The 70,806-nt window shown below is 48.7% G+C and overlaps 3 protein-coding genes and 1 non-coding gene across 6 annotated transcripts; 2 read left to right on the forward strand and 2 right to left on the reverse strand.

The window, feature by feature from the left end:
- The first annotated feature begins 12,721 nt into the window (after positions 1 to 12,721).
- On the forward strand, positions 12,722 to 20,781 carry CREBL2 (cAMP responsive element binding protein like 2). Its single transcript, XM_038754220.1, has 4 exons — positions 12,722 to 12,769; positions 13,413 to 13,610; positions 14,392 to 14,542; positions 17,323 to 20,781. Exons 1-4 carry the CDS (start codon positions 12,722 to 12,724, stop codon positions 17,325 to 17,327), a joined length of 402 nt encoding a protein of 133 aa, XP_038610148.1. The 3' UTR covers positions 17,328 to 20,781.
- Positions 20,782 to 24,400: 3,619 nt separating this feature from the next.
- GPR19 (G protein-coupled receptor 19) lies at positions 24,401 to 45,554 on the reverse strand. Of its 3 annotated transcripts, none has more exons than XM_038754006.1 (3): positions 45,540 to 45,554; positions 44,485 to 44,618; positions 24,401 to 25,965 (listed from the first exon to the last, which is right to left on the reverse strand). In XM_038754006.1, the coding sequence occupies exon 3, from the start codon at positions 25,947 to 25,949 to the stop codon at positions 24,693 to 24,695; it is 1,257 nt and encodes a 418-aa protein (XP_038609934.1). In that variant the 5' UTR covers positions 25,950 to 25,965; positions 44,485 to 44,618; positions 45,540 to 45,554; the 3' UTR covers positions 24,401 to 24,692. The 3 variants fall into 3 exon arrangements, with proteins under 3 accessions (XP_038609934.1, XP_038609932.1, XP_038609933.1); XM_038754004.1 differs by lacking the exons at positions 44,485 to 44,618; positions 45,540 to 45,554 and adding exons at positions 33,711 to 33,869; positions 37,181 to 37,380; XM_038754005.1 differs by lacking the exons at positions 44,485 to 44,618; positions 45,540 to 45,554 and adding an exon at positions 37,181 to 37,380.
- On the reverse strand, positions 30,952 to 31,058 carry LOC119935454. Its single transcript, XR_005453336.1, has one exon. It is a non-coding gene; the product is annotated as a U6 spliceosomal RNA (small nuclear RNA).
- Positions 45,555 to 64,287: 18,733 nt separating the features above from the next.
- On the forward strand, positions 64,288 to 68,420 carry CDKN1B (cyclin dependent kinase inhibitor 1B). Its single transcript, XM_038754758.1, has 3 exons — positions 64,288 to 65,405; positions 66,352 to 66,482; positions 68,347 to 68,420. Exons 1-2 carry the CDS (start codon positions 64,922 to 64,924, stop codon positions 66,471 to 66,473), a joined length of 606 nt encoding a protein of 201 aa, XP_038610686.1. The 5' UTR covers positions 64,288 to 64,921; the 3' UTR covers positions 66,474 to 66,482; positions 68,347 to 68,420.
- The last annotated feature ends 2,386 nt before the right edge of the window (positions 68,421 to 70,806 follow it).

Raw genomic sequence — 70,806 nt, forward strand, 5'->3', positions numbered from 1 at the left:
AAACAAATAGAATAGATATGTACAAATAAATTAAATAAATAAATAGAGTAAAAAAATATGTACAAACATATATACATATATACAGGTGCTGTGGGGAAGGGAGGGAGGTAAGATGGGGGGATGGAGAGGGGGCTTATGTCTCAATCCTCATTTTCCAGGTGAGGTAACCGAGGCACAGAGAAGTGCAGCGACTTGTCCAAGGTCACACAGAAGACAAGTGGCTAGCGGGGATCAGAACCCAGGTCCTCCTGAATCCTAGGCCCGCGCTCTATCCACGAGGCCGCACTGCTTCTCGATCTAAGGAATTTTTGAGTTCCTTAGATCGAGCCTCCTAGTCCCAACCCTCTCCCCACAGAGCACCCCGAGATATCTCCGAAAGATAGCGTGCCCCAAAACAGGACAGACTCCCACGGGAGCCCTCACAGGAATCAACCTGGCCTTTCCTGGCTTCTAGTTAGTTTGTTGGGGTCCCTGGGAGAAGCAGCGTGGCGCAGGGGAAAGAGCACGGGTTTTGGAGTCAGAGGTCATGGGTTCAAATCCCGGCTCTGCCAATTGTCAGCTGTGTGAGTTTGGGCAAGTTACTTAACTTCTCTGAGCCTCAGTTCCCTCATCTGTAGAATGGGGATGAAGACTGTGAGCCCCCTGTGGGACAACCTGATCACCTTGTAACCTCCCCAGCGCTTAGAACAGTGCTTTGCACATAGTAAGCGCTTAATAAATGCCATTATTATTATTATATTCTCTCACCCAGGAAGGGAACCACAACCCTTTTCAAATCCTTTGCGCTCTCTTCCTTTGCTCAGCGAATTTCCCAAGCCTCCCGTGTTAGAAGATCTGGGTTCTAGTCCCATCTTTTCTCTTTTTTTTTCTAAAATGATATTTGTTAAGCACGTACTAGGTGCCAGGTACTGTTCTAATAATAATAATAATAAGGATGATGGCTTTTATTGAGCACTTACTATGTGCAAAGCACTGTTCTAAGCGCTGGGGAGGTTACAAGGTGATCAGGTTGTCCCATGGGGGGCTCACGGTCTTAATCCCCATTTTACAGGTGAGGGAACTGAGGCCCAGAGAAGTGAAGTGACTCGCCCAAAGTCACACAGCTGACAACTGGCGGAGCTGGGATTTGAACCCATGACGTCTGACTCCAAAGCCCGGGCTCTTTCCACTGAGCCACGCTGCTTCTGCTAAGCACCGGAGTAGATACAAGATAATCAGATTGAACAGTCTCTGTCCCACATGGGGCTCACAGTCTTAATCCCCATTTTACAGATGCGGTAACTTAAGGCACAGAGAAGGTGACTTGCCCACAAGGTCACACAGCAGACACTTGGCAGAACAGGGTTTAGAACCCAGGTCCTTCTGAGTCCCAGGAGGAGTCCACTAGGCCACGCTGGTTCACTTGTCTGCTGGGTGATGTGGGGAAAATCATTTAATCTCTTCTGTGCTTCAGTTTTTCCATCTGTAAAATGAGGATTAAGTACCTGTTCTCCCTCCTGCTTAGATGTGAGCTTCATGTGGGACAGAGATTGGCTCTGACCCGATCAATTTATACCTATCCCCAGCGCTTAAAATGGCATTTGGCACATAGTAAGTGCTTAAAAAAATGCTATTATTGTTATTGTAATCATTATTAGGATTTAAATATCATTATCATATGATTTTGCCAATAATATATGTGTATATTACTAGAATAATGATATAAAGGTATATATGTATAGGTGTGTATGTACATATGTATATGTATGTAGAGAAGAGAAGCAGCGTGGCTCAGGGGAAAGAGCCTGGGCTTTGGAGTCAGAGGTCATGGGTTCAAATCCCAGCTCCGACAATTGTCAGCCGTGTGACTTGGGGCAAGTCACTTCACTTCTCTGGGCCTCAGTTCCCTCATCTGGAAAATGGGGACGAAGACTGTGAGCCCCACGGGAGACAACCTGATCACCTTGTAACCTCCCCAGCGCTTAGAACAGTGCTTTGCACATAGTAAGTGCTCAATAAAAGCCATCATTATTATTAGAACAGTACCTGGCACCTAATACGTGCTTAACAAACATCATTTTAGAAAAAAAAAAAAGAGAAAAGTTCCCTAATCTGGAAAATGGGGATGAAGACTGTGAGCCCCACGGGGGACAACCTGCTCACCTTGTAACCTCCCCAGCGCTTAGAACAGTGCTTTGCACATAGTAAGTGCTTAATAAATGCCATCATTATTATATATATATATATATATATATATATTTTTTTTTTTTTTTTTTTAAATACCCAGTTTTGCATCACACAGTTTTGGCCAATTTAGTTGGATACTTTTCCCACCTGTGTTAGAGGGATCTTCGAGTCCATGGAAACTAGGGGGTCAGACGTCGGGGAGGGGTCTCAGATTTTCATACCTTATTGTCCACGGTATTTTTCAACATGAGAGCCCAGGGCGGCCGCATTCCCACGTTCTTCAAGTCGCCACCGTCGCTGTTGTTGTTAATTACAATAATGATTTCAAAAATCCGATTAATAACGATAGCTGGCTTGGCATCCTGGAGTTTATCCCAGTGGGCGCTCATCCCACCCACTTGGTTCCCGCGTCCTTCAAGTCGGCAGCAACAAACGCAAACCGGAGACCCCAAGATCCGCATCCTTAAGCTCCCGTGCGGCGTTCTACAGCGTGGTATTCCGTAAACTAGCGTTCTCCAGAAACACAACTCTGGCCTAGGGGTCTGTAGGGTTGAACCGCCTGGCCCGCCGTGGAGACCCCAATTTCTACTTCTACCATGACCCCAGACCCCCACGGGGACTGAACACATGCTTGAGAAGCAGCATGGCCTAGTGAATAGAGCCCGGGAGTCGGAAGGACCTGGGTTCTAATCCCGGCTCCGCCACGTCTGCCATGTGACTTTGGGCAAGCCGCTTCACTTCCCTGGGCCTCGGTTACCTCATCTGTAAAACGGGGATAAGATGGGGAGCCCTCTGTGGGACAGGGACTGTCGAACCTGATTAGGTTGTTTCTACCCCTTTCTCCCCCTTTTAGACTGTGAGCCCACTGTTGGGTAGGGACTGTCCCTATATGTTGCCAACTTGTACTTCCCAAGCACTTAGTACAGTGCTCTGCACACAGTAAGTGCTCAATAAATACGATTGATTGATTGATTCTACCCCAGCACTTAGAACAGTGTTTGGCACACAGTAAATGCATAACAAGTGGGCCCATTGTTGGGTAGGGACCGTCTCTAAGTGTTGCCACCTTGTACTCCCAAGCGCTTAGTACAGTGCTCTGCACACCCACTGTTGGGTAGGGACCGTCTCTATACGTTGCCAACTTGTACTTCCCAAGCGCTTCGTACAGTGCTCTGCACACAGTAAGCGCTCAATAAATACGATTGATTGATTGATCGATTGCACACGGTAAGCGCTCAGTAAATCCGATTGAATGAATGAAAGTACCATTGTTATTATTATTACTCCTGCTCTTAGACTCCCTTTTAGACTGTGAGCCCACTGTTGGGTAGGGACTGTCTCTATATGTTGCCAATTTGTACTTCCCAAGCGCTTAGTACAGTGCTCTGCACACAGTAAGCGCTCAATAAATACGATTGATGATGATGATGATGATGATGCTCTGAGAGCTCAGCCAGACAAGCAGTCTTCTAGACTGTGAACCCGTCTTCTAGACTGTGAGCCCGTTGTTGGGTAGGGACCGCCTCTATAGGTTGCCCCAAGCGCTTAGTACAGTGCTCTGCACACAGTAAGCGCTCAATAAATACGATTGAATGAACAAGCAGGCCCTCTTCTCAAAGGATGTCTTCACTGCAAGGTTCTGGTAACTGAGAGGGAAGAGACAGTGACCGGTGCTCAGAAATGTCCCGTAGAAGGCAAATTCCGGGAAATCACTTCCGTCGTCACCGGGAATGGCCGAGCACTCCGTCGGCTTGACCAACAACCGCTCGGCCATAAGCCGGGCTTATTTTACTTGTACATATCTATTCTATTTATTTTATTTTGTTAGTATGCTTGGTTTTGTTGTCTGTCTCCCCCTTATAGACTGTGAGCCCACTATTGGGTAGGGACTGTCTCTATATGTTGCCCACTTGGACTTCCCAAGCCCTTAGTACAGTGCTCTGCACCCAGTAAGCGCTCAATAAATACGATTGATGATGATGATGAAGGGGCTTCATCACCGCACCCGAGGGGAGGAAGCTAGTAATAATAATAATGGCATTTGTTAGGCGCTTACTATGTGCAAAGCACCGTTCTAAGCACTGGGGGGGGGGGATACAAAATGATCAAGTTGTCCCACGTGGGGCTCACAGTCTTAATCCCCATTTGACAGATGAGGGAACTGAGGCTTAGAGCGGTTACGTGACTTGCCCCAAGGTCACACAGACATGTGGCGGGGCCGGGATTCGAACCCATGACCTCTGACTCCAAAGCCCGGGCTCTCTCCACCGAGCCACGCGGCTTCTCTATCCAGAGCGACGCCAGCCGCCCGGAGCTCACCATCATCCATCGTATTTATCGAGCGCTTACTGTGTGCAGAGCACTGTACTAAGCGCTTGGGAAGTCCAAGTTGGCAACATATAGAGACGGTCCCTCCCCAACAGTGGGCTCACAGTCTAAAAGTCTCACAGTCTTGGAGCTCTCCAAGAAGAGGCAGAAGGGCCGGGCGGGAGCTGATCCCGAGGGGCCTAAATCATCCGGTGGGATGCCAGCGGCTTGACGTGGGACAGAATTCCAGGGAGACGCGTGGAGGCTGTTCGGGCTCCACGGGGAATGGGAAGGAGATGAAATCCCACCGCGCCACGCTGCTTCCCCTAGTACCAAGCACTAGGGTAGATAAGGATAACTGAGTTGGACACAGGGAAGATTCGACGGCGAGCGTCGTCGTCACGTTGCAATATTGGGAAACTCTCCTTCACCCAGCTGCGGAGAAGCGGGAAGAGGGCAGATGGGATTTATTAGCTCAGAAAGCCGTGCGGGCGGAAAGGCCGGCAGGTTCAAGGGGAGTTTAGCTAACTCCATGAGCCAGCAATCCTCAGCGGGTTACTAAGAGGGACAGGGTGGGATGGACAGAGTGCCAAACCTTGCTTGATACTTGGCAGTCTGCATTGGCAGGGTGGGTGGGCAAGAGGGAGGGCGTCAAAGAGCGCAATTAATAATAATAATAATAATAACGGCATGTGTTAAGCGCTTACTATGTGCAAAGCACTATTCTAAGCACCAGGGTGGGATACAAGGTGATCAGGTTGTCCCCCGTGGGGCTCCCAGTCTTAATCCCCGTTTTATCAATGAGGTAGCTGAGGCTCAGAGAAGTGCCTTGCCCAAGGTCACACAGCAGACAAGCGGCGAAGGCGGGATTAGAACCCACGACCGCTGACTCCCAAGCCCGGGCTTTTTCCACTGAGCCACGCTGCAGTCACTAGGGGGGCGGGAGCACTGTTAAGCATCCACCGGAGAAGCAGCGTGGCTCAGTGGAAAGAGCCCGGGCTTTGGAGTCAGCGGTTGTGGGTTCAAATTCCAGCTCTGCCAAGTGTCAGCTGTGTGACCTTGGGCAAGTCACTTAAATTCTCTGGGCCTCAGTTCCCTCATCTGGAAAATGGGGGTTGACTGTGAGCCCCCCACCGTGGGACAACCTGATCACCTTGTAACCCCCCAGCGCTTAGAACAGTGCTTTGCACTCTTTTAGACTGTGAGCCCACTGTTGGGTAGGGACTGTCTCTATGTGTTGCCAATTTGTACTTCCCAAGCGCTTAGTACAGTGCTCTGCACATAGTAAGCGCTCAATAAATACGATTGATTGATTTGCACATAGTAAGCGCTTAATAAATGCCATCATTATTATTATCCACCCACCCCATCCCTCAGGGCAGGGAATGTGTCTGTTTATTGTTATATCGTATTTTTCCAAGCGCTTATTGTATTCTTTTACGCTGCACACAGTAAGTGCTCAATAAATACGATTGACTGAGTGAACCTCCACTGGGGCTGGGAAATGTGCAGCCTTCCCAGCCCCAAGGACTGATAGCGGGAAGAGCACTGGCCTGGGTTCCAGTGCTGCTCAGCCATTCATCTGCTGTGTGACCTTGGTTAAGTCACTTCACATCTCTGTGCCTCAGTCACCTCATCGGAAAAATGGGGATTAAGGTGGGGAAGCCCTATGTGGACAGGAACTGTGTCCAACTTATCCTTATTTAGAGAAGCAGCGTGGCTCAGTGGAAAAGAGCACGGACTTTGGAGTCAGAGGTCATGGGTTCAAACCCCGGCTCCACCAATTGTCAGCTGTGTGACTTTGGGCAAGTCACTTAACTTCTCTGGGCCTCAGTTGCCTCATCTGGAAAATGGGGATTAAGATTGTGAGCCCCCCGTGGGACAACCTGATCACCTTGTAACCTCCCCAGCGCTTAGAACAGGGCTTTGCATCATCATCATCATCATCATCATCAATCGTATTTATTGAGTGCTTTCTGTGTGCAGAGCACTTTACTAAGCGCTTGGGAAGTACAAGTTGGCAACATAGTAAGCACTTAATAAATGCCATCATCATCATCATCATTACCCAGTGCTTAGTACTAGGGGAAGCAGCGTGGCTCAGTGGAAAGAGCCCGGGCTTTGGAGTCAGAAGTCGGGGGTTCAAATCCTGGCTCCCCCAACTGTCAGCTGTGTGACTTTGGGCAAGTCACTTCACTTCTCTGGGCCTCAGTTACCTCATCTGGAAAACGGGGATGAAGTCTGTGAGCCCCCCATGGGACAATCTGATCACCTTGTAACCTCCCCGGCGCTTAGAACAGTGCTTTGCACATAGTAAGCGCTTAATAAATGCCATCATCCTCTCATCATCATTACCCAGTGGTTAGTACTAGGGGAAGCAGCGTGGCTCAGTGGAAAGAGCCCAGGCTTTGGAGTCAGAAGTCAGGGGTTCAAATCCCGGCTCCGCCAACTGTCAGATGTGTGACTTTGGGCAAGTCACTTCACTTCTCTGGGCCTCAGTTACCTCATCTGTAAAATGGGGATTAAGACCGTGAGCCCCCCATGGGACAACCTGATCACCTTGTAACCGCCCCAGCGCTTAGAACAGTGCTTTGCACATAGTAAGCGCTTAATAAATGCCATCATTATTATTAGTAGTAATTATTACAGTGCCTGGCACATAGTAAGAGCATAACAAATACATATCTATTCTATTCTATTTATTTCGTTAGTATGTTTGGTTTTGTTCTCTGTCTCCCCCTTTTAGACTGTGAGCCCACTGTTGGGTAGGGACTGTCTCTAGATGTTGCCAATTTGTACTTCCCAAGCGCTTAGTACAGTGCTCTGCACATAGTACGCGCTCAATAAATACGATTGATGATGATAACAAATACCGTAATAATAGAAGAGAAGCAGCATGGTGTAGAGGATAGAGCACAGACTTGGGAAGCAGAAGGTCACAAGTTGTAATCCAGGCCCCGGAACGTGTCTGCTGTGTGACCTTGGGCAAGTCACTTCACTTCTCTGGGCCTCAGTTACCTCACCTGGAAAACAGGGATTGAAACTGTGAGCCCCACATGGGAAAGGGACTGTGTCCAACACGATTTGCTTGTATCCACCCCAGTGTTAGTACGATGCCCGGCACATAGTAAGCACTTAACAAATATAATTAATAATATTAATTAATAGTAGAAGTAATAATAAAATAGGATAGACTCAGCTGTGTGACCTTGGGCAAGCCACTTACCTTCTCTGCGCCTCAGTTCCCTCATCTGTAAAATGGGGATTAAGACTGTGAGCCCCACGTGGGACAACCTGATCACCTTGTACACCCCCCAGTGCTTAGAACAGTGCTTTGCACATAGTAAGCACTTAACAAACACCATTATTATTATTATTATTATTATTAGAAGTACAAACATAAGAAGAGAAGCAGCATTTTCTATGTCCATGGACCTTTTAATTTTCCTTTTTGATCCTGGTTTATGGTTAACATCCCCATATTTATCCCCACATTTAACCCTAACCCTTCTAGACTGTGAGCCCACTGTTGGGTAGGGACCGTCTCTATTATGTTGCCAGCTTGTACTTCCCAAGCGCTTAGTACAGTGCTCTGCACACAATAAGCACTCAATAAATACGATTGAATGAATGAATGAATATTTATCCCCACATTTAACCCTAACCCTTCTAGACTGTGAGCCCACTTCTATACTGTGAGCCCACTGTTGGGTAGGGACCGTCTCTATTATGTTGCCAACTTGTACTTCCCAAGCGCATAGTACAGTGCTCTGCACACAGTAAGCGCTCAATAAATACGATTGAATGAATGAATGAATGAATATTTATCCCCACGTTTAACCCTAACCCTTCTAGACTGCGAGCCCATTTCTAGACTCTGAGCCCACTGTTGGGTAGGGACCATCTCTATATGTTGCCAACTTGTACTTCCCAAGCGCTTAGTACAGAGCTCTGCATACAGTAAGCGCTCAATAAATATGATTGAATGAATGAATATTTATCCCCACATTTAACCCTAACCCTTCTAGACTGTGAGCCCACTGTCGGGTAGGGACCGTCTCTATATGTTGCCAGCTTGTACTTCCCAAGCGCTTAGTCCAGTGCTCTGCACACAGTAAGCGCTCAATAAATACGATTGAATGAATGAATAATGAATATTTATCCCCACATTTAACCCTAACCCTTCTAGACTGCGAGCCCACTTCTAGACCGTGAGCCCACTGTTGGGTAGGGACCGTCTCTATTACGTTGCCAACTTGTACTTCCCAAGCGCTTAGTACAGAGCTCTGCACACAGTAAGCGCTCACTAAATATGATTGAATGAATGAATAGACCCATAGAGGAGCCTCCTGATTTTAACCCTTAGGGCCACGCCACAAGTTAGGCAGTTGCGACTCTCCGCGGCCAACGATGGCCAGGCCCAGACCCAAACCGGCTCGAAGAAGCTCAGCTTGGATGACTCCAAAGGGAAAAAAAAAATCTCCAAAAACCAAACAATCCAAAAAAAAAAACCCAACTCCCCCCCCGGGGGCGGGCAGTTTGAACGTTTTTGAGATAAATTAACGGAACTGTACGTTCCTTTCAGAAGCCCCGGGTCGGCGGGGTGTGCGTTTCCGACCGAGGAAAGGAATTCGCTAGATTCAGTTTAAACATTTCGCCGCCACTAAAAGAAAACAAAGGGTTGTAGCCGTCGGTTTCCAAATCAGTGGAGTCCCTGCAGAACACTGTGTTCTCTTCTTGCTGGCCGGGACAGGCCGCCACTCCGGATAAATTAGAAGCAGCAGTCCCAGGGATTGGATTACGGGGGCATGTGATGGTTGAGTCATCTCCCACCCCAACAAAGAAAAAATAGATTTCATTATCCATTTATTTCTTCACTTGGGGAACTTGAATTCCCCCCATAATTGTTTTCCCTGGGGAGCAGCACATAGTCATCCTTCCCTGGCACGGGACCTTTCTCCGAATGTGCCACCAGCCCTGAAGACCTGTCTGGTCTGAGGAGGGCCTGCCACCCGCCCATTTCTCCGCTCCGGCTGCTAAAAATAGCGGTGGAAACCCATTCATTCAGCGCTTAGAACAGTGCTTTGCACATAGGAATCGCTTAACAAATGCCATCGTTATTATTATTGTTATTATTAATTCACTCAATCGGATTTATTGAGCGCTTACTGTGTTCAGAGCACTGTACTAAGTACACGATAATGAAGCACTTGGGAAGTACACGTTGATGAAGCAGCGTGGCTCAGTGGCAAGTGTGTGACCTTGGGCAAGTCACTTAACCTCTCTGAGCCTCAGTTACCTCATCTGTAAAATGGGGATTAAGACTGTGAGCCCCACGTGGGACAACCTGATCACTTTGTACCCCCCCCCCCCAGCGCTTAGAACAGTGCTTTGCCATAGTAAGCGCTTAACAAAGGCCAACATTATTATTATTATTATTAAGAGCCCGGGCTTTGGAGTCAGAGGTCATGGGTTCGAATCCCCACTCCGCCACATGTCCGCTGCGTGACCTTGGGCAAGTCACTTCACTTCTCTGAGCCTCAGTGACCTCATCTGTAAAAATGGGGGTGAAGACAGCCCCACGTGGGACAACCTGATCACCTTGTAACCCCCCCAGCGCTTAGAACAGTGCTTTGCACATAGTAAGCGCTTAACAAATGCCATCAACAACGTTAAGAGAAGCAGCATGGCTCAGTGGAAAATAATAATAATAATGATAGTATTTGTTAAGCTCTTACTATGTGCAAAGCACCGTTCTAAGCGCCGGGGAGGTTATAAAGTGATCAGGTTGTCCCACAGGGGGCTCACAGTTTTAATCCCCATATTACAGATGAGGGAACTGAGGCCCAGAGAAGCGAAGTGACTTGCCCAAAGTCACCCAGCTGACAGTTGGCGGAGTCGGGATTTGAACCCATGACCTCTGGCTCCAAAGCCCGGGCTCTTGCCACTGAGCCGCGCTGCTTCTCTAAGAGCACGGACTTTGGACTCAGAGGTCAAGGGTTCAAATCCCGGCTCTGCCAATTGTCAGCTGTGTGACTTTGGGCAAGTCACTTCACTTCTCTATGCCTCAATTCCCTCACCTGTAAAATGGGGATTAAGACTGTGAGCCCCCCGGGGGACAACCTGATCACCTTGTAACCTCCCCAGCGCTTAGAACAGTGCTTTGCACATAGTAAGCACTTAATAAATGCCATTATTATTATTATTATTATTATTATTATTACAATTGGCAACATATAGAGACGGTCCCTACCCAACAGTGGGCTCAAACTCAGAACCAGGGTGGATTTCGGCAAAGCCAGCTTTCCCCGAGAAGCAGCGTGGCCAAATGGAAAGAGCAAAGGACCGGGAATCAGGAGACCCGGGTTCTGATCCCAGTTTATTGTTATATTGTATTCTCCCCAGCGCTTAGTACAGTGCTCCGCACCCAGGAAGCGCTCAATACACACTACTGAATGAACGAATGATCCCAGCCGGGTGGATATGGCCAAGTCTCTTAGACTTCTCCGGGCCTCAGCTTCCTCCTCTGCAAAAGTACCTGTTCTCCCTCCCTCTTAATCAATCAATTGTATTTGTTGAGTGCTTACCATGTGCAGAATGCTGTACTAAGCGCTTGGGAGAGTGCGATATAACAGAGGCGGTAGACGGGTTCCCAGCCCACAAGAAACTTACAGCCTGAGGCTGTAAGGGGTGGCGTCTGATCGAAGAGAAGCAGCGTGGTTCAGTGGAAAGAGCCGGGGCTTTTTGAGTCAGAGGTCCTGGGTTCAAATCCCGGCTCCGCCAGTTGTCAGCTGTGTGACTTTGGGCAAATCACAGCTTCTCTGTGCCTCAGTGACCTCATCTGTCAAATGGGAATGAAGACTGTGAGCCCCACGCGGGGCCACCTGATCACCTTGTAACCGCCCCAGCGCTTAGAACAGTGCTTTGCACATAGTAAGTGCCTAATAAATGCCATCATTATTATTAGAACAGTGCTATGCACATAGTAAGTGCTTAATAAATGCCATTATTATTATTATTATTATTATTATTATTATCTGATTGTGGTGTGTCTACCCCAACGCTTAGCACCACACTTGGAGCCCGGTGTGCACATAATAGACGCCACAACGGATACCCCCCAGTAGTTCTGAGTGGATCTGGGCTGATCGCCCCCCGACCCTCTCCGATGCCAGAGTAAAAAGAGGGCAGACCGTGGCTGGGAGAGGAAGCTCTGGGACCGTGGGACACAGCAGGGAGCAACTGAGTGAAGCCTCCAGAGAAGAAGCTTTGGATTGTGCATCGTGCACGGGCCTGGGTTCTAATCCTGACTCCACCACTTGTCTGCTGTGACACCTTGGGCAAGGCACTTAATCTCCCTGTACCTCAGTTACCTCAGCTGTAAAATGGGGATTAAGACTATGAGCCCCACGAGGGACATGGACCATGTCCAACCTGATTAGCTTGTATCCACCCCAGCGCTTAGTATGGTGCCTGGCACACAGAAAGCACTTAAATACGATAAAAAAAAAAAATAATGAAGTTCCTGTCGGGTTTTAAAGTAAACGATCCAACTGCCTGTTTTTACGAGAAGCAGCGTGGCTCAGTGGAAGGAGCCCGGGCTTTGGAGTCAGAGGTCATGAGTTCGAATCCCGGCTCCACCACGTCTGCTGTGTGACCTTGGGCAAGTCACGTCACTTCTCTGAGCCTCAGTTCCCTCATCTGTAAAATGGGGATGAAGACTGTGAGCCCCACGGGGGACAATCTGATCACTTTGTAACCCCCCAGCGCTTAGAACAGTGCTTTGCACATAGTAAGCGCTTAACAAATGCCAACATTATTATTATTATTCTGTTCTCAGTTTTGGATGGAGCAGAGTGCTTACTGTTACTGCAATATTCACGTCACTAGTGCCCTCTCTAGTTTAAGTGATTATCAAAATATAATTTGTGAAAAATAACGAGGAATGTGAGGTCTGACACCCCAAATCCTGTTGACCCAAGGACATCCAGAACATGGTTTTACAGAGAGGGATGTTTTCCCAAAATCCAACACAAGCAGACGTACTGGGCAATAATTGGATTTTTGGGCCGTGATGTAATAGTCGGGTAGTTTAAAATAGCGCTCAGGAATTCTTGTCATTTCAAAGGGGGCCCTTCCGGAGGCAGAGGCGTGGATTTGCCTTCTCGGAAACAGATCGGGGAGGTTGGCACTAGCCACTCGGATTCGGGGCCGGGGGGCCACTCTTAAAGGGAAATGGGCCCAGGGCATGGGACTATCTAGTGAGAGCCAAGAGAGCACAACCGCAGTTAGTCCGGTAACGTGACCCAGCCGTGACCCCACTAGGGATCCCGCCTGCCCAAGGAGACTCCTTTCCCGTCCCTCTCCTCCCCCCAAAAGTCCAGCCTGCTCCCCCCATTTCCGTTCCTCCCCCCAGCCCACGTCTCCCACATACTTTGGGATTGTACTATATTCCAGAGAGTTGTCACTGCCCGGGTGACACTCGGCACTACCTGTCCCGCCCACCTCCTCACCGTTAGTAGGTCAGCAGCATAGCGGGTAGAGCACCATCCTGGGAATCGGAAGGTCATGGATTCTAATCCCGGCACTGCCACTTGTCTGCTGTCTGACCCTGGGCAAGTCGTTTCACTTCTCTGCGCCTCAGTTACCTCGTCAGTAAAGTGGGGATCGAGCCCGTGAGCCCCGCATGGGACACGGACTGTGTCCAACTTAATGTGCTTGCATCCACCCCAGCGCTTAGTATAATGCCTGGTACAGAGTAAGCACTTGACAAATACCATCATCATCATTATTATTAATTATTATTGAGTTATCACCGGACACTGACCCAAATCTGGGGCCTTTCGCCCCGCTCGCCGACTCCGCTCCGAGCGCAGCTGGGAGGCCCCTAATCCAACCACCAAAAGCCCTCCTCCCATCTCCTCCCTCTCTCCCCGCAGGGAGTCGGAGGGAAAGTCAAGAAGCCGGGGAAGCGGGGCCGGAAGCCAGCCAAGATTGATCTGAAGGCAAAGCTCGAGAGGAGCAGGCAGAGCGCGCGAGAATGCAGGGCCAGGAAGAAACTGAGGTACCAGTACTTGGAAGAATTGGTGTCCAGCCGAGAGCGAGCAATCTGTGCCCTCCGCGAAGAACTGGAAATGGTAAAAGACCCTTCTCCCCACACCCTTCCTCACTTCCCACTCCCCTGCCGTCCTCCCCTCCGGCCCCGCCACCGGAGACCGGATTCGAAACCTCGAAGCTTAATGCTGTCCAAGGCCCAGCTTCAGCCCCTCCAGACGGTCTTGTCTCCCATAGTCACCACCGGCACATCCGAGGGATGGGGAGAGATTAACGAGACGCCCAAAGAGAGAGGAGACGGCAAGAACTGTAGCTCCTTAGAGTCCGAGGTTTGGGTCCACACCATTGCGAAACCCCAAATCCAAAGCCCAGCCTCGGGCGCGGCTTATATCCGTAAGCCAGAAATCGAGCAGCCTGCTGTGTGACCTTGGCCAAGTCACTTAACTTCTCTCCACTTCAGTTACCTCATCTCTAAAATGGGAATTAAGACTGTGAGCCCCATGTGAGACAGGGACCGTGTCCAAACTGATTACCTTGTATCTACCCCGGTGTTTACAGCAGTGCTGGGCACATAGTGAGCACTTAAATAGTACAATTATTATTATTGAGTGGTCCCGCCGTGGAGCAGGCTGGTTTTCCAAGCCCCAGTGCAGCCCAGCATTCCCGGGAGCCTGGATTGATCGAGCAGAATGGGGTCAGAGGTGCCGGAAGGGGCTCTGAGAAGGGATCTTGCCTGGCTCCATGAATTTCGGGCTGGCCGTTAGGCCGCCAGTGCCGCCCGTGAAGGGTGACCAGTTGGGTGACCCCGCGCCTGCTTCCCAGAGCCTGGGCTGGATTCCAACGCGGCTTTTCTCCCGTCCGCAGTACAAGCAGTGGTGCCTGGCCATGGACCAAGGAAAGATCCCTTCGGAAATCCAGGCCCTGCTCACCAGCAGCGAGGAGCAGAGCAGGATCCAGCAGGAGTCCAGCAAGCAGCCCAAGGTGGGCAAGGCAGAGACGAGTAACAACCCCTCCTGTGAGTACCGTCCGCGAGAGAACAGGCCCCTCCACCCTCTGGTCTCTACGAGGAGGAACACCAGGCCGTGGGCAAGTCACTTCACTGTGCCTCAGTTACCCCACCTAAAACGGTGATTAATACTGTGAGCCCCATGTGGGGCAGGGACCGTGTCCAACCTGATTACCTTGTATCTACCCCAGTGCTCAGGACGGTGCTTGGCATATAGTAAACGCTTAATTGTCATCACTTAACTACAGTTACCTCATCTGTAAAATGGGGATCATCATCATCCTCATCAATCGTATTTATTGAGCGCTTACTATGTGCAGAGCACTGTACTAAGCGCTTGGGAAGTACAAATTGGCAACATCTAGAGACGGTCCCTACCCAACAGTGGGCTCACAGTCTAAAAGGGGGAGACAGAGAACAAAACCAAACATACTAACAAAGGATGAAGACTGTGAGCCCCACGAGGGACAACCTGATCATCTTGTATCCTCCCCAGGACTTAGAACAGTGCTTTGCACATAATAAGTGCTTAACAAATGCCATCATTATTATTATTACTAACAAATACCATAAAGGCGAAGGCAGCCCGTGGAGTTAGGCTGAAATTGCAAAGACCATAATAACGATCCACTACAAGGGGAAGAGAAACAGTCGGTGCTGGTTTCGAAACCCAGGTGAGGCCTCAGGAGGGGAGAGGTTACAAAACCCAAGAAAAGACGCCTTTCACTGAGTACTTATTAGGTCCAGGACAGTTGAAGCAGGGCATTAAGTTTCAAGGTGGCTCTTCCCAGAGGGTCCTTTTAGAATCGGAGAGAAGGGCTTGAGAAACAGGAAACTTTGTTGCGTTGTCAATGCCGTCAAACCTTCCTTGTGGGATTAGTGCCTGTCTTAACCTGGGTGTGTGTTCTAAACATCGGCGGGCTTCATTTCCCTTTGGGACCATCACTGAGGTCTTGCTGTGGGACTCAACGGAAATAAGCAAGCAGGCGCTCGTTATAATAAGGTGGTAAACAAAACAGCTCTCTCGGAAAAAGCTTTGCTCACCCCTACCCCCGAAGAGATGAAGAAGCAGCGTGGCTCAGTGGAAAGAGCACGGTCTTTGGAGTAAGAGGTCATGGGTTTGAATCCCGGCTCCGTCACATGTCTGCTGTGTGACCTTGGGCAAGTCACTTAACTTCTCTGAGCCTCAGTTACCTCATCTGTAAAATGGGGATTAAGACTGTGAGGCCCCCCATGGAACAACCTGATCACTTTGTACCTCCCCCCAGCGCTTAGAACAGTGCTTTGCACATAGTAAGCGCTTAACAAATGCCAACATTATTATTATTATTATTATGAAGGCATCACTCCTTTATTTTAGCATATTACGTTGAGATTCAGGTCTTTGTCTTATCCCAGCTCCGCCACATGTCTGCTGTGTGACCTTGGGCAAGTTACTTCACTTGTCTGAGCCTCAGTTCCCTCATCTATAAAATGGGGATTAAGACTGTGAGCCCCACGTGGGACAACCCGATCACCTTGTATCCCCCCCAGCGCTTAGAACAGTGCTTTGCACATAGTAAGCGCTTAACAAATGCCATCATTATTGTTATTATTATTATTATTTCAGAGTTTAACTCTTTTTCTTTTTGGTAGTGGTATTTGTTCAGCTGCTTACTATGTGCCAGGCACTATACTAAACTCTGGGGTAGATGCAAACTGATCAGTTCAGACGGAGTCCAAGTCCCACATGGGGCTCACGGTCTTATCCCCATTTTACAGAGGGAGTAACCGAGGCCCAGAGAAGTGAAGTGACTTGCCCAAGGACCCTCGGCAGACAAGTGGCAGAGCCAGGATCAGTATCTAGGTCCTCTGACTCTTCACTAGGCCATGCTGCTTCTCAAATACTTACAGATATTTTAAGCTCATGTCACATTGATCTGAAGGAACATTTGATAAAGCCTCATGGAAAACCTTGAAAAACTTTTCTATAAAGCATGTTTTAAAGAGTCATCTATTAGTAGATTTTTTCCGGTTATTTTTGGCAGGTTTACTTACTCTGAGGACTGTGGTTTCTCCAAGAGTTCTTACTTGAGCCTCTAAGAAGGGAATTCTGTAAGCTCTCCACCCAACTTGCACCTCCAGGTGCTTGGACTATCGAAAGCCTCAAAGATGTTGAGTGAATGGGGATTTTCTGAGACGTTCATAGAACAGTAATGATAATAATTGTTATAAGAAGAAGAAGAATCGTATACAAATTCAGTACCCCCTCTAAAATGGTGATGAACAGTGCTTTGCACAAAGTAAGCGCTTAATAAATGCCATCATTATTAAATGCCATCATTATTAAATACCATGAAAAATTGTGGTATGTAAACACTTACCATGTGCCAAGCACTGTACTAAGCACTGGGTAGATTCAAGATAATCACATCCAGCACAGTCCCTGTCCCAAGTGGAGCTCACAAAGGGAGAGGAAGAACGGGTCTTGAATCCGCATTTTGCAGATGAGGGAGTAGGGGCCCAGAGAGGTTAAGTGATTTGCCCCAAGTCACATAGCAGAGCCGGGATGAGAACCCATGTCCTCTGACACCTGAGCTCTTTCCACAAGGCCATGCTGCTTCTCCACTGTATCTCTGGATAGACTGGGGGGGAAGGGAAAAGTTCAGCCCGAGCCTGGCTTTTCCAGCCCGGAAAAGGCAGCAGGAATGTCCAGTGAAGAGAGAGCCACTAGAGTTCAGCATGTTAGGAAACCTCCACATGACTTGGGGCCCTTCCAGCCAACGTTGAATTTTGATTTCCCCTTTCAGGGTGAAGATGCCGTCCGCGGCCGTGCTCGGCTCTCACGCGGGACGTCAGGCGACCACTTGCCACCCAAGAGCCACCTCTTTCAAGAAGCGGGCCACTCCGAAGCCGATGCTTGCCGGAAGGGAAGTGACACGCTTTGACCGGCGGCGAGAAGGAGGTGTCAGGACGTCTGCGGAGGCACGGTCCGGTCTGCCGCCAAGTGACTGCCTACCAGCGCCCGGAAACCCCACCAGGGATCGGAGAACTGGCAACTCCAACTCCACATCTCCATTGGATTTTGTCATACGGTGTCATTTCATTGCCTTCTGCCTTGTCGGTCGTCTTTCCCAACGGCCCCGAGGGCCACAGATGGTTTCCCGTAGAGGCCACTCCAGCTCCTCGGGACCCCCAGTCGGAGCTGGGAGTGCACGTTAATGGCTCCTCCTGTTTGTCTTTTTGGAGCGCACAGTAGCATCTCTACAGATGCACATACAGGGGGATATCCGTGTGAAAAGCCTACTGGGGAGCCTCCGTTTCTAACCTCGTAAATTGTGGCGATGGAGTAGGGGAAACGCCTCATGGGTTGCGGCCAATCTGGTCAGCAAAGTTAGCAAGAAGTTGTTTGCCACGTAGGGCACTCTGTCGAGCGTGCATGCATGTGTGTGAAGAGTGTTCCCCCAATTTTCTCAAGTCAAGCCAAGCCTGCCCGGAGGATCGTTCTGGCGGCCGGTGAGGTGGGGCGGGGGCAAACGGTTCAGATTAGCTGCTGCTGCTCTGAGCTCCTATTTCTACCTCGAGAGGTCTTTCCTGAAATGAAGATGGGCTCTAGATGCTGCTAGAATGAGAGAGAGTGTGTGAGAGAGAGAGAGAAAGAGACAGAGAGAGAGAGATGAATGAATTTCCTGGCAAGAGCCAAAGCAAACTGTCGACTGGGGCAGTCAGGTGAGCTGGGAGAGGAAACCCAGTTAGGTCCACTGGGGAAGAGGTTTTCCTTCCTCCAGGCGTGCTCCCAGGTTGGGGTTCTTCCCGGCCTCTTTCCCAGGGAGTTGAGTTTGGGAGCCGATTGGCAGGCCGAGTTTGGGAAATGGTTTTGGATTCTTTACTTGGCTCCTTCCAGACCTCTCAGCACAGAGAGCCGTGGCTGGTCTTTGGAGCGATTCTCCAGAGGAAACTCTGTCTTGGAGCCCAGACCTGCCCAGGGCAGACTTACAGCCTGGCAAAAACTGGGCACAGGCGGGCCCAGGGAAAGCCTGGCATCCCACGAGGCGTCGGGAAGCCCGAGCAGAAAGTTCCTTTTCTGTAACTGGAAGGTGCGCACAGAAGTCACCAAAGCCACCGTGAAGCGATTCCCTCGCCAGAGAAGATCGGTGGAATCCTTGCCTTCCCTTGAAGAGGGTCGAGTTTTGGTCCAGGCTGCTCGCTGTCTGTCCATGAGTGTGAGAAAACCCTCGTTTGGTCATCGGTGGGTTGCTCTAATCAAAAGCCCGGCCGGGGTCTCTCTCCTGGTGAAAAGCCATCTTAATCGCTCCCGGGGGAGAACTTTCCTTCTGGCCAGGAGGCCAGGGCAGGGACCAGTTATCAGAGACCCCCAGAATTCCCCACCCACTCTAGAAAAAGGTGAGGAAAATCGGCCAGTTCGGCTCTCCTAAGCTGTGTCCTTCTGTGGGCGGAGCCCTGGGGGAGTTTATTGAAATACCTCCCCTTTAAAAAAATTTTTTTTTCTTATTTTAATGCCAGGCTGTCAGCTTCCAGGTCTAATTTATCACTGCATCCGAGCGACGGCAGAGCTCTCCTAATCCAGTTTGACCAAACTATCTCCCCGCTGGGAAGTAGTCCTTTAATACAATTGTTTCCTCAGTTGGGGGCCGGGAGAGACTCCCCAGTTCAGCTGCGACAGACTGCTCCTTCCCACACTGGTGAGCTGCTGTGTTTTAGGGGAGACAGCGTCTCCTAAAACAGCCACTGAGCAAGTAGGTCACCCTCAGATTAAATAGGTCACGACTGGACACTGGCACAATGGATAGCCATTGAATTTGGTTCAGATCAAGAATGGGAAAATAGGAGAACTTAATTGGAACATTCACAGGAAATCTGTTGGGTGTATTTCTGTCGGAAAGAAAAGGTCCTCCATCAGTTTTAAGTCGCTGCATTCTTTTTTCTAAACAAAACGAGATTTCTGGGGTACCGACCCATGTTTTTCTTCCTCTGAAGAGCACCGCACATCCGTCTTTATCAAACCGAAAGCCCAGAGGGAAGGAAAAGTCGGTCTATTTCTCTAAACTGCGTGTCTCAAAATATTACTTCCCGGCCTGAGTGCGGGTTTTAAGATGGAGCTGTCAGTGTTTGCTTGGGGGAAGGATGCAGCCAACTCTACACTGGGTTGTTAAACCCCCAAAATGATTGCACTTGGAATGAGTGACTCGCCGATCCACAGAGAATTCTCACCCAAATGGGGTCGGGGCAGGACCCGTAACTGTAGGTAGGTCCATTGTCGGTCCCTGGCAAGCAGCGTGGACGGTCAAACCCAGTCCGAGGGCAAAAACGGACAAGCCTTCTCAGACCCAGGTGACGAAGCTGAGGTAAACACCCCCCCGGGACCGCGGGACTGGGCCACAGAGGGATTTACGCTTCTTCGCTTGGCTGGTCTCCTCAACAGGAGGTGAGCAAAACAGAGTAGGGAATCCTGGAAGGCAAATAAGGTGGGACCATTACGGGGCAGTCTTAACCAGTGGGGGGAAATCAAGTCTGGGACAGACACCCCACAGCCCAGATTGGAATTGGGAATAACCTTGAACGGGCCAGATTTGCAGGGGTTAGGCCAGGTTGTACTCCGTCCGTGAACCTTAAACTCGACAGAACGTCGGTCCCACGGCCCGGAGAGGCCGAGTCTCTTAGATGGTCCGTGGGCTCTGGCTGCACCCATGGCGTGAGTTCCTTAGAGACCTACAGAGGATGGTTCTTACGTGTAAAGCCCAAGCAACGACCATCCGTCTCCCTCCAGCCCTGGAAAGGAGGGGTGACGGGGCCTGCCCAAACCCGACCGGACTTGGCTTTAGGTCGGCCTTCCTTCCCACTAACCCGTGGGGGCCCACGCCAGGGGACCGCGAGGTGAAGGCTGGCTTTCGGGACACACTTGTCGGCGTTCCCGGGGGCCACCTGCCTGAGAAAAGCCGCCACAGGAAATCTAGCACCCCGCGATGTCCCCCACGCCTGTGGGTATCAGTTGATCCCCCGTAAAAACATTTCCGCCTCTGCGTGGGTACCACCGACCCCCCGCCAGACCCTGAAAACACCAGGTTCCCCCAGGTTCGCCTTTCTAATGCCATGCTTGAGGTTTCAACTCTGCCTTTCTGCATTATCCCCCCCCAACTGACCTTGCCTCACTTTCCCATTTTCATTGGCATTTTCTGTTTCTGACCAAGTGGAATGCGTGTCCGCGCTCTGCACCCTGTGGGTGCTCAATAAAATATTTGTGGACTGACTGCGCTTCTGACAGATTATTGTTCCTTTTAAGGGCCCCCAATGAGTTATCCACAGCCTCTGCCGTCTCCAGGATGCAGTTAAGAGAAGCAGCGTGGCTCGGTGGAAAGAGCCCGGGCTTTGGAGTCGGAGGTCGTGGGTTCAAATCCCAGCTCCACCACTTGTCAGCTGTGTGACTTTGGGCAACTCTGGGCCTCAGTTCCCTCATCTGTAGAATGGGGATGAAGACTGTGAGCCCACCGTGGGACAACCTCCTCACCTTGTAACCTCCCCAGCGCTAAAAACAGTGCTTTGCACATAGTAAGCGCTTAATAAATGCTATCATTATTATTAAAGCTTTCAGCGGGAAGTCTTCTTGATCTAAAGGTGAAGCCTTGGGGGAGCCCTATCCTGAGCTGCGCATTCCAGCGCTTAGAACAGTGCTTTGCACATAGTAAGTGCTTAATAAATGCTATTATTATTATTGTCGTGGAGCCAGTGGGCAGAGAACACAAGTACCACCCAAGCCAGCCTCTTTTTTTTTTTTAAAATGGTCTTTTTTAAGGGCTTATTTTGTGTCAGGCACTGTACCAAGTGTCGTGGTAGATATAAGACAATCAGATTGTACACAATTCATATCCCACATGGGGCTCACGGTCTTTCTCCCCCTTCTAGACTGTGAGCCCACTGTTGGGTAGGGACTGTCTCTATATGTTGCCAACTTGTACTTCCCAAGCGCTTAGTACAGTGCTCTGCACATAGTAAGCACTCAATAAATACGATTGAATGAATGAATGAATTTTAAAGATGAAGTAACAGGCACAGAGAGATTACACAGCAGATAAGTGGATAAACCGGGATTAGAATAATAATAATAATAGCATTTATTAAGCGCTTACTATGTGCAAAGCACTGTTCTAAGCACTGGGGAGATTACAAGGTGATCAGGTTGTCCCACGGGGGCTCACAGTCTTCATCCCCATTTTACAGATGAGGGAACTGAGGCCCAGAGAAGTGACTTGCCCAAAGTCACACAGCTGACAATTGGCGGAGCCGGGATTTGAACCCATGACCTCTGACTCCAAAGCCCGGGCTCTTTCCAATGAGCCACAATGCTTCTTAGAACCCAGGTCCCTCATCTGTAAAATGGGGATGACGACTGTGAGCCCACCGTGGGACAACCTCATCACCTTGTAACCTCCCCAGCGCTTAGAGCAGTGCTTTGCACGTAGTAAGCGCTTGATAAATGCTATCATTATTATTAATGTCCGGGCTCTATCCGCTAAGCCACACTGCTCTTCTCGTGCTCCCTGAGGGAAATTCAGTCCCAGCGATGGATGTCTGAACCACACAGAATCCCTCTCGCTGCAGTTCCAGGTTTGCTTTTCCCCAAAACAACGGGTCAGAGTAGGGTTGGGGAGTGATGGGCAGGGAAATCTCCTTACCTCTGGTGCCTTCTTCCTTCACAGACGATCAGCTCGGGTTCTTATCCTCCCTGCTGACTGTAGAGTGAAGAAGGCAGAGAAACACAACCCACCTCTCCTCCCCCACCACCCCCACTCCCCTTTTCCCTTCTTCTCCCCCCCCAAACCCCCAATCTCCTGGCCAAAGCACCATAACTCTGCCCCCTTTTGCGTTCTGTACTCATTCAGGCAGAGGGGAAGCAGAACAGAGTGGCCCCTTTGACGTGCCTCGATGAGGCGGACTGGAGAGAAGTGAGCAGCCTAGGGAGGGGATAGTTTCCTTCCAGGGATCCTTTGTTTCCCCGATCTTCGGGAGGCATCCTGGGCTTGGGGAGGTCTGGGTGGGATTAGTGGAGGCGAGGGTCATCACCGTTTGGGGAAATTCCTGTAAAAGAATGGAGATTGGGGGCCTGGAGGAGGGGACCCACTGTGGCCCACAGCACATGGTGGCCGGATCCTGAGGAAGAGAGAGCCCAGACAGGGCTGTCCCCTCAGAGGGGGCCGGCAACCGAATCCTGAGGAAAAGAGAGAGAGAGTCCAGGCAGGGCTGCCCCTCACAGGGGCCGGTGGTCAGATCCTACGGAAAATAATAATAATAATAATGTTGGTATTAACTATGTGCCGAGCACTGTTCTAAGCACTGGGGTAGATACAAGGTAATCAGATTACCCCACGTGGGGCTCACGGTCTTCATGCCGATTATACAGATGAGGGAACGGAGGCCCGGAGAAGTTAAGTGACTTGCCCAAGGTCACACAGCTGACAAGAGGCAGAGCCGAGATTAGAACCCACGACCTCTGGCTCCCCAGCCAGGGCTCGTTCCACTGAGCCACACTGCTTCTCTAAAGGGAAAGAGAGTGCAGGTAGGACTGTGCCCAAGAGGGTATCGGGGCTAGGCCAGGATCCCAGGGAGATGCACCTGGGATGCCTGGGGGTGGGTGGGAAGGGTGCGCACGGGACCCTTGCGACGTCAGGTGGGAAGCAAGTGAGGCCTAAGAGCCACACTGCTCTTCTCGTGCTCCCTGAGGGAAATTCAGTCCCAGAGATGGATGTCTGAACCACACAGAATCCCTCTCGCTGCAGTATCTACTGGGGTAGATACAAGGTAATCGGATTATCCCACGTGGGGCTCACGGTCTTCATCCCCATTTTACAGATGAGGGAACTGAGGCCCGGAGAAGTTAAGTGACTTGCCCAAGGTCGCACAGCTGACGAAGAGGCAGAGCCGAGAGAAATTTGAGTCAGCGGGGAGAAATTTGAAAGCTTCCAGCCTCCATCTGCCACAGCTCAGGAGCAGAGCTGCGAGCGAGGCCCCGGGATGCGAATGCGGCAGCTTGGGAGCGGGTGCCCGGCGGGGGAGGAGGCGGAGAGGGAATTGGGGTCGGTCCACCTGGATGGGATCCAAGTCCAAACAGGCTTTTGCGTGACTTCACAACATAATGAGGTTCCACAGACGGCTGAATGCATTCACGGTCTAACGTGCTGCCGTCATGCCGCTGGGCGTGATTTTTTTTTTTCTTGCGGCATTTGTTAAGCGCTTACCAGGCACTGCGCTAAGTGCCCGGGTGGATAGAAGGTAATCAGGTTGGACACAGTCCGTACCCCACGTGGGACTCACAGTCTTAACCCCCAATTTTTAGACGGGGTAACTGAGGCACAGAGAAGCGATTTGCCCAAAGTCACGCAGCAGACGAGTGATGGAGCTGGGATTAGAACCCAGATCCTCCTGAATTCCAGGCCTGTGCTCTATCCCCTAGGCTACACTACTTCTCTAATTTTCCTCTTAAGCCCCCCCAGCCCCCCGGCAACTGGGACGGAGAGCATTGCCCCCTGACCACCCCCAATTTTAGCACCAGGACTGCATTCATTTTCCAGATGGGGCTGGGGTCCCTCTGAATAATAATAATAATAATAATAATGATGGCATTTGTTAAGCGCTTACTATGTGCAAAGCACTGTTCTAAGCGCTGGGGGGGGGGATACAATGTGATCAAGTTGTCCCACGTGGGGCTCACAGTCTTAATCCCCATTTTTACAGATGAGGAAACTGAGGCTCAGAGAAGTTAAGTGACTTGCCCAAGGTCACACAGCAGACTGGTGGTGGAGCCGGAATAAGACAAGGGTGTCCCTCGGGAGCTGGTATCCCCACCGGCTGGGAAGCAACAGGTCCACCGCCCAATAGGAAATCCACGTCCTTTTTAATTTCCACACCACTGATATCGTAGCAAAAGACGGAAACACCAAATTTTAGGATAACTGATCCCCAAAAACCCAGACAGAACCAACTAAAAAACCCCCCTTGACAACCAAATCGATGCATTTTATCAAAATAAACCTTTTTTTTTCCTCTGTCCAAAAGTTGTATGCAAAAATATGTTCATATCCATTTGTCCAAAAAGAGTTCAGGAGCTTCTGCAATAACGACACCCGGCGGACCCGGCCCCGCCACTGACACCCGACCACCCGAGGAATTAGACAAAAGTATTCGGGGGGTTAGAGTGGATGGGCCAGGCGAGCTTTTTTTCCCTGGCCTCTCGGTCAAACGAGTCATAGATGGAGTCTTTAGCGGAGGCCTTGGCCACGGCGGGGGCTTCGGAGATGCCCACGTAATTCTTCTTGGCCATCCGGGAACTGGTGGTGATGGTGTAAGCATTGCTCCGATAGCACTTCATGGACGACATGCAGAAGGTCTCCTTGATCCCTCGGCGGAAATTGGAGTTGTACACGGAGTAGAGGGTGGGCTTGGACGCCGAAGAGCTGAAGGAGAGCCAGGTGACGGCCGTGAAGACCGCGGCGCTCCGCCGGCGGTCCGTCTCCTGGGGGTGCCACAGCTGGGCCACGTAGAAGGGCAGCCAGGAGAGGAGAAACACCAGGTTGAGCGTCAGAAACATCTTGATGGTCCGGACCTTGGTCCGCGGGACCACGTTCATCGTCCTCCTGACGGTCCGCCCGTCCGTCCCCACCCTCCAGATGTACTTGATGACCTTCTGGTAGAAGAGGACGATGAGGGCGGAGGGGATCAGGAAGCCCACCAGCAGATGGACCGTGCTGTAGAGGGCCCCGTCCCACGAGGAGGGCGGGAAGAAGTCGCAGTGGCCGTCCCCGCCGGAGCCGTAGAAAAACAGGGCCGGGGACACGAAGGCTGCGTCCAGGATCCAAGAGGCGGCGATCATCTTCTTGGCCTTCTCCCGCGACACCTTGAAGCTCAGCGGGTAGACGATCGTGTAGAACCTGTCGACGCAGATGGAGAGCAGCACGTAGATCTGGACGCCGGGGGCGAGGGACTGGAAATAGCGCACCAATTTGCACGTGACGCCGCCCAAGGCCCAGCGGCCCGAGGTCACCTGCAGCAGGGCGAAGGGGGCACTGGTCACGCTGAGGAGGAGGTCGGCGCACGCCAGGGAGACCACGAAGTAGTTGGTGGTGGACTGGGCCCGGCGGCTCCTGTAGATGACCAGGCACACCAGGGCGTTCCCGAAGACGGACAGGAGCCACAGGGCACCGAAGGCCAGGCTGGCGGCCACGATCTCCGCCGGGGCGGGCTCGTAGCGGGAGTCCGTCCCGTTCCCGCGGGTCCCGCCGAGGCCCTCGGGGAGGGGGGGCCCGGCCTGGCCCGGCGGGGTAATGGAGGGGTCAGGGTGGTTGAAGTCCTGGAAGGGGAGCCAAGTAGCCGGGGCAGCGAGGGAAGGTTTGCCGGCTGCCTCCATCCCGCCGCTCACCAGAACCATGTTCACCGGGTCTTCCCTGTGGAGAGAGAGAAAAACGGCGGGTTAAGTCGGGGATGTGGCCTAGCTTGGGCGAAGAGAGGGAGACAGAGAGAGACTGACCCCGAAAGCCCAGGCCTGGGTCGAATCCCAGCTCTGCCACCGGCCCGCTGGGTCACCCTGGAGCAGCAGGGAATAATAATAATAATAATAATAATAGTGGTGGTGGTGTTTGTTAAGCGCTTACTATGTGCCAAGCACTGTTCTAAACGCTGGGGTGGATACAAGGTGATCAGGCTGTCCCACGTGGGGCTCACAGTTTTCATCCCCCCCCATTTTACAGATGAGGGAACTGAGGCACAGAGAAGTTAAGTGACTTGCCTGAGGGCTCACAGCAGACAAGTGGCGGAGCGGGGATTAGAACTCACGACCTCTGATTCCCAAGCCCGGGCCCTTGCCACTGAGCCACGCCTCTCATAGTGAATAGGGCCCAGGTCCAGGGTCCTAATAATAATATTATTTTGTTCTCTGTCTCCCCCTTTTAGACTGTGAACCCACTATTGGGTAGGGACTATCTCTATATGTTGCCAACTTGTACTTCCCAAGCGCTTAGTCCAGTGCTCTGCACACAGTAAGCGCTCAATAAATACGATTGATGATGATGATGATAATTGTGGTATTTGTTAAGCATTTATTCAATCGTGTTTATTGAGCACTTACTGTGTGCAGAGCACTGTACTAAGCGCTTGGAAAGTACAATTCAGCAACAAGTAGAGACAATCCCTACCCAACAACAGGCTCACAGGGGAGCAGACAGACGAAAAAACAAGTAGACAGGCGTCAATAACATTCATTCATTCAATCGTATTTACTGAGCGCTTACTGTGTGCAGAGCACTGTACTAAGCGCTTGGGAAGTCCAAGTCGGCAACATATAGAGACGGTCCCTGCCCAACACTGGGCTCACAGTCTAGAAGATCAATCGTATTTATTGAGCGCTTACTGTGTGCAGAGCACTGTACTAAGCACTTGGGAAGTACAAGTTGGCAACATATAGAGACAGTCCCTACCCAACAGTGGGCTCACAGTCTAGAAGCTCAATATAAATAAATAATTACAGTTATATACATATTGATAAAAGAAATAGAAAAATAAATACGGCAAGCGCTGAGAGGCGGGGAGGGGAGTAGAGCAGAGGGAGGGAGTTGGGGCGATGGAGAGGGGAGGAGGAGGAGAGGAAAAGGGGGGGCTCAGTCTGGGAAGGCCTCCCGGAGGAGGTGAGCAACAGTAGCCGTTGCCTCGTCAGAAATGAGAGCTCCCAAAAGCTACAGCTATAGAGAAGCAGCGAGGCTTCGTGGAAAGACCATGGGCTTGGGAGTCGGAGGTCATGGGCTCCAAACACAGCTCCGTCACTCATCAGTTCCAGGCTCTGAATCAATCAATCAATCGTATTTATTGAGCGCTTACTGTGTGCAGAGCACTGTACTAAGCGCTTGGGAAGTACAAGTTGGCAACATATAGAGACGGTCCCGACCCAAAAGTGGGCTCACAGTCTAAAAGGGGGAGACAGAGAACAAAACCAAACGTACTAACAAAATAAAATAAATAGAATAGATATGTACAAGTAAAATAGAGTAATAAATATGTACAAACATATATACGTATATACAGGTGCTGTGGGGAAGGGAAGGAGGTAAGATGGGGGGATGGAGAGGGGGACGAGGGGGAGAGGAAGGAAGGGGCTCAGTCTGGGAAGGCCTCCTGGAGGAGGTGAGCTAAGCACTGCGATAGATACAAGCTAATCAGGTTAGACCCAATCCCTGTTATACATGGGGCCCACAGTCTTAATGCCCGTTTGACAGATGAGGTAAGTGAGGCACACAGAATAATAATAATTATCGTATTTGTTAAGCGCTTACTACATGGCAAGCACTTTTCTAAGCGCTGGGATAATCAATCAATCAATCGTATTGAGCGCTTACTGTGTGCAGAGCACTGTACTGAGCACTTGGGAAGTACAGGTTGGCAACATATAGAGACAGTCCCTACCCAACAGTGGGCTCACAGTCTAGAAGGGGGAGACAGACAACAAAACAAAACATATTAACAAAATGAAATAAATAGAATAGATATGTAAGGTAATCAGGTTGTCCCACATGGGGCTCGCAGTCTTAATCCCCATTTTACAGATGAGGTAACTGAGGCACAGAGAAGTGAAGTGACTTACCCAAGGTCACAAAGCAGACAAGTGGCAGAGCCGGCATTAGAACCCAGGTCTTCTGACTCCTGGGCCCGTCTTCTTTTCACTAGGCTATACTGCTTCCCTCTCCACCACCTGCCTGCTGAAAGGCTGTGGGCAAGTCCTTTGTCTTCTCCAAGCCTCAGTTTCCTCCACTGTAAAATGGGGGTTCAGTGCCTGTTCTCCCTCCCCCCTTAGTCTGGGAGCCCCATAAGGGACGGAGACCAATTCAATCTTGTATTGACCCTACGGCTTAGTACAGTGCTTGGCACATAGTAAGTGCTTAACAAATACTAGTACTATTATTACATCGTCACTATTATTATTAGGCAAGTCGCTTCACCTCTCTGGGCCTCAGTTTCTTCACCTGTAAAATGGGGATAAACTCCCTGCTCTCCCTCCACCTTAGTCCGGGAGCCCTGTGTGAGACAGGAACGGTGTCTGTTCTGTCATTATTATTATTAGACAAGTCACATCACCTCTCTGGGCCTCAGTTGCTTCATCTGTAAAATGGAGATAAGCTCCCTGCTCTCCCTCCACCTTAGTCCGGGAGCCCTGTGTGAGACACGGATGGTGTCTGTTCTGTCATTATTATTATTAGGCAAGTCGCTTCACCTCTCTGGGCCTCAGTTTCTTCATCTGTAAAACGGGGATAAGCTCCCTGCTCTCCCTCCACCTTAGTCCAAGAGCCCTGTGTGAGACAGAAACTGTGTCTGTTCTGTCATCATTATTATTAGGCAAGTCGCTTCACCTCTCTGGGCCTCAGTTTCTTCATCTGTAAAACGGGGATAAGCTCCCTGCTCTCCCTCCACCTTAGTCCAGGAGCCCTGTGTGAGACAGGAATGGTGTCTGTTCTGTCATTATTATTATTAGGCAAGTCGCTTCACCTCTCTGGGCCTCAGTTTCTTCATCTGTAAAACGGGGATAAGCTCCCTGCTCTCCCTCCACCTTAGTCTGGGAGCCCTGTGTGAGACAGGAACGGTGTCTGTTCTGTCATTATTATTATTAGGCAAGTCGCTTCACCTCTCTGGGCCTCAGTTTCTTCACCTGTAAAACGGGGATAAGCTCCCTGCTCTCCCTCCACCTTAGTCCGGGAGCCCTGTGTGAGACAGGACCGGTGTCTGTTCTGTTATTATTATTATTATTATTATTATTAGGCAAGTCGCTTCACCTTTCTGGGCCTCAGTTTCTTCATCTGTAAAATGGGGATAAGCTCCCTGCTCTCCCTCCACCTTAGTCCGGGAGCCCTGTGTGAGACAGGAACGGTGTCTATTCTGTCATTATTATTATTAGGCAAGTCGCTTCACCTCTCTGGGCCTCAGTTTCTTCATCTGTAAAATGGGGATAAGCTCCCTGCTCTCCCTCCACCTTAGTCCGGGAGCCCTGTGTGAGACAGGAACGGTGTCTGTTCTGTCATTATTATTATTAGGCAAGTCGCTTCACCTCTCTGGGCCTCATTCTTCATCTGTAAAATGGGGATAAGCTCCCTGCTCTCCCTCCACCTTAGTCCCGGAGCCCTGTGTGAGACAGGAACGGTGTCTGTTCTGTCATTATTATTATTAGGCAAGTCGCTTCACCTCTCTGGGCCTCAGTTTCTTCACCTGTAAAATGGGGATAAGCTCCCTGCTCTCCCTCCACCTTAGTCCGGGAGCCCTGTGTGAGACAGGAACGGTGTCTGTTCTGTCATTATTATTATTAGGCAAGTCGCTTCACCTCTCTGGGCCTCAGTTTCTTCACCTGTAAAATGGGGATAAGCTCCCTGCTCTCCCTCCACCTTAGTCCGGGAGCCCTGTTTGAGACAGGAATGGTGGCTGTTCTGTCGTTATTATTATTAGGCAAGTCGCTTCACCTTTCTGGGCCTCATTCTTCATCTGTAAAATGGGGATAAACTCCCTGCTCTCCCTCCACCTTAGTCCGGGAGCCCTGTGTGAGACAGGAACGGTGTCTGTTCTGTCATGAGTATTATTAGGCAAGTTGCTTCACCTCTCTGGGCCTCAGTCTCTTCATCTGTAAAGCGGGGATAAGCTCCCTGCTTTCCCTCCACCTTAGTCTGGGAGCCCTGTGTGAGACAGAAACTGTGTCTTTTCTGTCATTATTATTATTAGGCAAGTCGCTTCACCTTTCTGGGTCTCATTCTTCATCTGTAAAATGGGGATAAGCTCCCTGCTCTCCCTCCACCTTAGTCTGGGAGCCCTGTGTGAGACAGGAATGGTGTCTGTTCTATAATAATAAGCAGCTCCCTGCTCTCCCTCCATCTTAGTCCGGGAGCCCTGTGTGAGACAGGGACGGTGTCTGTTCTGATTATTCCATATCTTCCCCAGTGCATGCCCCAAAGGAAACACTTAGTGAAATCCATTACTGATCAGCAGCGGGAAATGAAAGACTTAAATGAATCAGCGTGGCTCCCCGGAGAGGGGAAGGCACTGCCAGCTGCTTCCAGGGCGCCCGCGGGGAGAGGAAATGCCATCCCTCCGCTCCCGTCCAGCGTCGCTCTCTGCCCTGGGTGGCCCAAAGTTTGGCGGGAGGTGGGCAGGGGGAAACCAGGGAGCTTGGCCCTGTGGCCACTTGTGGTTGAGAGGGCTCCTCTCATTCATTCATTTATTCATTCAGTCGTATTTATTGAGCGCTTACTGTGTGCAGAGCACTGTACTAAGCGCTTGGGAAGCCCAAGTTGGCAACATCTAGAGACGGTCCCTCCCCAACAGCGGGCTCACAGTCTAGAAGGGGGAGACAGACAACAAAACATTAACAAAATAAAATAAATAGAATATGTACAAGTAAAATAAATAAAAATATGGAACGCTTCACGAATTTGCGTGTCATCCTCGCCCAGGGGCCAGGCTAATCTTCTCTGTATCGTTCCAATTTTAGTGTATGTGCTGCCAAAGCGAGCAGATATGTACATAAGTGGCTGTTCAACCTGATCAGCTTGTATTTACCCAAGCGCCTAGTACAGTGCCTGACATATAGTTAGTTCTTAACAAATATCATTAAAAAAAAAAAAGGCCCCAGTTGGCCAGCAGCGGAGGATGGATTAACTACACCACATATAGAAATGTCTCTTTGGACAGGCTAATCATATATTAATGAAGATGCAGGAAACAGCACAGCCTAACAGAAAGAGCAGAGGCCTCTCTGCTCTCCCCAAGGAGGGTCTTGCCACATATTCCCAGGCGCTTAGTCCAGTGCTCTGCACACAGGAAGCGCTCAATAAATACGACTGAATGAATGCTTAGGGACCGTCTCTACATGTTGCCAACTTGGACCTCCCAAGCGCTTAGTACAGTGCTCCACACACAGTAAGCGCTCAATAAATACGATTGAATGAATGAATGAATATTTGGGGAGTGCAGGGCAGGGGGCTGGACACCACCAGGCCGCTGTCCTGGACATCCCAAGCCTGCTGGCTCAGGTCAGGAATAATATTAATAATAATAATTGCATTTATTAAGCGCTTACTATGTGCAAAGCACTGTTCTAAGCGCTGGGGAGGTTACAAGTTGATCAGACAGTCCCACCACGGGGGGCTCACAGTCTTAATCCCCATTTTACAGATGAGGTAACTGAGGTGCAGAGAAGTGAAGTGAAGGCCTCCAGGAGGCCTTCCCAGACTGAGCCCCTTCCTTCCCCTCCCCTTCTCCATCCCCCCATCTTACCTCCTTCCCCTCCCCACAGCACCTGTATATATGTATGTACATATTTATTACTCTATTTATTTTACTTATACATATCTATTCTATTTATTTTATTTTGTTAATATGTTTGGTTTTGTTCTCTGTCTCCCCCTTTTAGACTGTGAGCCCACTGTTGGGTAGGGACTGTATATGTTGCCAACTTGTACTTCCCAAGCGCTTAGTCCAGTGCTCTGCACACAGTAAGTGCTCAATAAATATGATTGATTGATTGATGTGACTTGCCCAAAGTCACACAGCTGACAATTGGTGGAGCTGGGATTTGAACCCATGACCTCTGACTCCAAAGCCCGGGCTCTTTCCACTGAACCAGGTGGCATGCTGACCCCCGGTCAGGCCCAGGTCCAGGATTCAAGCCCAAACCCCCCTCTGGGTTAGGGGGTGGGGAGAGGGTGTGCTGACACCATATTCCAGGGTTTCTGAGGTTTTCGTGTGCTTTCCCGCACACTTCTAGACTGTGAGCCCACTGTTGGGTAGGGACCGTCTCTATACGTTGCCAACTTGTACTTCCCAAGCGCTTAGTACAGTGCTCTGCACACAGTAAGCGCTCAATAAATACGATTGAATGAATAATGTGCAGAGAAGCAGCGTGGCTCAGTGGAAAGAGCACGGGCTTTGGAGTCGGTGGTCATGGGTTCATTCATTCATTCATTCAGTCGTATTTATTGAGCGCTTACTGTGTGCAGAGCACTGTACTAAGCGCTTGGGAAGTCCAAGTTGGCAACATCTAGAGACGGTCCCTACCCAACAGTGGGCTCACAGTCTAGAAGGGGTTCAAATCCCAGCTCCGCCAAGTGTCAGCTGTGTGACTTTGGGCAAGTCACTTAATAGAACCTGGATCACTGAAAGCCAGGACTTGGATCTTGCCATTAGGCGGTACCGACTATTTCAATCAATCAATCAATTGTATTTATTGAGCGCTTACTTTGTGCAGAGCACTGTACTAAGCACTTGGGAAGTACAAGTTGGCAACATATAGAGACAGTCCCTACCCAACAGTGGGCTCACAGTCATAGAAGCCTTCCTCCCACCCACCTGTGTACAGTGCCCTGAAGCAGCATGGCTCAGTGGAAAGAGCCCGGGCTTCGGAGTCAGAGGTTGTGGGTTCAAATGCCAGCTCCACCACTCATCAGCTGTGTGACTTTGGGTAAGTCACTTCACTTCTCTGGGCCTCAGTTCCCTCATCTGTAAAATGGGGATGAAGACTGTGAGCCCCACATGGGACAACCTGATCACCTTGTAAATTCCCCAGCGCTTAGAACAGTGCTCTGCACATAGTAAGTGCTTAATAAATGCCATTATTATTATTATTAGGTGCTCAGTCCAATGGCCCACATCCAACAGGCGCTCAGTCCAGTGGCCCTTACCCAACAGGCACTCAGTCCAAAGCCACGCATACAAGAGAATCCTAAACCATTGCCCCACAAAAATCGGGGACTGATGCCCTGCACACAGCTGGGCCCAATGCCCCCCACACAACTGAGACCAATGTCCCACATCATCATCATCATCAATCGTATTTATTGAGCGCTTACTATGTGCAGAGCACTGTACTAAGTGCTTGGGAAGTACAAATTGGCAACATATAGAGACAGTCCCTACCCAACAGTGGGCTCACAGTCTAAAAGGGGGAGACAGAGAACAAAACCAAACATACTAACAAAATAAAATAAATAGAATAGATATGTACAAGTAAAATAAATAGAGTAATAAATATGTACATATGGCAAGGACCAATGGCCCGCCCACGGCTGGGCCCAATGCCCATCACACGGCTGGTCTCAGTAAATGCCACTGCTGCTCAAACAGATGGTGGGGCAGCTTTAAACCTCCTAAATACACTCGGAGCTCTCACCTCGAACACAGGGCTGACATTCTCGACGAACTCTGCATTCAGGAACCGAGGACACACGCCTCGACTAAAGCTGCACAGAGGAGCACAACCATTTTTGCCAGTACGCTCTTTCCTCCTCTGCGTTGTTGGAAGAAAGTTCCCGAATTCTGGGGTCCCGTTCTGTTCAAATTAAAGAGTGAACATTCTGGCAGAGCTGAGTCAACCGGGGTCTGTTTGGCCAAAATTGGCTGAGCATCTTATCTGGCGTCACTGTGGACGGGGCGTCCAGCTTAGCACTTGGGGACATCCAGAGAAAATTTAAAAAAGGATTCTGGCCCCCAAGGGACTTAGGGTTTAATCAGGTAGATAATGGTGACACCTGCAACACAGCCAGGAGTTGAAAGAATAGCTAAGAGGGAGAGACAATGAGGAACCACCCATCCATGATCCTTGCGTGTGGGAGGTGACTTGGGGAATCAACCTGTCAGTGGTATTTACTGAGCACTTACTGAGCGGAGCACTGAACTAAGTGCTTGGGAGGGTGGGGACCGTCTCTATATGTTGCCAAGTTGTACTTCCCAAGCGCTTAGTACAGTGCTCTGCACACAGCAAGTGCTCAATAAATACGATTGAATGAATGAGTGAATATAATATAACAGAGTTGACAGACATGTTCCCTGGCCATAATAATCTTTCAGTCTAGGAGGAAGGCATTAAGTTTGGCGGGGGAATATTAATCAGGGAGTGCCTCCTGGAGATGAGGGCAGGTCTTATGTAAAACCTGTATATATGTTTGTACATATTTATTACTCTATTTATTTATTTATTTTACTTGTACATATCTATTCTATTTTATTTTGTTAATATGTTTGGTTTTGTTCTCTGTCTCCCCCTTCTAGACTGTGAGCCCACTGTTGGGTAGGGACTGTCTCTAGATGTTGCCAGCTTGTACTTCCCAAGCGCTTAGTACAGTGCTCTGCACACAGTAAGCGCTCAATAAATACGATTGATGATGATGATGATTTCACTTCCCCTGTGCCTCAGTTACCTCATCTGTAAAATGGGGATTAAGACTGTGAGTTGGGTAGGGACCGTCTCTATATGTTGCCAACTTGTACTTCCCAAGCACTTAGTACAGTGCTCTGCACACAATAAGTGCTCAAGAAATACGATTGATTGATTGATTGATTAAAACCTGAGAAGGGATGAGAGAAACATGGAGGCAGCAGCATGGCTCAGTGGAAAGAGCCCTTGGGAGTCAGAGGTCGTGGGTTCTAATCCCGGCTCCACCACTTGTAAGCTGTGTGACTTTGGGCAAGTCACTTAACTTCTCTGGGCCTCAGTTCCCTCATCTGTAAAAAGGGGATAAAGCCTGTGAGCCCCACATGGGACACCCTGATTACCTTGCATCTCCCCCAGCATTTAGAACAGTGCTTTGCACGTAGTAAGCGCTTAACAAATGTCATCATTATTATTATGTAAGCTCACTGTGGGCAGGGAATGTATTTATTGTTATATTGTCCTCTCCCAAGTGCTTAGTACGGTGCTTTGCACACAGTGAACACTCAATAAATGCGACTGAATGAATGAATCCCAGCTTCCCTGAGCAGGGGAAGGGGTGGAGAGGGGGTGGGATCCGGGTTGTTGGACAGGACAAAAGGGGTCACTACCTGCCGTCGTCGTTAATAATAATAATAATAATAGCATTTATTAAGTGCTTACTATGTGCAAAGCACTGTTCTAAGTGCTGGGAAGGTTTACTAGGTGATCAGGTTGTCCCATGGGGGGCTCACAGTCTTCATCCCCATTTTACAGATGAGGTAACTGAGGCTCAGAGAAGTGAAGTGACTGGCCCAAAGTCACACGGCTGACAATTGGGGGAGTCAGGATTTGAACCCACGACCTCTGACTCCAAAGCCCGGGCTCTTTCCACTGAGCCACGCTGCTTCCCAATATTTCTCTCTAATTTATTATTAATAATAATCATATTAATTGAGCATTTACTATGTGCAAAGCCCTGGACTAAGTGCTTGGGAGAGTACAATATAACATCACATTCCCTGCCCTCGACGAGCTCACAGTCTAGGGGGTCTCCATCCTCCTGCTCAAAGGGGGGGGATCTCTTTTTATGGTGGGGGGGCGTCCATACCGACCGCTAGCCGGGAGCAAGGGGGCTTTCAGGTCCCTTTGGGGGTCTCTGCTTCACCCTCAGCCCCCCGACATCCCCGGACAAGCCTCGCCGCCCAAGACCGGGACCCTCATTCGTTCAATTGTATTTATTAAGCGTTTATTGTGTGTAGAGCACTGTACTAAGCGCTTGGAAGCAGCGTGGCTCAGTGGAAAGAGCCCGGGCTTTGGAGTCAGAGGTCATGGGTTCAAATCCCGACTCTGCCAATTGCCAGCTGGGTGATTTTGGGCAAGTCCCTTCACTTCTCTGGGCCTCAGTTACCTCATCTGTAAAATGGGAATTAGGACTGTGAGCCCCCCGTGGGACAACCTATGGCAACATATAGAAACAGTCAATCGTATTTATTGAGTGCTTACTGTGTGCAGAGCACTGTACTAAGCGCTTGTGAAGTCCAAGTTGGCAACATATAGAGACAGTCAATCAATCAATCAATTGTATTTATTGAGTGCTTACTGTGTGCAGAGCACTGTACTAAGCGCTTGGGAAGTCCAAGTTGGCAACATATAGAGACAGTCCCTACCCAACAGTGGGCTCACAGGCTAGAAGGGGGAGACAGAGAACAAAACCAAACATACCAACATAATAAAATAAATAGAATAGATATGTACAAGTAAAATAAATAGAGTAATAAATATATACAAACATATATACAGGTGCTGTGGGGAAGGGAAGGAGGTAAGGCGGGGGGGAATAAAAGAATAAATAAGAAGCAGCGTGGCTCAATGGAAGGAGCCCGGGCTTTGGAGTCAGAGGTCTTGGGTTCGAATCCCGACTCTGCCACATCATCATCATCAATCGTATTTATTGAGCGCTTACCATGTGCAGAGCACTGTACTAAGCGCTTGGGAAGTACAAATTGGCAACATATAGAGACAGTCCCTACCCAACAGTGGGCTCACAGTCTAAAGGCCACATGTCTGCTGTGTGACCCGGGGCAAGTCACTTAACTTCTCTGAGCCTCAGTCACCTCATCTGTAAAATGGGGATTGACTGTGATCCCCACGTGGGACAACCTGATCACGTTGTATCCCCCCCCAGCGCTTAGAACAGTGCTTTGCACATAGTCAGCGCTTAACAAATGCCATCAAAAAAATAAAAATAAAAAGCTTAATAAAAGAACGCTTAATTCCATCCAAAAAAAGCTTAATAAAAGAAATAGAATAAGAATAGAATAATAAAAGAAATAGAATAATAGAATAGAATAATAATAAAGCTTAATAAAAGAAATAATAGAATAGAAATAGAATAATAATATAGACAGCAGAGGCGTGGGGAGGGGAGGGGGGTAAGAAGAAGGCCATACCTGGCTCCGGCATCCCTTTTGGACAGGGCCTGTGGTCACCGCAGGGGTCCAGCACAGTCTCCATGGCTGCTCCAGGCCTTTCCCTCCCTGGCCATGGTGGAAGGGGTGGGGGGCTTCGAGGGGCTGGACCAAACTGGGGGATGGGGGAGACCCTCCCCCTCCTGGAATAATAGGCCTGGAGGCCCGCTTCCCAGCCTGGAAAAGGATAACGGGCTGCTGGCTCAGCTGCTGGACCCTGGAGAGCCCGCCCCCTTTTCCCTTCTTTTCCCTTTTCCATCACGTGGGGAGAAGGGAATCACGTGCCTGGGTGGGAATTCGACTCAACCATCCCCTCCCTCGGCCCCTCTTTCCAGCTCCCCCACCCCTCAGCCCGGCGGAGAAATTGTAATAATAATAATGATGGCATTAATCAATCAATCGTATTTATTGAGCGCTTACTGTGTGCAGAGCACTGGACTAAGCGCTTGGGAAGCACTAGTTGGCAACATATGGTGAGCCCACTCTTTTAGACTGTGAGCCCACTGTTGGGTAGGGACTGTCTCTATATGTTGCCAACTTGGACTTCCCAAGCGCTTAGTACAGTGCTTTGCACACAGTAAGCACTCAATAAATACGATTGATTGATATAGAGACGGTCCCTACCCAACAGTGGGCTCACAGCACTTACTACGTGCCAAGCACTGTTCTAAGCGTTAGGGAGGTTACAAGGTGATCAGGTTGTCCCACGGGGGGCTCACAGTCTTCATCCCCATTTGACAGATGAGGGAACTGAGCCCCAGGGAAGTGAAGTGACTAGCCCAAAGTCACACAGCAGGCAATTGGCGGAGCAGGGATTTGAACCCATGACCTCTGACTCCAAATAATAATAATAATGGCATTTATTAAGCGCTTACTATGTGCCAAGCACTGTTCTAAGCGCTAGGGAGGTTACAAGGTGATCAGGTTATCCCACGGGGGGCTCCCAGTCTTCATCCCCATTTGGCAGATGAGGGAACTGAGGCCCAGAGAAGTGAAGTGACTTGCCCAAAGTCACACAGCTGACAAGTGCCCGTTGTTGGGTAGGAACCGTCTCTATAAGTCATCAGCTTGTACTTCCCAAGCACTTAGTACAGTGTTCTGCACACAGTAAGCGCTCAATAAATAGGATTGAATGAATGAAAGTGGTGGAGCAGGGATTTGAACCCATGACCTCTGACTCCAAATAATAATAATAATGGCATTTATTAAGCGCTTACTATGTGCCAAATACTGCTCTAAGCGCTGGGGAGGTTACAAGGTGATCAGGTTGTCCCACGGCGGGCTCACAGTCTTCATCCCCATTTGACAGATGAGGGAACTGAGGCCCAGGGAAGTGAAGTGACTTGCCCAAAGTCACACAGCTGGCACAAATTTGTGCTTGGCACAAATCCCGGCTCTGCCAATTGTCAGCTATGTGACTTTGGGCAAGTCACTTCACTTTCCTGGGCCTCAGTTCCCTCATCTGTCAAATGGGGATGAAGACTGTGAACCCCCCGTGGGACAACCTGATTGCCTTGGAACCTCCCCAGAGCTTAGAACTGTGCTTTGCACATAGTAAGCGCTTAATAAATGCCATTATCATTATTATTACTATTGATACCACATCACCCCAGTGGGGAAATACCCCAGCCCCCTGGAGCTCATCAGGGCAATGCCCCCCGAGCTCCTTCCCCGCCCCCCTAACCTCTTCCCCTCTCAATCAATCAATCGTATTTATTGAGCACTTACTGTGTGCAGAGCACTGTACTAAGCGCTCTCCCACCGAGAGCTGATTTGGCCAACTCCGGGACTGGCTGGGAAAATATTTCTCCTCAGTCCTCCCCAACCCGGTGCCCCCCCGTATAATCATCATCATCATAGTATTTATTAAGCGCTTACTATGTGCCAAGCACTGGAGTAGATACAAGGTAATCAGTTTGGACACAGTCCCTGTCCCACATGGGGCTCATAGTCTCAATCCCCATTTGGCAGATGAGGGAACTGAGGCCCAGAGCGGTGAAGTGACTTGCCCGAGGTCCCACAGCAGACAAATGGCAGAGCTGGGATTAGAACTCACGACCTCTGACTCCCAAACCCAGGATCTTCCCACTAGGCTATGCTGCAATGGGTCCCACTAAGTCATGGGTTCTAATTCCAGCTCCTCCACATAATAATAATAATAATAATAATGGGATTTGTTAAGCACCAACTATGTGCCGAGCACTGTTCTAAACACTGGGGGGATACACTTGTCTGCTGTGCGACCTTGGGGAAGTCACTTTACTTCTCTGGGCCTCAGTTACCTCATCTGTCAAACGGGGATTGAGACCGTGAGCCCTACATGGGCAGGGACCGTGTCCAACCCGATTTGCTTGTATCTACCCCAGCACTTAGTACAATAACTGGCACATAGTAAGCACTTAACAAATACTAAAATAATAAATATTTCAGCCTGTGTTGACCTGCATCCTTTGGGGCAACAATTTGGACCCTATAAAGACCCTCCTCTCTTTCTCTCCCTCCTCTACCCTCTCCCACTCTCCACCCCTCCCTCCCCCTCTCTGTTTTGGATGATAGTTTCCCCCAAGCATCTGAAAACCCCAATTCTACTAGCTGGGTATCTCAGTCTGGGTTCATTCATTCAGTCGTATTTATTGAGCACTTACTGTGTGCGGAGCACTGTACTAAGCGCTTGGGAAGTACAACTTGGCAACATATAGAGCCAACAATGGGCTCACAGTCTAGAAGGGGGAGACAGACAACAAAACAAAACATGTGGACAGGTGTCAAGTCGTCAGAACAAAGCTAAATGCACTTCATTAATAAAATAAATTGAATAGGGTTGACTTACATCCTTCTAGGGTCTGAACCCCTCTCCCCCCATCTTCAAAACCTTGGTCCGGCAGGGCAGGAGCTGCATCTGGGGGTCTGGGACCCCTGGGCTGGTGACATCATCGGTGGCTGGTGACATCATCGGTGCCCGTTACCATGGAGCTTATTTTGTATTCTATTTATTTTATTTTGTATTCTATTTATTTTATTTTTCATTCTATTTATTTTATTTTTCATTCTATTTATTTTATTTTTCATTCTATTTATTTTATTTTTCATTCTATTCATTTTATTTTTCATTCTATTTATTTTATTTTGTTAGTATGTTTGGTTTTGTTCTCCGTCTTCCCCTTTTAGACTGTGAGCCCACTGTTGGGTAGGGACTGTCTCTATATGTTGCCAACTTGGACTTCCCAAGTGCTTAGTACAGTGCTCTGCACACAGTAAGCGCTCAATAAATACGATTGATTGATTGATTGAGCCCCGCTGGAGAGGATGCTTTCCCTCAGTGGCCGTCTCCACTGGACTGAAGAAAAGAAGGAGACCAGAAGTGAGACAAGTTGGAGGGGGAAAGAGAGAGGGGCCTTCCAGCCATCGTTCTCAGTGGGTTCCGTCTCAGCGGGGACCCTGCCCTGTGACAGATCCAATCGATCAATCAACCAGTGGTATTTGCTGAGCGCTTACTATGTGCAGAGCACTGTTCTGAGCGATTGGGAGAGTACAGTATAAAAATAATAATAATGATGTTGGTATTTGTTAGAGAAGCAGTGTGGCTCAGTGGAAAGAGCCTGGGCTTTGGAGTCATAGGTCATGGATTCAAATCCCAGCTCCGCCACTTGTCATTTGGGTGACTTTGGGCAAGTCACTTCACTTCTAAATATGATTGATTGATTCTCTGAGCCTCAGTTCCCTCATCTGGAAAATGGGGATTAAGACTGTGAGCCCCATGTGGGACAACCTGATCACCTTGTATCTCCCCCAGTGCTTTGCACATAGTAAGCGCTTAATAAATGCCATCATTAATTAATTGCTTACCTATATTCATTCATTCACTTGATCGTATTTATTGAGCGCTTACTGTGTGCAGAGCACTGTACTAAGCGCTTGGGAAGTACAAGTTGGCAACATATAGAGACGATCCCTACCCAACAACGGGCTCACAGGCTAGAGGACCCCTGTTCTAAGAGCTGGGGTAGATACAAGGTGATCAGGTTGTTCCACGTGGGGCTCACAGTCTTAATCCCCATTTTACAGATGAGGTATCTGGGCACAGAGAAGTTAAATGATTTGCCCACGGTCACACAGCAGACAAGTGGTCGAATCGGGATTAGAACCCACGACCTCTGACTCCCAAGCCCATGCTCTTTCCACTAATAATAATAATAACAATGGCATTTATTAAGCACTTACTATGTGCAAAACACTGTTCTATGCGCTGGGGAGGTTACAAGGTGATCAGGTTGTCCCATGGGGGGCTCACAGTCTTCATCCCCATTTTACAGATGAGGGAACTGAGGCACAGAGAAGTGAAGTGACTTGCCCAAAGTCACACAGCTGACAATTGGCGGAGCCGGGATTTGAACCCCTGACCTCTGACTCCGAAGCCCGGGCTCTTTCCACTGAGCCATGCTGCTTCTCTGTAAACCACGCTGTACAAGAGAATAAGCAGACCCGTTCCCCGCCCATAATGAGCTTACAGTCCAGAAGTTTGTCATGGAGCCTGTGACCCTAGATGCCCCTCCGCCAGCCCTGCCAAAGCTGCCTCAGGGTGAAAGGCTGGGTAAACACTACCCTCATGCTTGGGAGAGCACAGAAAAATAAATAAATTATGATATTTGTTAAGCGCTCACTACATGCCAAGCCCTGGGGTAGATACTAGGTAATCAGGTTGGACGCAGTCCCTGTCCCACATGGGGCTCACGGTCTTAATCCCCATATGGGGAAGCAGCTTAGCTCAGTGGAAAAGAGCCCGGGCTTTGGAGTCAGAGGTCATGGGTTCAAATCCCAGCTCTGCCAATTCTAAGCTGTGTGACTTTGGGCAAATCACTTCACTTCTCTGTGCCTCGGTTACCTCATCTGTAAAATGGGGATGAAGACTGTGAGCCCCCCCGTGGGACAACCTAATCGTCTTGTAACCTCCCCAGCGCTTAGGATCGTCTTGTAACCTGCCCAGCACTTAGAACAGTGCTTTACACATAGTAAGCGCTTAATAAATGCCATTATTATTATTATATTATAGATGAGGTGACAGGCACAGAGAAGTGAAATGACTTGCTCGAGGTCACCCAGCAGACAAGTGGCAGAAGACATGATCCCTGCCCCTAAGAAGCTTATAGTTTAGCTGGTGAGGCAGTCGCTAAAATAAATTACAGAAAGGGGTTTGTAATAGATTATATAATCTTATGTAAGACATGTACATAAATGCCAAGGAATCTGAGCCCACTGTTGGGTAGGGACTGTCTCTATATGTTGCCAACTTGGACTTCCCAAGCGCTTAGTACAGTGCTCTGCACACAGTAAGCGCTCAATAAATACGATTGATTGACTGATTGATTGAAGGGCTGAAGAGGAAAGTAAGGGATATCTGGTCCTCACAATCTCTACCACCACCCCCCACCACCACCCCCGGCCTCCATGCTGGGACCCTCTTCACAGTTGACCCTCCTTCCCCCCCACCCCGGAGAAAAAAACCTTTGCGAGAAATGAATGATTCTGTCCCATGAGGGTCCAAGATCCTTTCGGAATGCAGCACTACCAGATGACTTTTCGATGAGAAGCAACGTGGCTGAATGGAAAGAGCCCGGGCTTTGGAGTCAGAGGTCACAGGTTCAAATCTCAGCTCCGCCAATTGTCAGCTGTGTGATTTTGGGCGAGTCACTTCACTGGGCCTCAGTTCCCTCATCTGTAAAATGGGGATTAAGACTGTGAGCCCCCCGTGGGACAACCTGATCACTTTGTAACCTCCCAAGCGCTTAGAACAGTGCTTTGCACATAGTAAGCACTTAATAAATGAGATTATTATTATTTTCTCTGTGCCTCAGTTTCCTCATCTGTAAAATGGGAATTACCTCCTTCCCCTCCCCACAGCACCTGCATATATGTTTGTACGTATTCATTACTCTATTTTTATTTGTACATATTTATTCTATTTATTTTATTTTGTTAATATGTTTTGTTGTCTGTCTCCCCCTTCTAGACTGTGAGCCCACTGTTGGGTAGGGACCGTCTCTGTTGTCAACTTGCACTTCCCAAGCGCTTCGTACAATGCTCTGCACACAGTAAGTGCTCAATAAATACGATTGAATGAATGAATGAATGAGTCAGAGGACCTGGGTTCTAATCCCAGCTCAGCCACTTGTCTGCTGTGTGACCTTGGGCAAGTCACTTCACTTCTCCGTTTCACTGTTTCCTCATTTATAAAATGGGGATTAAGCAGCGTGGCTCAGTGGAAAAAGCACGGGCTTTGGAGTCGGAGGTCATGGGTTCAAATCCTGACTCTGCCAACTGCCAGCTGTGTGACTTTGGGCAAGTCACTTCACTTCTCTGGGCCTCAATTACCTCATCTGTAAAATGGGGATTAAGACTGTGAGCCTCCCGTGGGACAACCTGATCACCTTGTAATCTCCCCAGCACTTAGAACAGTGTTTTGCACATAGTAAGTGCTTAATAAATGCCATTATTATTATTATTATGACGAACAAAGACTGTATCCAACCCGATTATCTTGTAGCTACCCCAGCACTCGGTACAGTGCTTAACACATAATAAATGCTTTATAAAAATCGCAATTATCATTATTATTATTTATTCTAGGGAAGTTGGAGGGTTGTTACGTTTCTATATAAGCACTCATATAATCAGAAAAATGGACTAGCATGTCTTTTCTTATCGGCTAAAGATTTTTAAGTGTGTCACGTAGATAACTCTTGGTCTCCCAGAAGGAATAAGAACAGGAGAAGTGACTGGGAGACACGAATTCCTGCGCCATGAATACTACCCTCCATTTCTAATAGGCTTTCTTTGCAAAGACACACCAGCCCAAAGACAATTTCCCTCCCCTTTAGTGGAACAATTCAGCTCCTGTTGTGTTAGTAAATACCAGGAGGTCGGCACGCATTACAGTAAGGTTGTAAACAAAACAACTCTCCCTCTAACTCTACTTTCCTCGCTCTAATCAGCATTATCAGTGTGCATCCTGGAGCCAACCCCAAATTACTGCTCCTTTCTCATTCAATTTGAATTTCCCCTTCTTGTTTGGGGCAGAAGGAGAACCAGTGAAACACTCTCCTGACACTGAACGAACTAACTGCTGCCCTATATTCTCCCTGGCTGTTGCTACCCTTGGAAAGACACAGACACATGCACTCTCTCTCTATCAGTGCAAGGGGGAGAAGAAGGAAGATTCCTTCCTTCCCACCTAAATAGTCTTTCCCTAAAATGAGCAAGGTAAAGTTCTGTAGCAAAAAGTTTGGTACCTGCTCCTGGACTTCAGTGGTAACAACTGCAACCATCATCCTCTTCCCATCAAAATTATCGACTTCAGTGGGCACAACACTGCACTGGGTGCCTCCTGTGGGCAAGGCACTGGACTGGGCACAAAACTGGGCACCTATGATGTGCAAGACAATGAACTGGGCATCTACTATGTGCATAGCACTGACCTTGGACATCCACTCTAGGCATAGCACTGGATAAGGTATTTGATTAGGCTCACTGTAGGCAAGGAGCATGTCTGCTAACTCTGTTATACTCTCTCAAATGCTTAGTATAGTGCTTTGCACATAGTAAGCATTCCAAAAAATACCACTGAATGATTCCATAGATTTTTCTCTGGCCTTAAAGGTCTTCAAACCACTCAAAAAGATGAGTAGACACAAAATGCCAGATACATAATACAAAAAAAAAATTAGAGGACAGATAGGAAACAGAAGCAGCATGGCCTAGTGGATAGAGCATGGGCCTGGGAATCATTCATTCATTCAATCGTATTTATTGAGCACTTACTGTGTGCAGACCACTGTACTAAGTGCTTGGGAAGTACAAGCCAAGGAAAGGCAGGTTCTAATCATGGTTCTGCCACTTGTATGCTGTGTGACCCTGGGCAAAAATCACTTCACTTCTCCATCCCTGTTACCTCATCTGTAAAATGGAGACTTAGAATGTGAGCCTCATGTTGGACAAGGCCCGAGTATCTTGTATTTACCCTAGCACTTACTACAGTGCCTGGCACATAGTAAGTGCTTAACAAATACTATAAAAAATTAAGTATGATCAATACAAACCAGTCAAAGAGTAATTAATAAACAGATTAAACCCACAGGAACTCTGCTACTTGTCTGCTGTGTGACCCTGGACAAAAATCACTTCACTTCTCCATCCCTGTTACCTCATCTATAAAATGGAGACTTTGTGAGCCTCATGTTGGACAAGGCCTGAGTATCTTGTACTTATCCCAGCACTTAGTACAGTGCTTGACACATAGTAAGTGCTTAACAAACACCATAAAAAATTAAGTATGATCAATACAAACCAGTCAAACAGTAATTAATAAACAGATTAAACCCACAGAAACCAAGACTATGTTACAACTCCAGCTAACAGCCTCTCTTTCCCCCCCCCACCTTATATATTGTCTCAGTTAAATGGCAATTTCCCCCAAATTAAAAACACGTGTGAGCAGCTCCAGGTCAGGTCTTGGAGGTGCCTGGAACCAGATTAGCAGGTGAAAATGAGCTGTTGGCACGATTGCCTTCAGCAATTCAGTTGAGACTTGAAGATAGTTTGGCTGTGAAGCTGGTGGGGAGAGTTTAGTGAGGGCCAGGTGGATTGTGAGTTGATTAAGAGCTGAGTGAGGATTGAAGGAGGTTGGGTGGAGAATAATAATAATAATAACGGTAGTTGCTAAGCACTCTCTTTGTGCCAAGCCCTAGTCCTAAGCACTAGGGTAGATGCAAGTTAATCAGTTTGGACACAGTCCGTCCCCATTTTACAGATGAGTGAACTGAGGCACAATGAAGTGAAGTAATTTGCCCGAGGTCCCACAACAGACAAGCAGCAGAGCCGGGATTAGAACTCAGGTTCTTCTGATTCCCAGGCCTGTGCTCTATCCAATAAGCCATGCTGCTTTTCTTCTTCTACTCAGCCAAGCGCTTAGTACAGTGCTCTGCATACACTAAGCGCTCAATAAAGATGACTGATTGATTGATTTCAACCCCTTTAAAGTCCTCCTCCCTGGCCTCTGCTGCAGAGCCCTGAAGGGAGAGGGGAGAGAAAGAGAGAGAAAGAGAAAGAGAGAGAATTTGGTCTCTGCCCCAGGCCCAGGATTCTGGCCTGGCTTGCCTTCCAATGTCCTGGTGAAGGCTCCGGGGTCACAAAGAACCCAAGGTGTTGTTGCATTGTACTCTCCCAAGCGCTTAGTACAGTGCTCTGCACACAGTAAGCACTCAATAAATACGACTGAATGAATAAATCAGGGAGAAGGGTCAGAGAGGGCAAAAGGGAAGAATGTGTGTGGGAATTTCCAGGTTTGTGAAAGCAGGGAGGGTTGTGTGTCTGGGATTACTGTAGTTGTAAATATTTTTACGTCTGTCTCCTCAATTAGAGTGGAAGTGATTTGTGGGCAGGGAGTTTGTCCATTCTTCATGACTCTATACTTCTAAGCACCTAGTGCAGTGCAAGGCACCAACCTCCCCCCTGCACTGTAGCCAGTCTCCTTCTGAAGTCAGCAAGAGCGGTGATGGGGAAAGAGGCTGGAATGTTCAACTCCTTTTAGGCTTATGGATGTAGTCGGAGAAAGCAGATTCCAGGAAGCTAGGCTTAAATTTAGTAGATAGGCTCACCCACACATACACACCCAGAGAGAGACAACCAAAGAACAGCAATATGTTTTTCTTTTAAAAAAAAAACCTTCCACAATTCTGGCTTCTCACAAAATTGGATTGGACTCCCCTTCTCTGGTCTGGATGATTAATAATAATTGTGGCATTTGTTAAGCCCTACTATGTGTCAAGTACTATTCTAAACACTCTGGTAGTTACATGATAATAAGGACAGACAGATTCCTTGTCCCACATGGTGCTTTCAGTCTAAGGAGGTGGAGATGAATCCCCATTTTACATATGAGGAAACAGGTACAGAGCAGTTAAGTGACTTACCTCAGATCACACAGCAGAAAAGCTGTGGGGGGTGAGAACCCAGATCCTCTAACTTCCAAGTTCAGGTTCTTATAATAATAATGGCATGTATTAAGTGCTTACTATGTGCAAAGCACTGTTCTAAGCGCTGGAGCAGTGTGGCTTAATGGAAAGAGCACGGGCTTGGGAGTCAGAGGTGATGGGTTCAAATCCCCGCTCCGCCAGTTGTCGGCTGTGTGATTTTGGGCAAGTCACTTTACTTCTCTGTGCCTCAGTTACCTCATCTGTAAAATGGGGATTAAGACTGTGAGCCCCCGTGGGACAACCTCATCACCTTGTAACCTCCTCAGCGCTTAGAACAGTGCTCTGCATATAGTAAGCGCTTAATAAATGCCATCATTATTATTATTACTAGGCCACATTGTCTCTCTAGGTGAGGCCTCCCTAGCATGAAGAAACCTCACTTGCTTTGAAGGGTTTCTATTTAGTAAATTAGACTCCCTAGAGTCTTTAGCTGTTTACCCAAAGAGTATAAATAAGGCCTACTAATTTGTCCTAGTTGTACAGGTCTTTAGCAGAAACAATTTAGAGAAGCAGCATGGCCTAGTAGAAAGAGCATATGCCTGGGACTCAGAGGACCTGGGTTCTAATCCCATCTCTGCTGTGTGACCTTGGGCAAATCAATGAACTTCTCTGTGCCTCAGTTACCTCATGTTTTAAAATGGGGATTTAATCCTACTCTCTCCAATTTAGACTGTGAACCTCTTGTGGGACAGGGACTGTGTCCAAATGATTAACTTGTTCTTACCCCAGTGCTTAGAACAGAGCTTGCCACATAGTAAGTGCTGTCAGCTGTGTGACTTTGGGCAAGTCACTTAACTTCTTTCTGCCTCAGTTACCTCATCTGTAAAATGGGGATTAAGACTGTGAGCCCCATGCGGGACAACCTGATCACCTTGTATCTACCCCAGCGCTCAGAACGCTGCTTGGCACCTAGTAAGTCCTTAGTAGATACCATAATTATTATTATTATTATTGACAAGTACCATTATTATTATTATTAGCTTTGAGTCATTCACAGTCAGCAGAAAAAAAGGCTGACAAATTTTACACTGTGTGTGTCTCCTCTATACTTTAAGCTCCTACTCTAGACTGTAAACTCACTGTAGGTAGGGAACGTGTCTATCAACTCTCTTATATTGTACACTCCCAAGCACTTAGTACAGTGCTCTGCACACAATAAGCACCCAATAAATATGATTGATTGACAGTGTGGTGTGCAGGAAGACATGTCAGAGTTCAACCCTGGAACACCTGGAGTTGGCAGTTCATTCATTCATTCATTCAATTGTATTTATCGAGTGCTTACTGTGTGCAGAGCACTGTACTAAGCACTTGGGAAGTACAAGTTGGCAACACATAGAGACGGTCCCTACCTATTCATCATCATTACCATCATCACCATCAGTATTGATTGAACACCTGCTGTGGGCAGAGCAATGTACTAAGTGCTTGTGAACATCCAATAAAAGTAAAAAGCAATAGTAAAAATCAAAAAATGAATAAATAAATGCAGAAGTGGAATAAATGATATACACAAATACTCTGATGGCTGATGGGTTGATATGATCAGGAAGGTGGGGGTTAACCAAGGAAGGTTTCCTAGAAGAAGTGGATTTTCAGGAAGGTTTGGAAGGTCCAAGGATGTGGCTTGATGAATTTGAGTGAGGAGGGAATTTCTGGGTTAGAAGCTGGAGAGTTGGAAGAAGGGAGCTAAAAGAGAAAAAAGTGTGAGCAGAAGGGAGCAAGAGAAGGGAGTGGAAAGATAATCAATGGTACTTATTGAGCGCTTACTTTTGTTGGTATTTGTTAAGCATTTATTATGTCAGGCACTGTACTAAGCTCTAGGACAGATACAAACTACTCAGGTTGGACACGGTCCATGTCTCACATGGGGCTCACAGTTTTAATCCCCATTTTACAGATGAGATCACTGATAATAATTTAATAATCATTTTGGTATTTGTTAAGCGCTTACTATGTGCAAAGCACTGTTCTAAGCGCTGGGGAGGATACAAGGTGATCAGGTTGTCCCACGGGGGGCTCACAGTCTTAATCCCCATTTTGCAGATGAGGTAACTGAGGCACAGAGAAGTTAAGTGACCGGCCCAAGGTCACACAGCTGACAAGTGGAGGAGCCGGGATTAGAACCCATGACCTCTGACTCCAAAGCCCGGGCTGTTTCCACTATTATGTCGGGCACTGTGCTAAGCGCTGGGATAGATACAAACTACTCAGGATGGACACGGTGTATGTCTCACATGGGGCTCACAGTTTTAATCCCCATTTTACAGATGAGGTCACTGAGGTACAGAGAAGTTAAAAGTGACTTGCCCAGGGTCACACAGAAGACAAATGGTGGAGCCAGGAGCCCAGGTCCTCTGATGTCCTCAATAAATACGATTGATGATGATGATGATGTCTAGACCGGTGCTCTTTCCACTAGGCCTGCTGCTTCTCACTGCATACAGAGCGTTGTACTAAGTGCTTGGGAGAGTACAGCACAGTTGAGTAGGTAGATACAATCCCTGCCCACAAGAAGCTTATGGACTAGAGGGGGAGATGGTCAACAAAATAAATTGCAGATGGATATGAAGATAGGTGATGTAGGGGCGGCGTGAAAATCAAAGGGCTAAAGTGATGAAAATCAAGTCAAGGAAAATCACATCCAAGTGTAGGGAGGATGTGGTCAAGGGGTCGGCGGGAAGAAAGACGAGACTGGGATACAGAGGTTAGCATTACCAGAGTAAAATGTGCAGGTCTGGTTTTAATAGCAGATCTGTAAGGTGAGGAAGGAGAGGGCTGATTGAGTGCCTTTAAAGCCAAGGGAGAGAAAACTAGTCGAGACCACTGAAACGTTACCATTTGAGCTGGAAAGGAAATAGGCAGCCCCCGGATTTGTCATTTCAATTATGAAAGCAAGAGTAAAATGGGACTTTATCACCGTTTGACCCTGGTACAGTGCTACACTTAACAGCCCGCTCTCTCAAATAAAGTGGGTATCGCTGAGCAGAGGGCGGAAACTGGGTAATTATGACAGGAACCATGACCCCCAGTCGAAGTCACTGAAACTTAATACCGTAAAACTGGGCAACTGCTGAAACCCAACCCATCCTTCATTAAAAATCAAGCAGTGAGTGGGTGGGAATGTGTGTGTGTGTGTGTGTGTGTATGTGTGTGTAAATGTGTGTATGTCAATGTGTGTGAATGTATATGTGTGTGTGTGTGAGTGAGTGAGAGAGAGAGAGAGAGAAAGAGAGAGAGGTGCACCTCATTCTCCATGTATGTGTTCAGAGAGAGCTCCCTTTCCTCTACTGTTCCTAGCAACCTAGCACTCTAATTATCAGTGCCACAGAAACCAACCTTCTTTGGCAGGGTGGAAGTGAGACGCAGCCTAATTCATTCATTCATTCAGTGGTATTTATTGAGCGCTTACCGTGTGCAGAGCACTGTACTAAGGGCTTGGGAAGTACAAGTTGGCAACATATAGAGATGGTCCCTACCCAACAGTGGGCTCAGTCTAGAAGGGAGATCACAGTCTAGAAGGGCAGAAAGAGCAGGAGCGTCTCTCCTTCCCCCCGGGTTTCTCTCCTTCCTCCTGTGATGGGGCAGAGACGGCTGGGAATCCCACCTGCGGGGGTGCCATCCTTACTCCCCATCCCACGGCCAGGGGAAGGGCTTCCTCACAATAACAATAATAATAATAATAATAATAATAATGATGGTATTTGTTAATAATAATAATAATAATAATAATGTTTTTTTAAAGCGCTTACTATGAACCAAGAACTGTTCTAAGAGCTTGGGGGGAGAAGCAGCATGGCTCAGTGGAAAGAGCACAGGCTTTGGAGTCGGAGGTCAATGAGTTCGAATCCTGACTCCTCCACGTCTGCTGTGTGGCCTTGGGCAAAGCACTTAACTTCTCTGAACCTCAGTTACCTCATCTGTAAAATGGGGATTAAGACCGTGAGCCCCACGTGGGACAACTTGATCACCTTGTATCCCTCCCAGTGCTTAGAACGGTGCTCTGCACATAGTAAACGCTTAACAAATGCCATTATTATTATTATTATTATTATTATTACAAGGAGATCAGGTTGTTCCACGTGGGGCTCACAGTCTTAATCCCCATTTTACCGATGAGGTAACTGAGGCCCAGAGAAGTTAAGTGACTTGCCCGAAGTCACACAGCTGACAAATGGTGGAGCCGGGATTTGAATCCATGACCTCTGACTCTAAAGCCCATGTTCTTTCCACTGAGCCACGCTGCTAAGTGCTTACTATGGGTGAAGCACTGTTCTAAGCGCACCTCCCTCCTTCTGGGGGGGCTGGGGTGTGACCCCCAGGGCTACAGACCGACACCGGCCAGCTCTCCCCCACCCCTGGGGGAAAGGAATCGGGGGCGGGAGGGGAAAAGGAGAGGGAGAAGGAAGGAACTGCTCCCATGATAACCCGGCCTGGAAAACTGGGCTGCTCTTGTCCGTGGCCACCTTTCACCCCTCCTTCCGGAGGACCGATGGACATCCAGAGTTGCTTCTCAGCGTGGCTTAGTGGAAAGAGCCCGGGCTCAGGAGTCAGAGGTCATGGGTTCTAATCCCAACTCCGCTACTTGCCTGCTGTGTGACTTTGGGCGAGTCACTTCACTTCTCTGTGCCTCAGTTCCCTCACCTGGAAAATGGGGATTAAGACTGTGAGCCCCACGTGGGACAACCTGATCACCTTGCGTCTACCCCAGCGCTTAGAACAGTGCTCTGTACACAGTAAGCGCTCAAGAAATACAAATGAATGAATGCTTGGCACACAGAGAAGCAGCGTGGCTCAGTGGAAAGAGCATGGGCTTTGGAGGTCATGGGTTCAAATGTCAGCTCCGCCAATTGTCAGCTGTGTGACTTTGGGCAAGTCACTTCACTTCTCTGGGCCTCAGTTCCCTCACCTGGAAAATGGGGATTAATGTGAGCCCCCCTCCGTGGGACAACCTGATCACCTTGTAACCTCCTCAGCGCTTAGAATGGTGCTTTGCACATATTAAGCGCTTAATAAATCCCATTAAATCCCCTTTTAGACTGTGAGCCCACTGTTGGGTAGGGACTGTCTCTATATGTTGCCAATTTGTACTTCCCAAGCTCTTAGTGCAGTGCTCTGCACATAGTAAGCACTCAATAAATACGATTGATTGATTGATTGATTATTATTATTATTATTTAGTATAGTGCTCTTTACATAGTAAGCACTCAGTAACTACGATTGATTATGCCCATATCTGTCAGGTATCTATCTGTATTACCTCATCTGTAAAATGGGGGTGAAGACTGTGAACCCCCCATGGGACAACCTGATCACCTTGTAACCTCCCCAGCGCTTAGAACAGTGCTTTGCACATAGTAAGTGCTTAATAAATCCCATTATTATTATTATTATTATTTAGTGCAGTGCCCTTTACATAGTAAGCACTAACTACGATTGATTATCAATCAATCAATCAATCAATTGTATTTATTGAGCGCTTACTGTGTGCAGAGCACTGTACTAAGCGCTTGGGAAGTACAAGTTGGCAACATATAGAGACAGTCCCTACCCAACAGTGGTAGGGATTATGCCCATATCTGTCAGGTATCTATCTGTATTATGTCATCTGTAAAATGGGGCTGAAGACTGTGAGCCCCCCCACGTGGGATAACCTGATCACCTTGTAACCGCCCCAGCGCTTAGAACAGTACTTTGCACATAGTCAGCGCTTAATAAATCCCATTATTATTATTATTATTATTTAGTGCAGTGCTCTTTACATAGTAAGCACTCAATAACTACGATTTATTATGCCCATATCTGTCAGGTAGCTATCTGTATTACCTCATCTGTAAAATGGGGATGAAGACTGTGAGCCCCACCCCCACTCCCCGTGGGACAACCTGATCACCTTGTAACCTCCCCAGCGCTCAGAATCAATCAATCAATTGTATTTATTGAGTGCTTACTGTGTGCAGAGCACTGGACTAAGCGCTTGGGAAGTACAAGTTGGCAACATATAGAGACAGTCCCTGCCCAACAACGGGCTCACCGTCTAAAGGAACACTGCTTAGCACACAGTAAGCGCTTAAGAAATGCCATCATTCCTTCATTCCTTCATTCAATCGTATTTATTGAGCGCTTACTGTGTGCAGAGCACTGGACTAAGCGCTTGGGATCATCATCATCATCATCATCATCAATCGTATTTATTGAGCACTTACATTGTGCAGAGCACTGGACTAAGTGCTTGGGAAGTCCAAGTTGGCAACATACAGAGACAGTCCCTACCCAACAGTGGGCTCACAGTCTGAAAGGGGGAGACAGAGAACAAAACCAAACATACTAACAAAATAAAATAAATAGAATAGATATGTACAAGCAAAAATAAATAAATAAATAATTATTATAGTGAGCGCTTAAGAAATGCCATCATTCCTTCATTCCTTCATTCAATCGTATTTATTGAGCGCTTACTGTGTGCAGATATGTTTGTACATATTTATTACTCTATTTATTTATTTATTTATTTAACTTGTACATATCTATTCTATTTTATTTTGTATGTTTGGTTTTGTTCTCTGTCTCCCCCTTTTAGAGTGTGAGCCCACCGTTGGGTAGGGACGGTCTCTAGACGTTGCCAACTTGTTCTCCCCAAGCGCTTAGTCCAGTGCTCTGCACACAGTAAGCGCTCAATAAATACGACTGATGATGATGATGATGATGATGATGATGATGATGATGGTGACTAAGCGCTTGGGATCATTATTATTATCGTGAGCGCTTAAGAAATACCATGATTATGATCCCAAGCGCTTAGTCCAGTGCTCTGCACACAGTAAGCGCTCAATAAATACGATTGATGATGATGATGATGATGATAATGATGATGATGACTAAGCGCTTGGGATCATTATTATTATCGTGAGCGCTTAAGAAATACCGTGATTATTATTCCCATTTTGCACAGAGAGCCGGGCCTGGGCTCCATCCCCTAAAGACCCCCGGGCCCAGCAGATGCTCCTCTTGTTGGGAAGCCCCCTCCCCATCTCCAGCGGGACCCCCAGGCCTTGTCCCACCCCCCCACCCCATCCCCCCGGCCCTGCTATTTGCTGCACGACTCTGGGGGTGGCTCGACTGTAAACAAAACACTTTAGATCCCAGCAAGGTCGAGGCGGACCCAACCCTTCTGCGGGCAGAAGCTGAATTTCTTAAGGTGGTCCAAGGGCGGGCATCATTTCCCTCCCCAGGAGCTTCGGGGAGGGGGGAAGGGGCAGAGAGAAACGGGAAGGAGGGGCCCGAAGCTAGCCAGGGTGGGTGGTGGGGCTGAACACTTTCACAGCGCCTCCCTGGCGCTGTAGAGGACGCGCTCTACCGAGGAGGAGGGGTGTAGAAAGAACCCGGCCTGGCAAGGGAGGGGGCCCGACCAAATAATAATGATGATGATGGCATTTATGAAGCGCTTACTATGTGCAAAGCACTGTTCTAAGCGCTGGGGAGGTTACAAGGTGATCAGGTTGTCCTAATCCCCGTTTTACAGATGTGGTAACTGAGGCCCAGAGAATAATAATGATGATGATGGTATTTGTTAAGCGCGTGCTGGGGAGGTTACAAGGTGATCAGGTTGTCCTAATCCCCGTTTTACAGATGTGGTAACTGAGGTCCAGAGAATAATAATAATAATGATGATGATGATGGTATTTGTTAAGCGCTTACTACGCGCAAAGCACTGTTCTAAGCGCTGGGGAGGTTTCAAGGTGATCAGGTTGTCCTAATCCCCGTTTTACAGATGTGGTAACTGAGGTCCAGAGAATAATAATAATAATGATGATGGTATTTGTTAAGCGCTTACTATGCACAAAGCACTGTTCTAAGCGCTGGGGAGGTTACAAGGTGATCAGGTTGTCTTAATCCCCGTTTCACAGATGCGGTAACTGAGGCCCAGAGAATAATAATAATAATAATGATGGTATTAAGCACTTACTATGTGCAAAGCACTGTTCTAAGCGCTGGGGAGGTTACAAGGTGATCAGGTTGTCTGAATCCCCGTTTTACAGATGCGGTAACTGAGGCCCAGAGAAGAAGAATAATAACGATGATGATGGTATTTGTTAAGTGCTTACTACGCGCAAAGCACTGTTCTAAGCGCTGGGGAGGTTACAAGGTGATCAGGTTGTCTTAATCCCCGTTTTACAGATGCGGTAACTGAGGCCCAGAGAATAATAATAATGATGATGATGGTATTTGTTAAGCGCTTACTATACGCAAAGCACTGTTCTAAGCGCTGGGGAGGTTACAAGGTGATCAGGTTGTCCCCCGTGGGGCTCACAGTCTTAATCCCCATTTTACAGATGAGGTAATACAGATAGATACCTGACAGATATGGGCATAATCAGTTGTAGTTATTGAGTGCTTACTATGTAAAGAGCACTGTACTAAATAATAATAATAATAAGGGGATTTATTAAGTGCTTACTATGTGCAAAGCACTGTTCTAAGCGCTGGGGAGGTTACAAGGTGATCAGGTTGTCCCATGATGGGGGCTCACGGTCTTAATCCCCATTTTACAGATGCGATAACTGAGGCCCAGAGAATAATAATAATAATGATGATGGTATTTGTTAAGCGCTTACTATGCGCAAAGCACTGTTCTAAGCTCTGGGGAGGTTACAAGGTGATCAGGTTGTCTTAATCCCCGTTTTACAGATGCGGTAACTGAGGCCCAGAGAATAATAATAATGATGATGATGGTATTTGTTAAGCGCTTACTACGCACAAAGCACTGTTCTAAGCGCTGGGGAGGTTACAAGGTGATCAGGTTGTCCCATGGTGGGGGCTCACAGTCTTAATCCCCTTTTTACAGATGTGTTAACTGAGGCCCAGAGAATAATAATAATAATGATGATGGTATTTGTTAAGCGCTTACTATGCGCAAAGCACTGTTCTAAGCGCTGGGGAGGTTACAAGGTGATCAGGTTGTCCCACGTGGGGCTCACAGTCTTAATCCCCATTTTACAGATGAGGGAACTGAGGCACAGAGAAGTTAAGTGACTTGCCCAAAGTCACACAGCTGACAGTTGGAGGAGCAGGGATTTGAACCCCTGACCTCTGACTCCAAAGCCCGTGTTCCTTCCACTAAGCCACGCTGCTTCTCCAAGTGAAGTGACTTGCCCAACTGGTGGAGCCGGGATTTGAACCCATGACCTCTGACTCCAAAGCCCGAGCTCTTTCCACTGCGCCACGCTGCGTCTCTTAAAGATAGACTAAAGACTAAAGACAAACCAAAGAGAGCAGCTCGCTCGTTCTGCAGAACGGGAAGCAAAAGCGGGATCCTAACGGTTTTCCCAGGAGAGCCAGGTAAAAATTCAGGGAGGAATTGGCGAGCCTGGGGCTCCAGAGCCTACAAAACCGAGCTCACACGACCTGGAAAAGAGGATTCCGGGCGTGGCGGCCAGAATTCCCTTTAAAAGGGGGCTGCACTGGAATCCTCTGGAAGCGAACCCAGTTTTTCACAGCAAGAGATGATTTGAGACCCACCCAATTCGTGTCAAGGAATACGTGCAAAGCCAGGGCCTGGGACAGGGCCGGAAGACCCTTCTCTTTTTCCATCAATTTTATTTATCCCTTTGCTCTTCCCCCCCTCCCAGTCCCAAAGCACTTATGTACATCTTGGTAATTTTATTTATCATAATGACGTCTGTCCTCCCCGCCCCCCACAACCCCCAGTCTAGACTGTGAGCTCTCTGTGGGCAGTGAAAGTCGCTGTTTGTTGTTGTACTTTCTCAAGCTCTTAGTACAGTGCTCTGCACACAGTAAGCGCTCAATAAATAGGATTGAACAAATGAGTGAATGAATGGAGTGAGGAGAGGCTGGGGGACCCCACTGCAGAGGTGTGGGCAGTTCCCCATTGGGTCCCTCTTTCTTGCCTCTCTTTCCTGTCTTTCCCCAGCAGGTCTCCACCCTGGCCTGCCTCAAACCTAGGAAAAATTCCCTGTACAGGCCATGTCCGATTCTGCATTCCCACCCCGTCTATGACAACTGGGTTCTTTTTCTCCCTTTGTGGATTAAAAACTCGGTGACTTCCTCTACCTGTAACTTATATTTGGGTCTTTCTCCCCACTAGATTATAAAATCCTCGAGGGCAAGGATCATATCTATATGTTGCCGACTTGTACTTTCCAAGCGCTTAGTACAGTGCTCTGCACACAGTAAGCTCTCAATAAATACAATTGAATGAATGAATGAATATCTACTTACTCTATTGTACTCTCCCAAGCGCTCAGTACAACGTTCTGCCCCCAAAAAGCAGCCTTTCCATCTTCAATCAATCTTGCAGGACTCTGGTGGGAGAGAAGCCGGCTCAAGAAATGGAGGAGTGATCAGAGACTTTGTGAATAAACTACTGCCCTGATCTCCCAATAATAACAATAATAATTGGGGTATTTGTTAAGCACTTTATTATGTGCCAGACACTCTACTGAGCGCTGGGGTGGATACAAGCCAATCCCTGTCCTACATGGGGCTCACAGTCTTAATCCCCATTTCTCAGACGAGGTAACCAAGGCTCAGAGAAGAGAAGTGACTTGCCTAAAGTCACACAGCAGACAAGCGGCAAATCCGAGATTAGAACCCATGACCTTCTAACTCTCAGGCCCACGCTCCCTCTGCTAAGCCACCCTGCTTCTCTAAAGAGTGCATTTATTGCCTAGTGACTTTTTTTGGTATTCATTCATTCATCCGTATTTATTGAGCACTTACTGTATGCAGAGCACTGTACTAAGCACTTGATATTCATTCACCAGTTGCTATGTGCCTGGCACCGTACTAAGCGTTGGGGTAGATATAAGATAATCAGGTCCATGTCCCCCTTGGGGCTCACAGTCTGAGCCCCCGTTTTGCAGATGAGGTCACTGAGGCACAGAGAAGTTAAGTTACTTGCCCAAGGTTTCACAGTGACAAGTGGTGGAGCCGGAATTAGAACCCAGGTCCTTCTGATGCCCAGACTTCCAACCTGCCGTTACAGTCACTCCTTAAGGTTTAGGATGTTGGAGAGCTGGTAGCATCTGCTGAAGCTGTGACACTTGCTAGGCCTTGATTATAAACTCTTTGAGGGCAGGGATAGTGTCTACTAACTGTATTGTACTCTCCTAAGGGCTTAGTACAGTGCTCAGAGCACAATAAGCACTCAACAAATACTATTGATTGACTGTAGCTGTGGCTGTTGGACTCTGAGTCTTGAGGAGTCTGAAAGTCTGGTTCTCTGGCCACTGTACCCTTTTTAGCCTTTTCTGTCTTTTGATGATGGTATTTATAGAATGCCTTACTATGTACCAAGCCCCGGGGTAGATAGCAAATAATCAGATTAAACAGTTTTTGTGCTTTATTATCTCGTTTTCCCTTAAGTATCTGTCGGCAGGCCCCACATAGTCTTAGACTGTGCACCCCTTAGAGGCCAGAGACCAACTGTGTAATTCTCGCCCACGTGTGTTTTTCCCAGTGTTTTTAATACTTAAATCAATCGGTGACATAATAATAATAATAATGGCGTTTATTAAGTGCTTACTATGTGCAGAGCACTGTTCTAAGCACTGGGGAATTTACAAGGTGATCAGGTTGTCCCCCATGGGGCTCACAGTGTTAATCCCCATTTTACAGAGGAGCTACCTGAGGCCCAGAGAAGTTAAGTGACTTGCCCAAAGTCACACAGTTGAGTGGTGGAGCCGGGATTTGAACCCATGACCTCTGACTCCAAAGCCCGGGCTCCTTCCACTGAGCCACGCTGACATTTATTAAGCACTTACTGTGCGCAGAGCACTACGTGTAAAGCGCTTGGGAATAATGATAATAATTACGGTATTTGTTAAGTGCTATGTGCCGAGCACTGCTCTAAACCCTGGGGTAGATACAAGGTGATCAGGTTGTCCCACGTGGGGCTCCCAGTCTTAATCCCCATTTTACAGACGAAGTCACTGAGGCACAGAGAAGTGAAGTGGCTTGCCCAAAGTCACACAGCAAAGTGGCAGAGCCAGACCTCCAACTCCCAACCCCAGGCACTTTTCAACTGGCCCTATGTTGCCAACTTGTGCTTCCCAAGCGCTTAGTACAGTGCTCTGCACACAGTAAGCGCTCAATAAATACGATTGATTGATTTTCACTGAACCACCCTGCTGTTCCCAGCTTCAACTGCTGCTACTCCTATTACTAAATGCTATCATTATTATTACTGCTACCACACTATTCATTCATTCATCCAATCGTATTTATTAAGCTTTTCCTGTGTGCAGAGCACTGTCCTAAGCGCTTGGGAAAGTACACTACAACAATAAACAGTGACAGTCGCTGCTCACTACTATCAATCAATCAATCAATCGTATTTATTGAGAGCTTACTGTGTGCACAGCACTGTACTAAGCGCTTGGGAAGTACAAGTTAGGCGGCCGGGTCTCGGGAAGGGTTAGGCCTTCCCAGACTGGGCCCCCTTTTTCCTCTCCTCCTCCCCATCCCTCCCTCCCTCCCTCCCTCCTTCCCCTCCCCACAGCACCTGTATATATGTTTGTACAGATTTATTACTCTTTATTTACTTGTACACATTTACTATTTATTTTGCTAATGATGTGCATATAGCTTTAATTCTATTTGTTCCGACGATTTTGACACTGGTCTACATTCATTCATTCAATCGTATTTATTGAGCTCTCACTGTGTGCAGAGCACTGGACTACGCGCTTGGGAAGTACAAGTTGGTAACATCTAGGGACGGTTCTACATGTTTTGTTTTGTTGCCTGTCTCCCCCTTCTAGACTGTGAGCCCGTTGGTGGGTAGGGACCGTCTCTAGATGTTGCCGACTTGGACTTCCCAAGCGCTTAGTACAGTGCTCTGCACACAGTAAGCGCTCAATAAATACGATCAAATGATTGAATGTAACCAGACCCCAAGGGAGAGGTCCTTGTGGCCAGTCTGTCCCAGCCTGATGCCCGGTCCCCACGACCCCACAGGGGTAGAGACTGGGCTCCCCCCATTCCCTTCCTCCCCTCACATCTTGGGACTGAGCGAGCCCCCCCATAACAAACACACACACACACACACTCACTAATCCAGGCTCCTCCACTTGTCTGCTGTGTGACCTCGGGTAAGTCGCTTAACTTCTCTGTCCCTCAGTTACTCCATTTGGAGATTAAGACTGTAAGCCCTACGTGGGACAACCTGATTACCCTGTATCTCCCCCAGTGTTTAGAACAGTGCACATAGTAATCCCTTAACAAATACTGTAATTATTACTACACACACACACACACACACACACACACACCCCACACACACACCCCCATAGCTGTCCCACCAAAAGCTGGGACAATCTGATTACCTTGTATCTACCCCAGTGCTTAGAACAGTGCTTGGCACACAGTAAACGCTTAATCAATCAATCAATTGTATTTATTGAGCGCCTACTGTGTGCCCAGCACTATACTAAGCGCTTGGGAAGTCCAAGTTGGCAACATATAGAGACAGTCCCTACCCAACAGTGGGCTCACAGTCTCAAAGGGGGAGACGGAGAACAAAACCAAACATACTAACAAAATAAAATAAATAGAATAGATATGTACAAGCAAAATAAATAAATAGAGTAAAAAATATGTACAAACGTATATACATATATACAGGTGCTGTGGGGAAGGGAAGGAGGTAAAATGGGGGGATGTTATTATATATCTACAATTATTTTTATTTATATTGATGCCCGTTTACTTGTATTGGTCTCCCCACAGCACCTGTATATTCCCCACAGCACTTGTATATATGTTTGTACAGATTTATTACTCTATTTCTTTTACTTGTACACATTTACTATTCTATTTATTTTATTTTGTTAATATGTTTTGTTTTGTTGTCTGTCTCCCCCTTCTAGACTGTGAGCCCGCTGTTGGATAGGGACCGTCTCTATATGTTGCCAACTCGTACTTCCCAAGCGCTTAGTACAGTGCTCTTCACATAGTAAGCGCTCAATAAATACGATTGAATGAATGAATGAATGCCTCCCCGCCCCCAGACTTTGAGCCCGCGGTGGGCAGGGATCGTCTCTATTTGCTGTAATTGTACTTTCCAAGCGCTTAGCCCAGGGTTCTGCACACGTTAGGCGCTCAATACATACGATTGAATTGAATACGATTGAATGAATGAATACCCACATATTCATTCATTCAATCGTATGTATTATTAATAATAATAATAATTTTGGTATTTGTTAAGCGCTTACTATGTGCCAAGCACTCTTCTAAGCGCTGAGGTAGATACAAGGTAAACAGATTGTCCCACGTGGGGCTCACAGTCTTAATCCCCATTTAACAGATGAGGTCACTGAGGCACAGAGAAATGAAGTGACTTGCCCCAAATCACACAGCTGACAAATGACAGAGCTGGGATTAGAACCCACGACCTCTGAATCCCAAGCCTGAGCTCTTCCTTCCTGAAATGAAGTGACTTGCCCCAAATCACACAGCTGACAAGTGGCAGAGCCGGGATTAGAACCCACGACCTCTGAATCCCAAGCCTAAGCTCTTCCTTCCTTCCTTCATTCATTCAATCATATTTAATGAGCACTTACTGTGTGCAAAGCGCTGTACTAAGCACTTGGAAAGTACAATTTGGCAACATATAGAGACCATTCCTACCCCACAATGGGCTCACAGTCTAAAAGGCTCTTGCCACTATGCCACTCTGCTTCTCTAATTAATAATAATAATAATGGCATTTATTAAACACTTACTATGTGCAAAGCACTGTACTAAGCGCTGGGGTGGTTACAAGGTGATTAGGTTGTCCCATATGGGGGGGGGGGGGCGCTCAGTCTTAATCCCCATTTTACAGATGCGGTAACTGAGGCCCGGAGAAGTGAAGTGACTTGCCCAAAGTCACACAGCTGTCAATTGGTGGAGCTGGGATTTGAACCCATGACCTCTGACTCCAAAGCCCAAGCTCTTTCCACTGCGCCATGCTGCTTCTCTATGTATTGAGCACTTACTGTGTGCAGAGCGCTGTACTAAGCGCTTGGAAAGTACAATTCGGCAACAGACTGACACAATCCCTACCCCACAACGGGCTCACGGTGGGTAGGGACCGTCTCTAGATGTTGCCAACTTGTGCTTCCCAAGCGCTTAGTACAGCGCTCTGCGCACAGTAAGTGCTCAATAAATACGATTGATTGATTGAAATTCCCAAGCGCTTAGTACAGTGCTCTGCGCACAGTAAGCGCTCAATAAATACGATGGAATGCATGAATGAATAAGCGCTTAATAAATGCTGCTGTTATTATTATTATCATCAGAGGTCGGCCACAGGAGAAGCAGCGTGGTTCAGTGGAAAGAGCCCGGGCTTTGGAGTCAGAGGTCATGGGTTCAAATCCCGGCTCCGCCACTTGTCAGCTGGGTGACTTTGGGCAAGTCACTTCACTTCTCCGGGCCTCAGTTCCCTCGTCTGTAAAATGGGGATGAAAACTGTGAGCCCCCCGTGGGACAACCTGATCACCTTGTAACCTCCCCAGCGCTTAGAACAGCGCTTGGCACACAGTAAGCGCTGAATAAATGCCATTATCATCATCATCAATCGTGTTTATTGAGCACTTACTGTGTGCAGAGCACCGTACTAAGCGCTTGGGAAGTCCAAATTGGCAACATATAGAGACAGTCCCTACCCAACAGTGGGCTCACAGGCTAAAAGGGGGAGACAAAACCAAACATACTAACAAAATAAAATAAATAGAATAGATAGATTATAATCTATTATATATTATACGATATTATTATCATTATAATTATATAATATATATTGTAATATATATTATATATAATATATTATATAATATCATTATATGATGATATTATATCATTATACAAATATTATATATCATTTGTACATATTTATTACTCTATTTATTTATTTATTTTACTTGTACATATCTATTCTATTGATTTTATTTTGTTAGCATGTTTGGTTTTGTTCTCCGTCTCCCCCTTTTAGACTGGGAGCCCGCTGTTGGGTAGGGACCGTCTCTGTATGTTGCCAACTTCCCAAGCGCTCAGTCCAGTGCTCTGCACACAGTAAACGCTCAATAAATACGATTGATTGATTGATTATATATTATAGAGAAGCAGCGTGGCTCAGTGGAAAGGGCACGGACTTTGGAGTCAGAGGTCATGGGTTCGTATCCCGGCTCTGCCACTTGTCAGCTGTGTGACTTTGGGGACGTCACTTCACTTCTCTGGGCCTCGGTTCCCTCATCTGTAAAATGGGGATGAAGACCGTGAGCCCCCTGGGGGACAACCCGATCACCTTGTATACCCCCAGCACTTAGAACAGTGCCTTGCACATAGTAAGCGCTTAATAAATGCCATTCTATTATATTATTATTATATGATATTATTATCATCTGGGGACGGTCCCTACCCAACAAGGGGCTACACCGTCCCCAAGGCCAGAGCAGGGGCTTGGGGGGGGTCCCCGAGAGGGTCCTGAGGGGGCTGCGACCCTGGGCCCGGGGCTACCTTAAGGCCGGCGGGGGCCCAGGCGGGCCAGCCCCCTGCCTCGGGGCGGCTCCCGGGCCCGGGCCAATGAGTAGCCGGGCCTGTTTAAATAGACTCCGCTGTCAATCACCTCCCCCTCCGTCGGCCTCCCCGCCACCGCCATATTGGGCCACCGAGGGGAAAAAGTGCTCAGCCTCCGCCCCCCGCCCCCCCCCCGCCGCGGCCAGGCCTTTTGGGGTGCGGCTCCCCCTCCCCCCCCTGCCGCCCGGCCCCCTCCCCCCCGGCCCGGCCCTCCCCCCCCTCCCCAGGCCTCGGCCTCGCCGGGCGGAGCGGACCCCCGGAGAGGTTTGCGGGCGCCCCTGGGCTTTGGGGGTCCCCCCCGCCCCGGATTGGGACTCGATTTTGCGGCCCTCCCCTCCTTCTTTGATCCGCCCCCACCCCACTTTTCGCCTCCCCCTTCCTCCTTGATCTCCCCCACCCCGCTTTTCGCCTCCCCCTTCCTCCTCGATCTCCCCCACCCCACTTTTCGTCCCCCCCGCCTGTTTTCATCCCCCACCCCACTTTCCGTCTCCCTCCCAGCCTCTTTGATCCCCACCACCCCACTTTTCGTCTCCCCCTGCCTCCTTTTTCGTCCCCCACCCAGCTTTTCGTATCCCTCCCTACCTCTTTATCCTTCACCCCACTTTTCGTCTCCCCCACCGCACTTTTCGTCTCCCCCCTCGCTCTCTTTTTATCCCCACCCCACTTTTCGCCTCTCCCCTGACTCTTTTTTTTAATCCCCCACCCCACTTTTCGCCTCCCCCCTGACTCTTTTCTTAATCCCCCACCCCACTTTCCTCCTCCCCCCTGCCTCTTTTTTTATAATCCCCACCCCACTTTTCGTCCCCCCCCTTTCCTCTCTGATCACCCCCCACCCCACTTCTCTGCTTTAGATCGGCAGGGAGATTTTCCGGGGGTCCCCCCTCTTTCCTCCCCCCACCTTCGTCGTCCCCTCGGCATCGGATCGGACCCCGCGGTGACCACCGAGGGGGCCCCCTCTGCAGCCCCCGTCCCCAGCCCCCCTCCGCAGCCCCCAATCCCCGGGCTCCCGAGGCTTATGCAACGGGTCGGCGGGGCCCGAAGCGGCAGGGCAGGCCTCGGCGGGGGGCGGGGGATCTAAGGGCCGGTCGGGGGCCCGGGCCCGGGCCCGGCCAGGATGTCCGACGTGCGCGTCTCGAGCGGGAGCCCGACCCTGGAGCGGATGGAGGCCCCGCAGCCCGAGCGCGACCACCCGAAGCCGTCGGCCTGCAGGAACCTCTTCGGCCCCGTGGACCACGCCGAGCTGGCCCGGGACCTAAGGCGACACTGTCGCGACTTGGCCGAGGCCTGCCGGCGCCGCTGGAACTTCGACTTCCGTCGCCACCGGCCCCTGGACGGCCGCTACGAGTGGCGGCCCGTCGAGGGGGACGGCCTGCCCGACTTCTACCGCCGGCCGCCGCCGCCCCCGAGGGGGGCCCGCCCCGGAGACCCGGCCCCCCACCGCCAGGACTGCGACAGAGACCACCACCACGACGACGACGACGACGACGACGACGAAGGGGAGGACACCCATTTGGCGGGACGAAAGACTGATGCGTCCGAAAGGCAGACGGGCTTCCCCGACCGCTGTCCGGCGCCCAGGAAACGACCCGCCCCGGACGGTAACGCACCTTTGAAATTGGCCCCCCCCCTCCCATCAGACCTCCCCCCATCCCCACCCTCAGGTGTCCATCAAACCTCCTCCACACCCCCGTCCCCCCAACACAGGCCCCTCGCCCCGAACCCCCCCTTCCCATCCTCCCAGGCCCCCATCAGATCCCTTTCCCCGGCCCCTTCGCGACCTCCCACACCCTATCCCTTCCAGACACCCATCAAACCTCCCTAACCCCACCTCCCATCCCCCCAGGCACCCCTCAAACAAACACCCTAACCCCCACCTCCCATCCCTCCCAGACACTCATCAAACCTCCCTAACCCCACCTCCCATCCCCCCAGGCACACCTCAAACACCCTAACCCCAATCTCCCATCCCCCCCAGGCACCCCTCAAACACCCTAACCCCCACCTCCCATCTCTCCCAGACACCCATCAAACCTCCCTAACCCCACCTCCCATCTCCCCCAGGCACCCCTCAAACACCCTAACCCCCACCTCCCATCCCTCCAGGCACCCCTCAAACACCCTAACCCCCACCTCCCATCCCCCCAGGCACCCCTCAAACACACTAACCCCCAACCTCCCATCCCCCTCAGGCACCCATCAAACCTCCCCAGCCCCCCACCCCTTTCCAGCGAGGGTCCCAGAGCCACCCCCGGAGTTGGGGTGGGGGGGGTTCTGAGCCCTTTGAGAAACCCAGGATGGGACGAGGGGACCCCCCGGGGGTCCCTCCTGGGAGGAGGAGAAGGAATTGGGGCCCCCCCGGAGAGAGGCAGGTGTTCCCCTGGCAAACCCCCTGCCCCGCCTTGGGTTATGGCGTGTGTTTCGTTTTTGTTTGTTTGGGTTTGTTTTTTTTTTTTAGTGGTAGCTGTTGTTTTTTCTTCCCCTGGTCCTTGGACCGACCTCTCATTCGGATGATTTTTTTCCCCCCAACCCCTCCCTCCCCCTTAGATTCTTCTCCTCCAACCAAGAGAGCCCACCCCACGGAAGAAGGGGTGCCAGGGGGTGCCCCGGGCACCGGGGCGGTGGAGCAGACGCCGGAGAAGCCGAGCCTCAGAAGGCGTCAGACGTAAACCTCTCGGGTGGGTAAGCGCTGTGGGGAGCACTGGGGGATCCCGTGGGTGCGGGGAGGACGGGCAGGCCGGAGGAGGACCGGCCCAGCTCAAAGCTAGGAACCTGCAGGCCTTCTCCAGGTGTGCCAAGCTGAGCCCCCCATCTCCCTCCCCCTGAGCTTTTAGACTGTGAGCCCACTGTTGGGTAGGGACTGTCTCTAGATGTTGCCAACTTGTACTTCCCAAGCGCTTAGTACAGTGCTGTGCACACAGTAAGCGCTCAATAAATACGATTGATTGATTGAGCCCTCCAGCCCCCTCCTCTGCTTCTGTCCTGGCCCCCCACCCTAGCCAAGGGAGCCCTAGATAATAGATGGGGGGCTTGGGGGTGGAAGATGCGGCTGGAACAATGACCAGGCTGTTTTCCTGATCTAATAAAGTCAAAACCTCCCGGTCTCCGTGGGATTCCCCCACCCCCACTTCCCGAGGACTGCCCCCCGCCACCTCCAGGGCCCACCACCCTCCCGGGACCCCCGGGGCTGGAGGGTTTCAAGCAGGCCACCGGTCACAGATGTCCGGGCGCAGGGCGGCAAACGAAGGGTTAATCCTCTTGGGTGGGTGAGGGAATCCTGTGGGACCCGTGGGTCACACAGAGGTTGGAAATTGAGGTGGGGTAGCTTTGGTTATTCAGTTTGGATCTCTTTTTTGGGGAGGGGGGGTGCGCGAAAGGAGCATGCCACGTCTACCTCTTTTCAAAGTGGTGGGGAAAACTTTTTTTTTTTTTTTCTCCTTTCTCTCGCTCTCTTTTAAAGCCCAAGTTTCTAACTGGGATTTCTGATAGGGAGCAAATTTCAAGTAGAAGTTATTTGAGCTGAGCTAAGGAATCCAGGAACACGTCAGCATGTGTATGCAAATTGCGCTACAACTGACTGTTTATTTGGGTGTTTGAAGGGGAAATGAATAATAGGTGTCAGGGCCGCCTGAAACTTTTTAAATGGACCGAACGCCGGAGGAAGGAGGAGGAGGAGGAAGGTCTGTTTATGTATTTACTTACTGAGAAACAGCAGTCCGGCATTTTAGGTCCTGGAGGCTAATTGTAAAATTGATTTTACAGAAAAACCGGAACCGGACAAGTTTCTGGGTGGCTGGAAAAGGTTTTAGAGGACAGTGGTGGTGGGAGCACATTTTCCCCCACCTCCAAAATTCAGAGAATCCTAGAAATGCCTTCCCTTAGTGACTCAGGTCCCCGAAAAGCAGTTTGGATCAAAATTGCACCCATCCGCCCAGCTTAATAAAAAGGTGTGACCTCTTGAAGTCTTTTAGCTTCTCTCCCGGAGAATAATAGCCAGTGTGTCTCAGAGCCTCCGGGCTGGAAGGGGTGGGAGACACATAGAGCCCCATGTGGGACCCGACAGAGGCCTATTCACTCTTTATTCAACCCCCCAAGTCATTTTCCCCAAATTAAAAACTGGTGTTGATCATTAAGGTGGTCATTTCTTGAGATTTCAGGGCCCTGATCCTTCTGGCTGTTATTGACCCGGATTCCCTAAACAGAAGTGGAGGAGAGATCAAAACCCTCAGTGGAAGGCCTGGGAGATGGCAAGATATTGTTCCCAGGCTTCTTGCTGGGGAAAACGCAGCTCTCCGTATCAAACAGATCCCTCCGTTCCTGCATCCGTCCCTGTACAGTAGCTCATCGCCTGGCCTTCCCTAAATCATCCCACTTTAGCATCGTCTCACTCGGGAACCAAATATCCTCTGATGCAAAGGGGAACTTTCCCGTCTCACTTGGGAAATGAATGTCCTCCGATGCAAAGGGAAACTTTCCCACCTGTAGAATTCCGAGGAGGAGGCCGCACCTTTTTCTGATTTCTTCCTCCCCTTTCTCTTGCAGGATTGAGAATATGCATTTCCTTGTTCGTCGGTTACGAAAGTGCTTGATGAAGAAAGGAAGATATAAATTCGATTTAAAAAAATACATATCGCTGACTCTTTAAGGAATGGAGATCTTGTACAAGCACTGAAAAAGTAACAACACAACACTAAGATTAAGGCCTTCTTAAAAGATCTGCCTCTAAAAGCATTGGATGTAGCATTGTGCAATTAGGTTTTCCTTATTTGCTTCATTGTACTACCTGTGTATATAGTTTTTACTTTTTATGTAGCACATAAACTGGGGGTGGGGGGGAGGGGGCTTGCTGAGGAAGAGGAGGGTGTGGAAAACTTGCTTCAAATTCTAGCAAGAAAAGTATATGACTTGCATGAAAGAGAAGTAGTGTAGGGTTTTTATTGGGGTTTTTTTTGAGTTGTTATCCTTAAAGATGTATTGTCCCTTTAAGTGGGATCAAATATTTCATTTTTAAAAAGATTATACCAGAATCTGAACACTGGCAACGGCAGATTGCTATTTATTATTACATTAAGCTTATTAAGAGTTGGGAGCTCTGAAGTTTCCGTTATGTAGCAGCAAAAGGCTTTTTTAAAAAATATATAAACCAGTGCAAACCCCTTTTAAAACTGCATCTGCTCTTTGCACCCTGGGTAGTTCTGAAGGGATCTGGGACTCAAGTCTGAAAATCATGGAATATTTTTTTAAAATTTTCAAGTTATTCTATTTTGCTAATTTGCCCAGGGGTAGGAGGTGGTTTGTTTTGTTTTTTTCTGGGGGGAAATTGAATATAGGTCGGGGGGGTGGAGTGGGGATGGGATGGGGCGGGTTGGGGGAGGGCAGGGAAGGATACTACATCTTTAAACAGTATTTCTACATTGCCTGTGTATCTGTACATGTATAAAACAAACAAAATTTTTGAAGTGTACCTGTGTACATAACTCTGTAAAGACACTGAAAAATTAAACTAACTTATTTATGTTAAAAAGAGATTTTTTTTAATCTAGAAGAGAATAATGTTCCCTATAAAGCCAAAGTGGCGTGTTTTGTGCATTTGTAAATGCTCTATTGAGTAGATGTTAGTTTTTTCTTGTTTTCTGTCAAATATGGCTGTGCTTAAAAGTTTGCAGACTGAGCCAAGTTTAATTTTTTATGTAATGCGAAAGAGATGCCGATCATTGTTTCACATCCAGCAATCAATAAAGAAAATTGCCATATCTTTTCAGAGTTGGACTGCTATTTGAAGTGTCATTACAGGATCAAGGGTGACAGGGGGAAGGACGATATTAGACCATCATTAAACAAGGAGTCAAGCTGCGCTCAATAAATATGATTGATTGATTGATTTTCTTGGATTCAAATTCTGGTTCTCCCCCGGCCCTCAACACCCCAGGGTCTTCTCTCAGAAGAACCAGCACTTTTCCCGAAAAGATGTGGAGAATCAACCCATCCCAAGCCTTTGGCTCCGATTTGGGAGACACAGAACTAGGATTCCTCTGTTTGAAAATATTTTTTATGTCTCCAATCAATCAATCAGTGGTATTTATTGAGCGCTGATGGGTGCTGGTCACTAAACTAAGTGCTTGGTGAAACACAACACAAAAGAGTTGGTAGACATAATGATGGCATTTATTAAGCGCTATGTGCAAAGCACTGTTCTAAGTGCTGGGGTTCCCTGCTCACATGAAGTTTATAGTCCAGAGGGGAGGCAGATGTTAATATAAGTATATAACTTATTTTAATTGACAGTGAAAATGGGGGTAACATTTCGTCTTTGCTTAAATCTTTGGTGCTCCGCACACCAGGGCTTTTGAGTTTCAGACTAGGATTTCTCAATATATTGGCACCGGTTGCCTTTTGGCAGGTGTGTGATATGTTTGTACATATTTATTACTCTATTTATTTATTTCACTTGTACGTATCTATTCTATTTGTTTTGTTGGTATGTTTGGTTTTGTTCTCTGTCTCCCCCTTTTAGACTGTGAGCCCACTGTTGGGTAGGGACTGTCTCTATGTGTTGCCAATTTGTATTTCCCAAGCGCTTAGTACAGTGCTCTGCACATAGTAAGCGCTCAATAAATACGATTGATAATGATGATGATAAGGTCATCTAGAAATCGATTTCGACGTTAGCTTCGCAAAAGCAAAAATCGGTTTCCCACTCCCTACCATCTTCTAGACTGTGAGCCCACTGTTGGGTAGGGACCGTCTCTCTATGTTGCCAACTTGTACTTCCCAAGCGCTTAGTCCAGTGCTCTGCACACAGTAAGCGCTCACTAAATACGATTGATTGATTGATTGCTGACGTCTCTTTGGCGAGAACCCCAGGCTGCACAGATCTCTGATGGCGGTGGGGCGGGTGTGCAAAACCCGCAGCCTGATTTTAAGAGCTGCACCGGGAGATTGAATGTGGCTGGAAAAAACGTTTGGTTCGTTTGGATCGAGAAGCAGTGTGGCTCAGTGGAA

The sequence above is a fragment of the Tachyglossus aculeatus genome, chromosome 11, assembly GCF_015852505.1.
Source record: "Tachyglossus aculeatus isolate mTacAcu1 chromosome 11, mTacAcu1.pri, whole genome shotgun sequence".
Taxonomy (NCBI): domain Eukaryota; kingdom Metazoa; phylum Chordata; class Mammalia; order Monotremata; family Tachyglossidae; genus Tachyglossus; species Tachyglossus aculeatus.

Bases quoted from the DNA above. Each gene is read 5' to 3' on its own strand.
- CREBL2 (XM_038754220.1), top strand. From the start codon at position 12,722: ATGGGACTATCTAGTGAGAGCCAAGAGAGCACAACCGCAGTTAGTCCG. The intron at 12,770-13,412 runs GTAACGTGACCC...CTCTCCCCGCAG, and splicing joins GCACAACCGCAGTTAGTCCG to GGAGTCGGAGGGAAAGTCAA. The intron at 13,611-14,391 runs GTAAAAGACCCT...TCCCGTCCGCAG, and splicing joins TCCGCGAAGAACTGGAAATG to TACAAGCAGTGGTGCCTGGC.
- GPR19 (XM_038754004.1), bottom strand. From the start codon at position 33,748: ATGCAGAGTTCGTCGAGAATGTCAGCCCTGTGTTCGAG. The intron at 25,966-33,710 runs GTGAGAGCTCCG...CTCTCTCCACAG, and splicing joins ATGTCAGCCCTGTGTTCGAG to GGAAGACCCGGTGAACATGG.
- CDKN1B (XM_038754758.1), top strand. From the start codon at position 64,922: ATGTCCGACGTGCGCGTCTCGAGCGGGAGCCCGACCCTGGAGCGGATG. The intron at 65,406-66,351 runs GTAACGCACCTT...CCTCCCCCTTAG, and splicing joins GAAACGACCCGCCCCGGACG to ATTCTTCTCCTCCAACCAAG.